The 72,089-nt window shown below is 38.4% G+C and overlaps 3 protein-coding genes across 7 annotated transcripts in view; 1 reads left to right on the forward strand and 2 right to left on the reverse strand.

The window, feature by feature from the left end:
* The first annotated feature begins 28,733 nt into the window (after nucleotides 1-28,733).
* LOC123873978 lies at nucleotides 28,734-32,365 on the forward strand. 5 transcript variants are annotated; one of them, XM_045919104.1, is made up of 3 exons: nucleotides 28,734-28,990; nucleotides 29,293-29,854; nucleotides 31,866-32,365. In XM_045919104.1, the coding sequence occupies exons 2-3, from the start codon at nucleotides 29,501-29,503 to the stop codon at nucleotides 32,277-32,279; spliced, it is 768 nt and encodes a 255-aa protein (XP_045775060.1). In that variant the 5' UTR covers nucleotides 28,734-28,990; nucleotides 29,293-29,500; the 3' UTR covers nucleotides 32,280-32,365. The 5 variants fall into 5 exon arrangements, with proteins under 5 accessions (XP_045775060.1, XP_045775063.1, XP_045775061.1 ...); XM_045919107.1 differs by having other exon boundaries at nucleotides 29,348-29,854; XM_045919105.1 differs by having other exon boundaries at nucleotides 28,734-28,952; nucleotides 29,348-29,854.
* A 9,363-nt stretch (nucleotides 32,366-41,728) lies between these two features.
* On the reverse strand, nucleotides 41,729-46,084 carry LOC123873976. The gene is made up of 2 exons (XM_045919098.1): nucleotides 45,291-46,084; nucleotides 41,729-43,340 (listed from the first exon to the last, which is right to left on the reverse strand). The coding sequence occupies exons 1-2, from the start codon at nucleotides 45,600-45,602 to the stop codon at nucleotides 42,825-42,827; spliced, it is 828 nt and encodes a 275-aa protein (XP_045775054.1). The 5' UTR covers nucleotides 45,603-46,084; the 3' UTR covers nucleotides 41,729-42,824.
* Nucleotides 46,085-70,759: 24,675 nt separating this feature from the next.
* The window catches only part of LOC123874062, a 1,893-nt gene continuing 563 nt past the window's right edge, over nucleotides 70,760-72,089 (reverse strand). The window contains exon 1 of the mRNA XM_045919221.1: nucleotides 70,760-72,089. This exon is cut by the window's right edge and continues 563 nt beyond it. Within this exon, the coding sequence (XP_045775177.1) occupies nucleotides 70,760-72,089 (1,330 nt within the window).

Genomic DNA, 72,089 nt, shown 5'->3' on the forward strand with positions numbered 1-72,089 from the left:
TATCCCGGAACACTAAAGATATCCTACGGAATTCTTAAAAACCCTATATTCACGCGAACGGAGTCGCGGGCATCAGTTAGTATTGAAATAAAACAATTCATAATAAATATTAATCTTTGTTCTATAATACTATCAATATTATAATCCATAACTCTTTCAAACACACAAAGTATGAAAATGGTAAACAGTTTTGGCATCAGAAATGTTTCGTTTCACGAATCAGACATGTAAAATGATTATAAATTACTATTGCCTTAATATAATATTATGATTTATGACAACAATAAACATCCTTTTGCTAACCGGACTGTACGAATTTGGACGTAAGTTGGAGTCCGAAGTTGGTACTGTCTGTAGTGGCTTATAAACATTGTGTTTCCTCGACCCTTTTTTTCCATATCACTGAGTTCCTTTTGGCAAGGTTTGATGGTATATTTTTATTTTCGTGTCGTAAAATAAGGAATTCTCCGGGAACATGTGGATTGTGTATTAACCAGCGAACTTCTTGCGAAATCTCATATTGCACGCACACGATGAAAAAGTTGTACGCGGTTTATTTGTGTTTTATCGTATTACTTTACATATTACATATACTTAGCTGCTGAATGATTTATTAATATTTCAAAATTGTTGTGAGTTGTGGCATATTGCTATCCAATACCACATAATATAAAATATAACGGGTCCGTTATTCACCAAAAACTTCTATAGGAACATTCCTGGCTAGCTGTTTTTATATTAGGCTAAGGCTGAGATAGATATTCTTTAGAGTGCACTTTGAATTTGCTTAGACTTAAAACAGTGTTAAAACGAGATAACGTTACACCGTTGGCACAAATATTATATCTCATTTTAACTGGAACTTAAGTCTAAGCAAAGTCAAAGTGCGGTTTATATATCTAACTACCCATAGTTACTGAGACAATACAGAACAAAACTCAGTAACAGCACGGAATCCATAAAATAAACCAAACCTCTGGAAATAGCAAGTTTTGTCGCTCTCTTGTAAGCTAGTAAATTTTGCCTTACGTGGTGTTAGATATTAGACGACGAATTAGCAATCAAAAAGTGGTATGTGACACCATAAACGGCTTTGACTTTGATTTTGACTATCAGGTGAGCTCAAAATAAAAAGTAAAGTTTTATCGCATTACTTTGCACACACTGCCAATATATTTAAAGAGCATGACTCATGGAAGTGAAAACTCGTGCAAGTATAAAATGTTTTAATAGACATTAACTTTTAAAGTAGTTTTTTGCGTGTTTACCGTCATTTCCAAGTAATGAGTCACCTCCCGAGGTGCCTGATAAGTGATAACAGTTCAAAGTCAAAAATACTATAAATAAACTATTCAATTAAGTAATAGTTTTTCGAAATTTTCAGTAGAACTAGATAATAGCACACGACAGGTCGAGATGGCAATCGGGGTATGAGTCGGGAGGACGTCCCGCACGTCACCCGCGTCGCATCGAGGCTCGATAGCTCAACGGTTGAGGATTGAATTCCGAAAGGTCGGCGGTTCAAACTCAACCCGTTGCACTATTGTCGTATCCACTCCTGGCACAAGCTTTACTTAGCTTAATTGGAGGGGAAAGGGGAGTATTCGATATGATTAGCATGGCTAATATACTTTTAAACAAAAAAAAAAACACGAAATAAGCTTAAAATCATCAAAAAGAAGTCAGTACTAAGTAGGTGTTAAATATTTTCTTGTGCGATGGTACGGCACCCCTCGTATGCGAGTCCGACTCGCACTTGGCCGGTTTTTTTCATTACCTACCCATTAGGAACTTACAACCAAAATACTAATCTGAAAGGTAATTATATCCGAGCGTGGGCACAAAATCACCGATATTTTGGGCTATTTCCTTTGATTTATTATGTACCCTGCTACTGTTGTACGCTTAGCAGAATACCGACTCACTTACAACCCAAATTCAACCTTATTTTTATTACACATAATGCCCGTTTTACCTCAAACATCTTAATAGCTACCTTGATTAAAGTTGTCATGGGAATAAAGACTTTTATGGGGATAAATAAGGTTGAAATTTGAATGGATAGGGTACAATAGTGGCTTAGTGCCGTTCATATATTGTAACAGCGCTGTTGCGCTTAAAATTGATAAATGGTGTTGTCCGAACAGGTTCTGCTTTTGGTTGGGATCAGGGCTGCCAAAACTGAAAAAAGCTACAAAATTATGAAAAAAGCTACAGAAACTATTATTTTGAAAAAGACGTGAAAACAATAGGTCTACTGACAAACCAATAGCGTCGCGACGCAGACGAGATCGGAACTCTAAATCGCTTAGCAGCATAACTTTCCCGATAGAATGGTAACAAACCAATGCCGAAGCCTCCCACAAGACCAGACCAGAGGCATTTAAGATATTGTCAGTGCCCAAATTGCCGCAGCTGGGAATTGAACCCCGAATCTCCCATTTATAAGACCGCAGCGCTCACTACTGCACCATGAAAGTTGTTAAAAATTCGTAATACCTAGACTTTCTGCTTGTTCGCTTTCTGCCTAGAATTAAGGTTGTCTGGAAAAGATGGCTATTTAGCGATAAGACCGCTTTTTAGGTTTTTTTAAGTTATCTATACATATAGTAAAATTGTAGAAAAGTGGTGTCCGTACAGTGGAAATATATATAAAAAAAAAGTAGCAGGGGTTGTTATTATATCGATGCCAAACCCGAAATTGTAATTAATTTTTTTTTTGTCTGTTTGTCTGTTTGTCTGTGTGTTTGTGCACGCTAATATCAGAAACGGCTTATTCGATTTAAATACGGTTTTCACTAATAAATTGTAGTAAGCTTCACTTAACATTTAGTATTTATTTCATGTCAATCGGTTCATAAATAAAAAAGTTATGTCAATTTAAAGAATCACGGCGAACATTTTTAACGTACATGCTGCCCGAAAAGTTCCATATTCTATTCCATTCCATATTCATTTCATTCTATTCCACGCGAACGAAGTCGCGGGCACAGCTAGTCTAAAATATATACATTCGAATCGTACCACGTGCTATTGCATTTGGCGCATGAAATGCCTTGTGGCAGCCCTGCGTTGGAATCGTGTGCGCTCAAATTAATGATTCTACACCATTATTGAATTTATGTTAGCGTCGTCCATGGTAATAAAATAATTTGGATGCACCTCTCATTTCTACTACCTCAGCTATACATACTAGCTACCTGTACTGCTTTGTATATAATACATAATATAAGTATAAATACCGCGCCGCGCTGAGTTCATAGTTTTAGGGTTCCGTACCTTAAAAGGACAAACGGAACCCTTATAGCATTACTTTGTTGTCTACCTGCCTGTCTGGCCGTCGTGTCTGTCAAGAAAACCTACCCCGTTGACCTAGAATCGTGAAATCTCTTATAGCAAATAATCTATCTCTTATAGTAAGGTAGTAAAGGAATAAATCTGAAAACCATCAATATTTACGTCATGACTCATATTTTTGAATTGAATTCTTTTTAGGGCTTTGAATAAGCTTAGCGAATAGGTATCAGGCAGGTAATTAAGGTACAAGCTTAAAATTAAATTCGAGCTTTGAAGGTATAAAGTAACAATTCATGAAACAAAGCGTTTCCAAACTTTAATTCTTCAAAATTTTAATCACAATTGTAATTACTTGCCCCTAAAGTAACATAAAAGAAAACTCCAATTGTTATAAATTATAATTCAACTCGAAACATAAAGGCTCACTGCAATACCATTCCTTTGTTCAATTTTCGAAAATACTCATCCATTATTATTTCAAACCATTACTTGAATTTTGAACTCTAATTAGAAAGTAATAAAGTAACAATTCTAATAAAAAAATACTGAATATACGCTATTTTTCAACGGAAAATACTTTATCGCTAATCGTAAACTCTCTGTATTGAATTTTGAGTTTAACTACATACACAATACAGATTGTATTAGATTGACTTTAATGTACTAATATGGTTCCGAAGAGGTATATCGAAAGTTATTGCTTATTGAAATATAAACTTACATGCTTTCACACATGGTTGAGTTTTGATTGACGTATAAATGGAGTTGTTTCGCATGGGGAGAAAGGGGTGAAATTGAAAAGTGCGTTATCGGAGCGAGCATCCAAATGTTGGAAGTTGGAACTTGGTGTTGGTTGTTGAGAGTTGGTAAGTTGGATCAGTTGCAGTGGCGCTCTTTTGGCATAGGGCTGCTACATTTGTTTAACGCCATAAAATATGCTTAAACAGATAGTTATAAGTTATCTGAATTAAAATATAAGATTGATGTTTTTGATAAAAATATTTGCAAGTGTAAATTAAAAATTTATAACACCCCTGACAATTGAAGGTTACAGTAATTAGAAAAGAGCTGATAACTATCACACGGCTGAAACCGATTTTCTTGGATTATAGCTAAGAACACTCTCAATCAAGTCACCTTTCAAACAAAAAAAAAAACTGAATTAAAATCGGTTCATTAGTTTAGGAGCTACGATGCCACAGACAGATACACAGATACATACGTTAGACTTATAACACCCCTCTTTTTGGGTCGGGGGTTAAAAATACCTAAGATTGGTAATTTTGTGTAGGGTTCTGTACCCAAAGGGTAAAAACGGAGCCCTATTAATGTCACTCTGCTGATTGTTTTAACTTTTAATTTAAAAACTATTGTAGTTCTTGGCTGCAATCAGACTTGCTGGCAGTGATGATGTAGCCTAAGATAGAAAGCGCTTGCCTAGAAGATGCCTATTCACTCTTGTTTTGAAATGCCTAAGCCCTTTTCATTCATGAGACCCGTGTTTAGTACTGAATGGATAGGATGGAGTGAGATGAAAAGACCCTTTTATTTACTTTATTTTTTTCACAAAAGTGTCAACCCTAACTCAGCCTAAAATCGCAAGCGAGCTAATTGCCGTTGGTACTCAGTAGCAGTTGCTTGTTGCTACGCGCTACCACGCGCTAACTGTTGGTTAGATCCGCACCGAAGTACTTAGATGCGCTAGATAGGGTGTTTACCTAGTATCTAGCTACTGGTTCACTTTCATACTAAAAGCAAAAGGACTTTTTTACCCGACTGCAAAGCCAAAAGGAAGGGTTATGATTTTAGCAGTCTATGCATAAACTACTGCGCCGATTGTGATCTATGATTTGGGGATTTGGGTCTATGTATGTAGGTTTGTATGTATGTGTTTCACCGTAGCTCCTAAACTACTGAGCCGATTTTTGAACGAGGTTGTCAATCGATTCGTTATTATGGTCCGAGTGAAAGGCTACATTTTATACGAAACTACTGTACTGACGGACGTTACATCCAAAAATGTGGGGATCTCCAGAATTTTTTTTTTTGCTATTATATCGAGTGTGATATCAAATGAAAGAGGAAAAAATTCTGAGTTCAAAAATATAAATATAGTACAATGTTGAAATACACTAAGCGGCAGAAAATCTTCCTTTTGGAGTCGCGTAAAAAGAAGAGATTAATGAAATGTTGAGAAAATAATGTGAAGCGAACTAAAAGTTGAAAGTTGAAATAATGAATCAAATTAATGTCAAAACAGATGTATATTTAACAAAATTAGCTTGCTTAATTCCTACAAATTGTACATTAACTCGTCATTGTAAGTAATTCGGAGAGCGCTTCCCACATTTTGGAACAATTTGGTCCAACTTTCGGTAATTGTATGGAATCCGTCAAATTGGCCGTCGATTTATTTTCCTCGCAATCCGGCATTAGGAGTCATTAGGGCAGGTTAGGTTGACCATGTGTTAAATTATTAATCAGGACACAATTGCTGCCATTATTAACCTACTTCCAAAAAGGAGGTGGTTCTCCATTCGACCCTTTTTATCCGACTTAGGCAAAGCCAAAAGGAAGGGTTATGATTTTAGCAGTCTATGCATAAACTACTGGGCCGATTTTGATGAATGAGGTGTCAATTGATTCGTTGTAAAGGTCCGGGTGACATAGGCTATATTTTATGCGATAAAAATAATCTAATGGATGTTACATGAAAAACAGTGGGGGTATTACAATTTTTTTTGCTATTGTATCGAACGTGATGTCAAATTAAAGAGGAGAAAATTCTGAGTTCATGAGTAAAAATGTACTACAACATTAGAACATACCAAGCGATAGAAAACAATTTTACTATAATATTTCAGTGTTTATTAAGACGATCGTTGTCGGGTTTAAGTTTTCCAATTGTTGGTGCTGAGCAATCAGATAGTAAACATTAATATTAGACGTAGATGCTTTATAGTTACAATCTGTTTTGTGTGCCATTTCAATAAAATAAAATAAACAATCGTGGCTACCCTAACGGGGGTTGTTACAGTCGCCATGGCAACGCAAAATTCAAGGTCGCCAGCGCATAGCAACAGCGGGGGCTCGCTGGGGTCTCAACAGCTGTATCAAAAGGTGCTAAGATCGTGATTGTGATTCAAAAATATCCAAATCACCGACTGTGGAGATAATTGAAGGGGTAACAGTTAGAGTGTTGACCGTTGCATTGTTGATACAAAGGTGTGAATTATTGTAATAGGTATGTAGTAAGTACTTATTGTTATTCTAGGCCGCCAGTATTACTATTAATAATACACCATCGTTTGCCAAATTTTTAAGTGAACTTCTTAGCCCGCTAGGCGATTTTGGAATGGGTATAAACTTCAAGATCCCGTTACTGACAAGCATTTTTCAAAGTCTCTACGGGAAGAGGAATTAAGAATGTATATGTCGCAGGGAAATGGTACAAGTCGAGAGCTGGTCTTATCCCTTAGGGATATTGCTAACTGACGAGACTCAAACCATATCACTAAATAAATCTAATGGCTGTTTATGCCATATCGCTGTGTATATTTTCACCGAGCGAAGTCGCAGGAGGTAGCTGGTAATACCTTAAACACACTTTTTTTACATCCTAAACCTAAAGAATAATAAAATTAGTGTTAACAATTAAACTCTCAGATAGTAAAATCAACCCGTATAATGCAATGTAAATCGGTCGGAGCGCAAACAGCCACTGAAGCTTGTCGTTCCACGCCACGTCCTCGCCCTAGCGCCATCTTTTTCGTCTCGATGGAGGGGGCTCTGACGTCACGACCACAGCATAACCACCAACACCAAGCAACACAGAACGTGAGAACGAGGTGTTGCCAACACGGCCATGCTGCATGGTGCCCGCCCCGGGCACCCCACGAGTCGGGATAAAATTACTGCAAAATAAACAACCGTTAACACCTGATTCACATTACCTACTTGTAAGGATCCTTCCTAACTTCCTAAGGAATATTGCCCATTCATTGTCACTTATCACTTCACAATCATACGACAGCTCGCAACTTAACAAGACACCTCCACTATGTACTCGTAAGATCCAGGAATATTGTCCATTCGTTATCACTCATCACAACAACAGCTTTCAATTTAAAGAACAAAACAACCGCATCTAAAGGGACTTTGCCACACTTAGGGGACCAGATTTGTCGTAGTTGAAAACCAACTGCACTTAAAGAGCGTTTCGCTCACTTAAATGCAGCAAGTTGGTCAAGACCACTTGCACTTAAAGAACATTTCGCTCACTTAAGCGTACCAAGTTGGTGAAGACCACTTGAAGATCACTTGCACTTAAAGAACATTTCGCTCACTTAAGTGTACCAAGTTCACCTTCAAGTTCCAAGCATTATAGAAGACCACTTGAAGACTACTTGCACTTAAAGAGCATTTCACTCACTTAAGCGTACCAAGTTCGCCATCAAGGTCAAGCATCGTAGAAGATCACTTGAAGACCACTTGCACTTAAAGAGCATTTCACTCACTTAAGCGTACCAAGTTCGCCTTCAAGTTTAAGCATCGTATTCCAATGTGATATTTTATATTCATGGTACAATATTCCCAATTATCTTTCGAATATTTTATCAAAGTTCAAGCTTCGTATCCCAGTGTGATATCTTATATCCATGGTGCAATATTCCAACTAATTAATCTTCCAAAATTTTATCACGGCTCGCTGTATCAATTATGTTGCTATACATACTTAATTTTAAATAGATTACTCAACATAATACACAAGGTAGCCTTGCCAACACGGTTTTTAATACTCCATGAATATTCTTTAAAGAAGCAATGCATTAGCACTCACGATTAAAATCAGATCATACCTCTTTACTAAATCTCAAAATTCTTTACTAAATTCTGAACACATACTCAATGCCATAGCATCGTGCACCCACACAGTGCTCCGACACTATTCATCCACGTATGCAATCACCACACTATCTTTATCTACCGCGCATCCACGCAAGGGATCACCGGTGCATACAATCATATTTGATCTCATCCATTTTATTTTAACTATCAATGATTTATTATTATAAACGGATCATTTGATTGTAAAGCTGGTGCTATCAAAGTTAACTTTAAATAATTATTATCATACTAAAACTATCACTTTTTAAACTAATCAATATCTTAACTGCAATTATATTAATGATTTCACTAGTTCACTGCATTATTAATTACGAGGGTTGGTCACCAAATATAATCTTATAACCCACAAACTATTTTAATTCATGAATTACTCTAGTATCAAACAATAATAATAATTGGTATTTCATATTCCATATATGCAAATATTAATTACGCTATCTCAAATAATTATTAGGTTAATTAAAAATGATAAACAGAGAGTCATGGATTATGAGCGACACCGATGCATGCCACTGCCAAAACCAAGACTTTCTTTTTAACTCATTCATCTGTCCATTCACGCAGGGAATTCATCTACTGCCACTGTATGCTATCGAATATTTCTATTCGCACAATATACTCTTACTGTCACTCTTTATTATTTTCGGCCTGTCCTGATTATAGCACAGAATTGCAGCTGAGAGCATAAAAATGTTGCATTTGTCTACCCTCTCAAGTTAATAATACCCACTTAGCTATCCGGACAAGAATATTTCTTTGTTCAACGCAAATGTGAAGCTTTTACCCAAATTTGTAATATTAGGTATTAACTACCAACATAAATCATAGTTATTTTTTTTTTAAATATTATTCTAATTTGCATTATTAATGATATACTATGACTTTACAAACTAAATAAAGCTTCATTATCATACTATACACACCACAATCCGTAATTATTATTTGTTTTTGAAGCAGGTACACATCAAATGCAACAAATTTTTGAATTGAACAGACTACAGGCAATAGTTCTAACTCTGAAGAGAAATATTACTTTCATCGTTACTAGTCTGTCTGTGTCTATTTTATTAAAATATAATGTACAATCCTTTTACCTTCGTTCTAGTTCAATCTAATCGACTTGTACATGTATACAAAACGGTTCTCTGTTTGGATGGACAAAAAATAGCTAAAATGCTTTCAGAGGTCAATGTGTATACGAGTCTACTACTACTACATTACTTTTCTCGGGGATAAACCAAATCGGATCACTCTGTTACATTCCGTCCAAGCAAGTTATTACTCCCTAGTACCCAATAGGTACATACCTATAACGTAAAAATAAATTCGCTTAACGCAATTGAATCAAAAGGAATGTTAACACATTTTTTTTTTATTACCCTTTTGTAATTCTGCTAAAAACCCTTGTATCAACAAAAAAATTCAGCTTTATCTTTAAATAGAAACCTTACGTAAAATTATTCATCTTGTATGCCAAAAGTACGCCCTAATATTATAACGATCTAGTCAAACATCATATTGTAATGCATGGTAAATTATTTTGACGATTCAAAAGCATTTGTAAAAGTTTACTTGAATTATTATATCATATTCTATTCTAGTCTAGTCTATTCTATTCTATTGTATATTGAATAGTATATCGAAAAGGGGATGCCTATGTCGATGAGCACGCAGAATATAAAAAATAAAACTTAAACTTCATATGTAAATAATCTTTACTGTAATAATTTAAAGTTATTATCTATCTAATTAATTATTTACTTAGGTAGCACTAAGGTAAACCTGTACAGTACTTATTTAAAACTGCAACAAAGGCTCTTTTTTAAATATTTACTGATTTAAATAACCTGTATAGCAATAATAATAGATAAAACAAAAGAAACATTATTTAAACAAAACTAAAAAAAATGGCTAATCCAAAAATGTTACTACAGTGTGCATGAACTATTGAATGAATATACCTCAATAATATGATAATACGATATAAGAAGATTGTAATAACTTTGTTAACCACTTTTTATTTGTAAGTACTTTTTTTAAAAGTCTGATTAGTTATAATAGGACATAATTTGAAAACTCCCATAATCTTTATTTATATGTGACCTTTTTATTTTATTTTTATTTAATGACCATATAATTAATTCATAATTTTTGCTATTCATATTTCATAAGAATTGTAATATTACCTTTGATTATTTACATATGTTTTACTTTGCAACGCCCCAACGGGGCTTCATGTTGTAATATTATGATATTTTTTTATTTATGATGTAAGACATGAATGCAAATAAAGAAAGAATAAAGAATTACCTCTATAAAGATACGAAAATTCTAAATATAAGTCACTCGTATGCGCTCCAAACTTGTATTCCTATCAGGAAAATAATAACAGGATATATACACTCCCAATTATGCTTTAAAAGAAGAACAATTACGAAAACTTCCCTAAAAACTAGTATTATAAACGTATGGATGTTATTACTTACCCACACAATTATTCAATGTAGATAATATGAAGTACTAAAATGGATACTTGATATCATGTGCGTAAGTACCTACCATTGTAAATGTAAATAGCTGTAATTCCTGATATCTAAAAGACTGTTATGCTCTTTATTGATAAATAAATGTTTTTAAACTGAAATCCCTTTACTAACGATTTTGATATGCGCGGACAACTACTTCCGGTATCCATAAACGCCTCGTGACATGTATCAAAAATATACACTTTTTAACCCCATATATTATGTAAAATTTACTTACAATTAATATAATAACTTATTATTATAACATTAATATTGACATTTAATTAAGAGACATGTTACCATAGAAATTAATTCACTTTTTGGTCTCATCAGGATTATTTGTACGGATTATTCCTGATGAGTATTAAATATTTGCATGCTTATGAAGTAGAATATGAAGGTCGCTACTTAGTTATAATTTTGAACTCAACAACTGATATTCAGCAAATAAATAAATTTCATTTCATTTCAGTATACGAGTTCGGGATTGGTTATCATGATTTATATCTGAGCTAACATTTCACCTAAGACATTCTTCGATTACTTTTACCACTACCACTATAACATTTTAACTTGTTCGTCACGTATACTACCCACATGTTTAATATTTTTATTATAAAAACTTCTATGTAAATAACTAGCTCAATCGTCACACGTTTTTAAATTATTATCTTCTAAGGACGTATATTACTGATGCTACTATAATAATTGACCCACTATAATTTAAATAATATTTTGTTCGAAAAAAAGTTGAGACAAACGTGAATTTAACATTTAGTTCCAAAATAAAATTCGAACAAACTAAAAGTTAACCATTTTAAAAAACATATTCCTTTGAATTTGGAACTAAAAGACAATTTCGTTTACCGATCACTATTCCCACGAGGACCACTTATAGACTGTACGCAATATTAAATTGTGCCAGACTTTTAGCTGATACCTTCAACTTAGTTTAGTAACGAATTATCTCACCTGACTATACAAAAGTTTGAGAATACGATTTAGTAATTTAAACCATATTCACTTAATCTTTAATAATTATTCAAAGTACTCACAGTTTCGGTATCTTTACGAGATACCTTATTACGTTTCCATCGCGGCCGACGGTGTCCTGGCACTTGAAGACCTCTAGGTGGAAAAGTACGTTTGCGTTTCGACCGATTTTTCCTCAAAGCGTAAGTTACTACACACTTCTGATGTTAACAATTAAACTCTCAGATAGTAAAATCAACCCGTATAATGCAATGTAAATCGGTCGGAGCGCAAACAGCCACTGAAGCTTGTCGTTCCACGCCACGTCCTCGCCCTAGCGCCATCTTTTTCGTCTCGATGGAGGGGGCTCTGACGTCACGACCACAGCATAACCACCAACACCAAGCAACACAGAACGTGAGAACGAGGTGTTGCCAACATTAGTTAATATGCTTCATAATAATACCTACTATTTAGAGATACGAATCAATCATTCAATAATAAAATATTGACTTTAGTCCGCATGTTCCTATTCCCAATATTTCCCTTCCGGCGATCCGCTTACAAGTCAAACTAATGTGGGTGTCTGTTTGTTTGTACGTAGTTTTAGAGCGTTACCGCCAACTGTGCAGTCCGTTAATTATACACGTAGGGGAACACCGTGGGAAAGACTTTCCTTGGACCCTAGCATTAGCCAAGATAGGTATGTTACTTACCCAAGAGTAGGAACCTCTACGCGACCAATCCATTTATATTCTATACTATAATATTATAAAGAGGTAAAGTTTGTATGTTTGTAGGAAGTAATCTCTGGAACTACTGAACCGATTTTGACATTTCGTTCACCAGTAGCAGGGACCTACTGTGGGAGTTTTTGGGACCCTGGGCTACTACTTGGGGGCCTGCATTATAAAATCAACTAATTGCTATTTTGCCAAAAAAACCGGCCAAGTGCGAGTCAGACTCGCGCACTGAGGGTTCCGTACTCGGCTATTTTTTCCAACATTTTGCACGATATAATAAATAAAAATCTGTTTTAGAATGTACAGGTAAAGCCCTTTCATATGATACCCCACTTGATAGAGTTATCTTATTTTGAAAATTGAAACACATTTTAATTTTTTTTTTAAATGACGTAACCACAAATTCGCGTTTTTTCAGATTTATTCCTGTACTTGTGCTATAAGACCTACCTACATACCAAATTTCATGATTCTAGGTGAACGGGAAGTACCCTATAGGTTTCTTGACAGACAGACAGACAGACAGACAACAAAGTGATCCTATAATGGTTCCGTTTTTCCTTTTGAGGTACGGAACCCTAAAAACCAGAAACCCCTGCCAGACATCGAACCCGGGACCTCCCACTAATAAGACCACTGCCCTAGGGGGTGTTCAAATACCGATTTTCAATCAGATATAATAACGTGTAGCAATATGATATGCCTTCGGTTTTAATTATAGGTAAGAGGTGATGAAGTAGAATGGAATAGCTACACGGTAAATAGATACTTAAGTAGGTACTCGTTTTCAGTTAGCCTTTAGGCTAGAAGCTAGAAGTTTTTTTTTTTTTTAAATATTAGCCATTTGAATCATGACTAACATTTTCCTTTCCCCTCCAACTAAGCGAAAAGCTTGTGCTAGGAGTGGGCACGACAATAGTGCAACGAGTGGGGTTTGAACCGCCGACCTTTCGGATTTCAGTCCGCTGCTATAACCATTGAGCTATTGAGGCTTACATTATTCAAGCTTTAGCTTTTGATGAGCTACATACAATGCTAATTAAAAGTTTAAATGTAACTAAGAGTTGTTTTCTAGATAAAAACATGGTGCATGGACTTTATTTAACTATTGATCCGACTAACAAACTAGGTTTTCTAGGTAGAAATGGGTAGAAAGTTGTTTTTTAACCCCCGACCCAAAAAGAGGGGTGTTATAAGTTTGACGTGTGTGTATCTGTGTATCTGTCTGTGGCATCGTAGCGCCTAAACGAATGAACCGATTTTAATTTAGTTTTTTTGTTTGAAAGGTGGCTTGTTCTTAGCTATAATCCAAAAAAATTGGTTCAGCCGTTTAAAAGTTATCAGCTCTTTTCTAGTTTTCTTGTAGAAAAGTAGGTTAGATAACCCTTAGGTTCATAATATTCAAGTGTCAATTGACAAATGTCAAGCTGTCAAGATGGACGTTGCCTAGATATACATAATTGTTTATTTGAAAATGATGTTTTGGAAAACTCAGATACTTTGGATCGTAGGCGCGGAATAATCCAAGAAAATCAGTTCAGCCGTTTGAAAGTTATCAGCTCTTTTCTAGTTACTGTAACCTTCACTGGTCGGGGGTGTTGAAAATTTTTAATTTACACTTGTTACATACTTAGGTTATTTCTAATGCCACAATAACAACAAGTAGTAAGATAAGACTTTAAATCGAAAAATTAAAAACTACCAAATCTTGTACGATCGTACGGAACCCTTCGTGAGCAAGTCCGACTCTTACTTGATCAGTTTTTTTTTTTCAAATTATTTGCAAGTTTTTGCCATTGTGGTAAAACATGACGCAAGTTTACTTACAAGCACGTATGTTTTTTGGTAAATAAGTAAGTAATAATGCTACTGAGTCACTGTTGCTAGGCGAAGCATCTGTGGCATTGTGAAATTTTACTTTATCAATAGACTAGCTTGTAGACTAGATGATATCCGTGACTTTGGCCGCTTGGATTTAGGGTTTTTTTAAATCCAGTGGGAACACTGATTTTCAAAGAGGAAAATTTGCCCATCTCAATTTCCGGTACGCAAGCTACCTCTGTGTGTAATCCATACTGCAATGGATTTATATAAAATCTGCCTGTGCGTCAAACATATACCTAAATCGGTTAAATGTATGGGCCTTTCAAATTCTTGATAGGTGACAAACTCTACTCTGATAGACAGACAGTCATACAGACAGACAGACAGTCAGACTTTTGCATTTGTAATATTAAGTATGCATATGGATTATATTAGTCATTATCGTAGCAAGTTACGGTGGAATCATCTGATGCAACGTCGTATCTACGCAAGTCATCGGCAGTTGAACTGACTGACTCACTGTTGCTAGGCGAAGCAAATCTTGATATCTGTTGTGAAATTGTCTCTTTACGTCACAATTTTACCGTTTATCTATTTTTGAGGCACTGACAAGAATTTCTGATTCTGGGAATGAAAATATATCTCGACTCATACTAAACTAAATAGGACTCGACTGTATCTAATCAAATTTGAGAAAAGTCGTAATAAAAACACTACTGTCATACGAAAAAACACGATTGCCCTACCATAAAACGCGAATGCCCTACCAAAAAACGCGAATGCCCTACCAAAAAACGCGAAGTTCCAATCAAAAAACACGCCTGCTCTATCAATAAACACGATAACAAAAAAATCAACTGCCCTACCAAAAAAAAAGATTCCGACGAATTGAGAACCTCCTCTTTTTTTGAAGTCGGTTAAAAACGGACTATACCTAAGTAAAAAATTTTAACAGTTGAGAATGGCGCTATGCAGCCGTCATCGTCATATTGATTTTTTTTTCAAGAAAGTAGCCGCTCGGGATGATGTAATCATAGACATATGTAATGAATCTAATAGTAATAGTAGTTGAATAGTAATGTAATGTAATGAATCTGTTCAGGTATTAAGAAGTTATGGTGGAATAAAGATGTAGGCATACACTTGAATGAACCCTGAAAACATTACACTCCTTTTTTCGGACAATCGTGTAAAAATGCTTTAGTTTAGACTCTACGAAAAATATAAACTTTGGTAAGTTTATTTCTCAAAAAATTACCTTTCGATCATTAGAATATACCAATTGGTAATCTATCAAAAAGTTTTATTCATTAGTTGAAATTAACTTGACGACATCTTGACGATTGAAAAATCATCTCTCAAAAATGCCTTTTTAACCCCCGACCCAAAAAGAGGGGTACTATAAGTTTGACGTGTGTACCTGTGTATCTGTCTGTGGCATCGTAGCTCCTAAACTAATGAACCGATTTTAATTTAGTTTTTTTGTTTGAAAGGTGGCTTGATCGAGAGTGTTCTTAGCTATAATCCAAGAAAATCGGTTCAGCCGTTTGAAAGTTTTCAGCTCTTTTTACTGTAAGCTCCACTCGTCAGGGGTGTTATAAATTTTTAATTTACACTTGTACTTTTACTAACCTGTCTACCTACCTAGTGAGTATGCAACTTTTTCTTTACATTTTGTAACATCGTGCCATTGAATAATCTACTACATCTGACTCACTGTTGCTAGGCGAAGCAAATCTTGATATCTTTTGTGAAATTTAATTTTATTACTCATTTATTAATACTGCCGAGGTTTACAGTTTTATCTATACGTCATAGTTTCCTGTATGAGTGTGTTCAAACTCACCTCAGTCTACTTTTAAAAGTGATACATTTATTGATGACCGAAAAAGTTTAGTCTTTTGAAGTATAGAAGTTTCTTTTTTTACTCATTATAGTGTGCCTATGTGCTTGACCATAACCACGCCTGATGGAAAGTGTTAATGTGGTCTAAGATGGGACGCGTTTATCTAGAAGATGCCTATTTAATCTTGTTTTAAAGATACCCGGATTACTATTGGAAGGAAACACGAATCGTGATCTTTATTGTAAACTAGCTGACGCCCGCGACTTCGTCCGCGTGGATTTAGATTTTTCGAAATCCCGTGGGAACTCTTTGGTTTTCCGGGATAAAAAGTAGCCTATGTGCTAATCCAGGATATTATCTATCTCCATTCTGAATTTCAGCCAAATCCGTCCAGTAGTTTTTGCGTGAAGGAGTAACAAACATACATACACACACACACACACACACACACACACACACACACACATACAAACTTTCGCCTTTATAATATTAGTGTGATGTGATATAGGTACTTAGTAAAAATTACGAACGTAGAAAAGTTACGCAAGTTAGTTAGGTACGAGTACTTAGGCCTAATTTAGACAAACTCTCTCGCATGACTGCAATAATGGACCTAATAACGTAAATGCGGCGCGGAAAATAATCCCTCCTCATTTCCTCCCCTGGGTAAAAGGGCAGTATATAATTTATTAAATCGCATAATTTTCTCCCATTTAAAGGTCCGTTTTCATGGGATCAAGACTTTCATTGCTTTCGCTTTCGTTTTATCTGCAATGTGTGAGAAATATCAGGTATCAATGTTTCTCTGAAAAAGACATGATAATTAAAATGAAATTGCACTCACTCTTCCTGCAATTTATGTACATACATAAATAAAGTAATAAAGGACCGTAGGTATAATATTTTTATGGTTTCTAGAGAAAGAAGAAAGTTAGAGTCATCAAATGACTTAGTAGGTACGATCTTATACAACTACGTACCTATGCATCATTATCTTGCAAGAGCCCATCAAAACATTAATTATACGCAACGATGATATTTTCAAAACACATTAGATCATTTTCTTTTTTACGACATAAAATTACTTATCTTTGTTGCACCTATTCTACTCCCTTTACAACCTCTTGCACTGCCAAGGGGTCACTGGTAGAGATCTCTTGAGATAAGTGCTTCCGTCCACTTTTCTTACTTTTTCTCGTATTGTTACAACTTTCTGCTACAAATAAAAAATAAATAAAAATGAAATGTCTGTACAGTTGTCGCCGTCGCAAAATCGTGCTACCGAAACTCACCTTTAAATAGCAACATTAAAGAACATGCAGTAACTGCTTAATATAACTTTCTATTTGATTGCAAGCGTCGAGCAAAATTAGATCTCAAACAACTTGTTCTACAGGACTACTTTCTCATGAGCTGGCTTATATGCATCTACACTTGCATAAAATACTAAACTAATACTTACTATAAATCCGCCTACTGTATAGCCATGATAGCCCAGTGATTAAGGCATCCACCTTCTGTTCGGGAGATCGGGGGTTAAATCCCAGACACGACAGACAAACAACCCTTCCGTCCGTCTGTCGTGTCTGTCAAGAAACCTATAGGGACCTAGCATCGTAAAAGGCAGGTAGGTAGAACTTATAGCAAAAGTAAAGGAATAAATCCGAAAACCGTGACTTTGTGGTTAGTTACATCACAAAAAAATATTAAAATATGTTTCAATTTTCATAGTAAGATAACTATACCAAGTGGGATATCATATGAAAGGGCTTTATCTGTACATTCTAAAACAGATTTTTTGTTTATTTTTATGCAAAATCGTTTTTTATTTATCGTGCAAAATGTTGGAAAAAATATCCGTGAACGGAACCCTCGGTGCGCGAGTTCGATTCGCACTTGGCTGGTTTTTTATTTACTAAAGACAGAATTTAAAAAGTATATTATTAAGTAGGTAGGTAATATAGTTTTAATTTTAAAATCGCAATGTTTACATTGACCCATTAATGTGTACCCCAGTGACACAGCTAACCGAGTTCCCGCGAAACTGGTTCAGTGTTTTGTCACAATAATTACATTTTGGAATCGGACCTGTTCCCGCGCTGATTCGCGGAAGCCGGCTTGTTGCGTCATCCATTCATGAGCTGTACTGCTTTGTTGCTAAGCAACGGGCTTACGAAAAGGATTAACCAACTTTTTTAACGTATACCTACTTAATTTAATCTTCAATAAATGTATTATTAACTTATTAAAAAATAAAAAATAAAAAAAAAAATTAATAAATTCAATAGAATTTATTATTTTATAGACTACTAGCTGATGCCCGCGACTTCGTCCGCGTGGATTAAGGCTTTTAAAAATACCGTGGGAACTCTTTGATTTTCCGGGATGAAAAGTTGCCTGTGTCCTTCCCCGGGATGAAAGCTAACCCTGAACCAAACATTACAATTGGTTAAACTGTTGGGCCGTGAAAAGCTAGCAGACAGACACACATACTAATAAATAAAATTGGAGTGTCTGTCTGTAATTTCGAAATAACTACCTCATATTAAGCTCATATGGTTATTTGAACGATACCAACACTGAATCACACGTTTTTAAAATTTTTGTCTGTCTGTCTGTCTGTCTGTCTGTCTGTCTGTCTGTCTGTCTGTCTGTCTGTCTGTTTGAAAAGGCTAATCTTGGGAACGGCTGAACTGATTTTGACGGGATTTTCACAGACAAGTAGAGAATTGACCAGGGAGTAACATAGGCTACTTTTTTAACCGACTTTCAAAAAGGGAGTTGTGTTTTTCTACCTATGTACACCGAAATCTCCGAGATTTCTGAACCGATTTGCATCATTTCTTTTTTAATTGATAGAGGAACTTTGCGACATTGTTTCATAAAAAATTTGGAGTCCAACTCCTCAATGCTGATGCTGCAGGGGATCTGACCAATCCACGCGGGCGAAGCTGCGGGCATCAGCTAGTTAATAATAAAAAAGTTATCACCATATCATAGAAATTGTTGATAACACTTTGGTCCTTTCAAAGTGATTAGCGATTATGGGAACTAAGACAATGATGTGGCCCTAACTAAACCCTTGTAAGGAAGTTAAATAGTCATAATTTTGCTTTGTCACTGCGCCAGTTAGTATTTAGTAACTGCTGACGGAAATTACTCACACTTTTGTTGTGTCATCATCGCGTTTGATTGGCCGTTAGTGGAAAATTTAATTGATAGCTTTGGCTGACTTTTACTTATGATTATAGCAATTTATTTTGTCATCTTTCTCTATCAATCTACTGGGGACAAATCTAGCAAATATCTTTTTCCGTGCCTCCAGAGATCTTTCTCTGAAGGAACCCTAAGGAACGCTATTTGGTTGTCTGTTTGTCTGTCGTGTCTGTTAAGACCGGTCAAGCGACTCAAAACGTAAGGCTCTTCCCGTTGCCATAGAATAATGACAGGTAGCAGTGTCTAAGGGAAAAATCTGAAAACCGCGAATTTGTGACATCACAAAGAAAATTAAAAAGTGTTATTTTTGTACGATGCAGATATGAAACCCTTCGTATTATTGCCGACTTGGTCTTGACCGATTGTTTTCTTTTTTGGTGCCCAGTCGCTTCCTTTTTACAGGACTGCCCAAAAAAAGGAGAGGTCTCTTTTTAGGGTTTATGTGTGTAGGTACCTAAGTAAGTGTGTGGTTTTCTTGTTTCCAGCTTCTAAATACCTATAATAGTATATGGATGGCATGACCAATGGGATATCGTTAAAATCTATACGTCAACCCGAGTGACACTGGCTATACTTATTAAAAAAAATTAAATAGGGCAAATCAGTCGTGTACTTTTTTTTTGAGTTTAAAAGTTTAAGTTGAGACTAGCTACAATTGAGCTGAAAATAATACTTCGTTTATATTCCTAATACCTTTAAATTAACTAGGTAAAAGTAATAACTCTAACTAATAATAATCTATGAAGTGACCCGCGGATTTTCCCTATCGAAACTACCCAGTAAGTAATATGTAGGTACCTACATAATATAATGTACAGTCATGAAAAATGATTACCTAAGTGGGATGATGAAATTGTTTTAACTTTTACAGGCATTCCTATCTCTACCAAAGATATAAGTAGTACTTGAAATTGAAATATTAAACCTATTTGAAATTATTAGTCACTAGCTGATGCCCGCAGCTTCGCCCGCGTGGATTGGTCAGATCCCCTGCAGCATCAGGATTGAGGAGTTGGAATCCAAATTTTTTATGAAACAATGTCGCAAAGTTCCTCTATCGATTAAAAAAGAAATGACGCAAATCGGTTCAGAAATCTCGGAGATTTCAGTGTACATAGGTAGAAAAACACAACTCCCTTCTTGAAAGTCGGTTAAAAAAGTAGCCTATGTTACTCCCTGGTCAATCCTCTACTTGTATGTGAAAATCCCGTTAAAATCGGTTCAGCCGTTCCGAAGATTAGCCTTTTCAAACAGACAGACAGACAGACAGACAGACAGACAGACAGACAGACAGACAAAAATTTTAAAAACGTGTGATTCAGTTATGGTATCGTTCAAATAACCATACGACCTTAATATGTGGTAGTTATTTCGAAATTACAGACAGACACTCCAATTTTATTTATTAGTATAGATAACAAGCTTCTTGTTAGTATAAAAAAATTAGGATCTTTCATTAAAAGGATAGGTATCTATAATTAGTATCAATTCTTCAGCTAACATGTGTGTAGTAGGTATGTCGCTTAGGCATTTGTTAATTAGTCTTGTTTTTGTTTTTTTTTTTTGTTAAGTTTATTTATATATTAATAATTGTGTTTTACAGTACGAAATAGTTAAGTAGTAAATACTAAGTAGCTACACACGTAGGTACCTACGTAAAATTTTTAACAAAGAAAAGACCAATAACAAAAAGTAGGCAACTGACGGCAGTCATACGAAAGTAATCGCTTTATTGTGTAACACAATGCATTATATACGTCACGATTCTTAGTCAGGTCTGGACACGTCCAACGCATCTGCTTAGCAACCATGGCTACTGGTCATTGGTCACGTACTAGGTGTTACCATCGGCTTGTTTTAGGTAACTTAGTAGATTGCTAGATAGGTAAGGTATATATTAGGTTAGAAAGAAAAAAAAACGTTTATTCTTTGAAAGTTATACCTGCACACATCACCAGTTGTACCTAAGTACCTAGTCAACCCCCGACCCAAAAAGAGGGGTGTTATTTGACGTGTGTATATGTGTATCTGTCTGTGGCATCGTAGCTCCTAAACTAATGAACCGATTTTAATTTACTTTTTTTGTTTGAAAGGTGGCTTGATTGAGAGTGTTCTTAGATATACTCCAAGAAAATCGGTTCAGCCGTTTGAAAGTTATCAGCTCTTTTCTAGTTACTGTAACCTTTACTTGTCGGGGGTGTTATAAATTTTTAATTTACACTTGTAACTACCTAATAAGGGTTAGGTTTTTAGCTCGCAGACGAAATTAATTAGAAACCTGAAATCTTAACATTTGATGTAGAACGTTGACCCAAAATCGAATAGGTATTGAATTAGAAATTCAATTATATTAGTTACTTATTTTTTATGTACTTAGTAATAAAGGGGTACAAATCCCTGAAAAGCCGGCAACGCCTCGGCGGTACCTCTGGTGCTGCAATTGTTCATGGGCGGCGGTAATTGCTTAGCATTCAATATTATAGGATTAATAATGTGAAACAGAATGCATGCATTGAATAAGTGCATCCACATCGATCGCCTGACGTGGTGGTGTTCTGTGTTCTGGTCACGTAGGTACGAGTAGAAGAAGCTTTGATCGGCTTCTTTATGTAGAATGTAGATAAGCAGGAACATAAGTACTTACCTATCTTGTTAATAAAATGTCTGTGCAATGCAATTTTTTGAATTTTGAATTTTAGGGTTCCGTACCTCTAAAGGAAAAAAGGAACCCTTATACCCCACTTCGTTGTCTGTCTCTATAGTGTCTGTCAAGAACCTATAGGGTAGTCACTTCCAGATGACCTAGAATCATGAAATTTTTCAGATAGGTAGGTCTTATAGCACACGTAAGGGGAAAAATCCAAAAACCGTGAATTTGTGGTTAAATCACAAAAAAAAATGTGTTTATGAACAAATAATTCGTATTTTCAAAGAAGATAACTATACCAAGTGGTATATCACATGAAAGGGATTTATCTCTACATTCTGAAACAGATTTTTATTTATTTTTATTATGCCTAGTTGAAACCCTCGGTGCGTGAGTCTGACTTGCACTTGGCCGTTTTTTTTAATCAGCTCTATTGCAATTTAATAATGTGTTAACTTTGATGGGGCTGACATACTCATAGAACCAGGAAGATTTTGTTGAAGGTTTCTCCGTTATTTCTACCCAACAAAAGCAATCCATTGCCAACTAGTTACACCTAGTTACAAACTCCCAGGTAACCCAGTACTCGGCAGTAATGTAATAGCGCAATTACTATAATAGCTAAACTCATTAACGCCAGTAAGCGACTTGGAAGCTACGTGACCCGACTGCCGTACAGATTCTAGAATACCTACCATATTAAACTAATTCTATACTAATTACATTGAAGCTAATTGCAACTCTGAACAGGTGGATTGGGTCGCTATAAATGGAAAAGTTTTTGGGAAACTAGGGTTGCTAGACGTCAGTCTTTAGGCGGACATGTTTGGTTTTATCATCGTCATCTCAACCCATCGACGGCCCACTACTGACCACAGATCTCCTCATAGAATGAAAATGGTTCAGGCCATACTCCCACACTCTGGGTAAGCGTCGATTGACAGACTTACAAGAAGTATTGTTGATAGGTACTTACTACTTAGTACATAATAGATTCTCCTCCTCCTCCTCAGATTACCAAATAAAAGTCTAGTCTGAGTTTATCCCTATGTCATGATCAACTCATCGCCGGCTCACTACTGAGTACAGGTACCTATCACCTCAATATGAGAAGGGTTTTGTCCAGCACGCTGGCCAAGTGACAGAGACCAAGTGTGGATTGACAGACTTCACACACCTTTGGGAACATAATGGAGAACTCGCGGGCATGCAAGTTGCAAGCTATAATGTGTAAGTAAATAGGTATTATAAACGTATTACTTCAGCGTTATTAAAATAGCAATGATTCATAGTTTAATTTATAAGGTCACGTGGTACACGAATGTGCGCTACCGGTGTTTACCGGTTCTTGTTTTTACAGAACTATTATTGTTCTTCAAGAGAGGGCAAAATGTTACTCTATTTATAAGAATTTTCATACATTATACCTATTGTTTACTCGTATTTTGATAAGACAAAGTTGCATGAAAAAAAACTGGCTTAGCTTGCCAACAAGGTACCTATGTATGTATATACTTTATTGAACCACAAAACACAAATGACAGGTTACAAAAAAGAAATCTTATAATGTGGGTACAAAAAAGGTAGGCATTCTTATCGCTAAAAAGCTCTCTTCCAGACTTTCATCCACGGAGGTCGTTTTATATCGGGATCTTAGACTAGTACCTAGTACCTACTATAATATAAATGTGTCGGTGTGTTAGTTTGTTGATTTGTCCTTCAATCACGCCGGCACGGAGAAAAGGATCAAGGTGATATTTTGTATGGATACTTACAGTATTTATCATATCAGTAGGTAGGTACTTTTTTCTCGGGAAATCAAAGAGATCCAAAGCATAAGCCCACATGAACAAAGTCGTGTAGCTATAGTAGGTACGTACTTATAGAAATACCTATTCAAAAGTAAACTTCAGTGCCCCGTCCATTATCTTATCACACAAAATCGGGTGATGTGTTGTGATTGCGATATCTTTTCCACGTAAATGAATCAATTTTCGGAAAACAGTTATATAAAAAACCGGAAAAGTGCGAGTCAGATTTGCACACGAAGGGTTCCGTACTTTTTTACTTTCATGGCAGGGGTTTCATTGAGGGGGGGGGGGCATAGAAGGGGTTTTTTTTACTTTCATGGCAGCCATTTTGAAATTTTAGTTGTTGTAGTAAAAGTTGAATTATTTGTTGTTATCTTAGCCACTAAGCTAACCTATCACTCCTTACTCATTATTAGTCAGTTAGTTTCTCGTTGCTATGGATTTATCAGATAGATATAACACTCTACTAACAAGTGTAAATTAAAAATTTATAACACCCCCGACAAGTCAAGGTTACAGTAACTAGTCCAAAGTATCTGATTTTTCCAAAACATCATTTTCAAATAAATAATCATGTATCTAGGCAACGTCGATCTTAACAGCTTGACATTTGTCAATTGACATAATATTATGAACCTAACGGTTATCTAACCTTCTTTTCTACAAGAAAACTAGAAAAGAGTTGATAACTTTTAAACGGCTGAACCAATTTTTTTGGATTATAGCTAAGAACACTCTCGATTAAGCCACCTTTCAAACAAAAAAAAGTAAATTAAAATCGGTTCATTCGTTTAGGCGCTACGATGCCACAGACAGATACACAGATACACACGTCAAACTTGTAACACCCCTCTTTTTGGGTCGGGGGTTAAAAATAAAGTCATCGAGTCTAGTCATGTGTAAGTAAATTATAAAGTATCGATAAAATCTGAAGAGTGAATCGATCAAGTATGCAGACGTTTTCCATCACGATGTACTCAGGTGTTATTCAGAATTGCAGCAGTATATTCGAGAAGTACTTCAGTTATCAGTGGTGTTCTTATCAGTTAGATAAGGTGATAGATGGGTGAGGCAGACGGATAGGCACCTGGGCTTAGACTGAGTATAAGGGACCCCTTTGTTGGGTGATATGAGGGGGTTACTGTATGCTGAATGGCACATAAAAGCACTATAAAAATGCATCTGTTCAGGTGTGCAATAAAGTTTTCTATCTATCTATCTGTTTTCCCCTCACCTTTTAATATACTAGATATCCAAGACTGAATAGGCATCTTCTAGACAAGCGCACTCTTAGGCTGCATGATAACTTGACTGCAAGTCTGTTTGCAGCCAAGCGGAGTTCTATAAATTAAAGAAAAAAAACCAAGTGCGAAACGGACTCGCCCACGAAGGGTTCCGTACCATCGCACAAGATATACGTAGGTACCTAACACTTTTATGTAGAGCACTGCAAGTAAATGTGATTTAGTAAATTATTTTTTTCGTGAACATTTTTTTTTCAGTTTTCTTGTTAGATACGACAGACGGACAGGCAGACAGACAGACAACCACAAAGTGATCCTATAATAGGTATAAGGGTTCCGTATTTCTTTTTGAGATACGGAACCCTAAAAAACTTGCTGGCTATGTAATTAATTGCATTTAGAAATGGCAGTTAACATACTTACTAAAATATGAATGGTTATGGCGCCATTTTCAAATGGGAAAATTTTAATTTTTTTATTTCATTTTTTTTGGCAGGTTTTTCAACTTTTTTAATTAGTTACGACTTGTAACTTGGGTCGTATTTTGATTTTCGTTTTTAATATGCTAGTTAATTTTACGAACTACAATAACTATTGTAAACGTGTCTATAATCTATACCTACATACAACGAAGTAGTGTAGGTATATGTGATTAAGAATTTGAAACGCTATGTTTGTCGAGGGCTAGCATGTATCATCATGTGTTATCACGCGTGTATCAGACATCAGTGCTGCATCGAGTAGATACTCGACACTCGATAGCCATGGAGTAGTGTTACTATGGGCTTTTGCGGTCCAAGACAATCCTGAAAATCTGGAAATTTTCACTGTCAGAACTATTTTTTCAAAAGTAACGTTCTAAGACGGTGTTGCGTAGAAACTGATTTAAGAAACTGACTGACAAAGTGGTCTCTGAAAAGTAAATATGTATATTGTATACTAAACAAAAACATAGGAAACCTATCCATATGCCATAGTCACCAAACTTCAGATACCTTTGAGAACATTATAGAGAAATCTCTACCTTTATTTTCAAAACCGGCCGCATAAGAAAGCTAAGACTCACTCAGCGGGCGATGGAGAGATGCTTGGAGTTTCTCTACGAGATCAAATCAGAAATAAGGAGATCCGTAGGAGAACAAGATAGCTTAGCGAGTTACGAAGCTGAAATGTTAATGGACAGGTCATATAGTTCGAAAACCCGATAGGCGTTGGAGTCCCAAAATGCTGGAATGGTGACTTCGTACTGGAAAGCGCAGCGATCGCAGACCTAGGTGAGCGAATGACATCAAACGAGCCACAAAGAGCCGCTGGATCATCATCATCGTCATCATCAGCCTGTGGACGTCGTCGTCCACGTCGTGTCGACGTCGAAGTTGGACATAGGCCTTCCCTAAAGGGAGGCTAGGATGCAAAACCGTGGCGTCTGGAAGTCCCTGCAAGAGATTATCATTTTCAAAAAGGACTTATCCTGAAAAGTTCGTTCACCTGGCGACTTTAGCCACGTGTAGCTAGACCTATCGGCACCTGGAGTGACAAGGCGTCTTTGTGCTGAACAGACACTTCCTGTCACAATTAGCTCATTGTAGTTACAAGTACCTACCTAATGCGCTTACTATGCAACTAAATGTCTGTTTCACAATATATGGTGTGTCAACTGAAAATTGCGTGATTATTTATTTACTAACTGATACCTGCGACTTCGTTCGTGGATATAGGTTTTCAAAATCCCGTGAGAACTTATTGATTTTCCTGGATAAAAAGTAGCCTATGTGTTAATCCAGGGTATAACCTATCTCCACTTCAAATTGCAGCCAAATCCGTCCAGTAGTTTTTGCATGGAAGAGTAACAAACATCCATACATACAAACAAATGATATTAAAATATTCCAGGACAATCTCCAAGATAAAGTGAAGATTCCAATTTGCGATTCTAAGAATACCAGACTCAAAGTCAAAGCATTTATTCAGATTGGATACTATTGTAGACTGATTGTCAAACGATGATGTAGTGGTGATAATTAATTACGTTAACTTAATACTAAAGCTACGAGGGTTCCAAACGCGCCCAAGTCTGAGAAGAGCCAACAACGAACTCCGACTCTTACCACTTACCACTAAGCTATCAACACTTATACGTATTGTAATTAGGTAGGTAGGTTCCTATAGCATGTTTGTAAGCACGCGTTTCACCATGCTTTGTTTGCTGCTAGCAAAGCGATTTCTGCATAACTACAATGTTAATAATTATAATTTTGCCCATTGTTAACCACAACAAAGTCGCAATAATAAGTAGACTAAGCGATGAATTTGCATATCAATACTACCTGTTAGTACGCGAGAAAAACGCTAAGATTAATTGCTTGCAATTTTTTACAGCAGGTGTTTTGAAACTGTTATGTACAGCAATTTGGATGACCTGCTTAGTGCAGATGTGAAAAAGTATGGCTGAATACGATTTTTTTCAGTCTAGTTTTTTTTTGTTTTCACGATAAAAGTGACATCACTATAACTATAATATAAATATCTACGGCACAAAAATACTACATAGTAATATGTTTTTAACCCCCGACTCAAAAAGAGGGGTGTTATAAGTTTGACGTGTGTATCTGTGTATCTGTGTGTCTGTGGCATCGTAGCGCCTAAACGAATGAACCGATTTTAATTTACTTTTTTTTGTTTGATAGGTGGCTTGATCGAGAGTGTTCTTAGCTATAATCCAAAAAAATTGGTTCACACGTTAAAAAGTTATCAGCTATTTTCTAGTTTTCTTGTAGAAAAGAAGGTTAGATAACCCTTAGGTTCATAATATTCAAGTGTCAATTGACAAATGTCAAGCTGTCAAGATGGACGTTGCCTAGATAATTATTTATTTGAAAATGATTTGTCGGGGGTGTTGAAAATTTTTAATTTACACTTGTTTATTATTTACTAGATGATGCCCGCGACTCCGTCCACGTGGATTTTTAGGTTTATTTCCCGTAAGAACTCTTTGCTTTTCCTGGATAAAAAGTAGCCTATGTCCGTCCCTGGGATATAAGCTGACCCTGTACCAAATTTCGTCAGAATCGGTTAAACTGTTGGGCTGTGAAAGGGTAGCACACAGACAGACAAGCAGACAGACCGACAGACACACTTTCGCATTTATAATATTAGTATGGATTATGTGACTGTGAAATAAAAGTATAGTAACGTGTCTTTAACAATTTAGATCTGTTAAGGTGTAAATTATTTTTTCCCTTATTAACCGACTTCGAAAAAAGGAGGAGGTTCTGAATTCGTCGGAATCTTTTTTTACCAAACAGGTAGGTAAGTAGGTACCTTATATTCTTGTTCACAGAATACTTAATCTGTGTTTTTGAGCTCTGTTTTTGCCGAGAATTCACGCCAATCATTATTATTATTATAGGCAAATCTACATCCCGGCTACTCACGACCCTTATTACAGTTCACATTACCTGCCATTTGGGACTCACTCATTCCTCAAGATTACTTACTGCACGAAAACACGAACGAGCAAAAAACTGGCAGAAGCGTGACGTACCTATATAACAATAAGTAATACAGCCTATAGACCCGGGCCCGGCCGTTTATCGTATCGTAGGGTCGAAAGATCGAGACTCGATAGTCGTCACGCGTCACGCCACGGTCCGTGCTCGTCACGACTCACGACCATCGCCAGTCAGGCGTGCTCACGCCAACCGCGCAGACGGCTCCACGCTCGTCGAAATTGTAATTTTTTTTTTAATCGTCGTCTTTTTATATCCTAAAGTAAAGTACCTACTGCTGGAAAACAGGACTCTTGTAAGGATCGCCAGAGAAATACGATTTTGTATCGCGTGTGTAGTGTCAAGCAATTCGGTGGAGTTCGTCCGTCCAAAGCTCCGGTTTCTACCTAAGCGTAGCGGTCAGCGAATAGGTGTGTGTGGTTCAGTGGGCCAATCAGATTCTTATTAGGTATATGCATAAATATGTAGGTATATGACGTAAAAAATTATCACTTTTTTTAATTCGATGCAAGTTAACCACTGACTGCAATGTCACCTGGTGGTAAGTGATGATGCGGTCTAAGATGGAAGCGGGCTAACCTGGTAGGGATATGGCAGTTTTCATTAAACCCATACCTCTTTGGTACACGGCATCATACCGGATGCCGGTAGGGTGGTAAGTAGCCACGGCCGTAGCCTCCCACAGACAAAATGATGACTTTTAAAATTTGATTGGTCGACATTATCTCGACAACTCTCCGCTTCGCTTAGGTGGAAGCCGGGCCTTAGAGAGGGGTTGCTGAACGCTGCGTCATGCGCTTTACAGTACAAGGCCGCCACTTAAGTATTTTGGATTTTGGAACCTCAACGATTACATCCTAGTGAGGAGCACCAAACGTAAATTGGAACCTACCTACCTACTTACTAGTAAGGGGTCTTCAAACCCTGCGCTTTCCAGTAACCTTGAGACTCAAAAAATATGGAACTCCGTCAAAACTCCATCCTCCGCATAAGCGACGAAAAAACCATGGAGCTAGTCAATTTATACGAAAAAGAAGGATGCCTCTGGAACACCGATTTAGAGGACTACAAACATCGACAGACTCGACACGAAGCGGCGGAGAGGATCGCCAAGAAGTTAAACATCAAACACTTCACGTCCCGTTATGTTGTTATCAAGTTCAAGAATCTGAGGAATTCGTATTGTCAGGAATTGAAGAAGGTCGCCAACAGTGTGAAGGCGGGGGACGATCCCGTGTACAAGCCCAAGGTGTTTTGGTTCAACAAAATGGACTCCTTTTTGCGACCCCATATACAGCATTTTAATAAGGGTGTAAGTATCTAGCTATCTATAAGTCAATGTCAAAGTCATTTAAGTATTCAAAACTAGAGGATGCCCGCAACTTCGTCCGCGTGGATTTAGGTATTTAAAGATTCCGTGGGAACTGTTTGATATTCCGGGATAAAAAGTTGCCTAGATATCAATTACCGGGACGCAAGCTACCTAAAGCTCTAACAAACAAACACACTATCGTATTTATGATATATTGGGGAGTATCTACTGCTGATCCTGGATTTACAAACGAGTGAAGTCGCGAGCAAAAGCAAATTATGTTAGGTATTGCCTTGAAGCCAACCTAACCTTGACTTTGGCATGAGTCATTACTTAGCATAAATTAAAACACCTACTGTTTATGTAACTTACCTACCTACAATTAGGGTTGCCACCTGCCAGTTTTTGATTTACGGGTTACCAGCATCAATAATAGAGTTGTAGATTTTTTCACGGGAGACAGTGTTTTATAAAGATCTAATACTTTAAGTATTGTTTGAAGAAACAGCTTTTATCTTTTTGTGAAACAAAAGTATTATTATTTTTTTGCATGTTAACTTAAAATTACTTATAAATTTTAATTCCGCACTGGATCAATATTGAATCTTTTTCGACTACGCAGGTATTGGTCCACGCATTGCCGCAAATATTCTGTCTATTAGACAAAGCATTACGTTACAGTTTTGTTTCACCATCCAGCTCCGGCTGAATTTGTAAAAAAACGGGAGCTTTATTTATTAACCCCGTATTTTATTTTCGCAATTACGGGTTTCTGTTTAACATGCCCTGCAATACGGGGTAACCCGTAGAATACGGTGTATCTGGCAACCCTACCTACAATGCGGCTTTTTATAATCTCGGATGTTGATTGACGACCTCCCTAGCGCAGTGGTGAGTGGCCTTATAAGTTGGACGTCTGGGGTTCAATTTCCGGCAGGGGCAATATGGGAAATTATGATTTCTAAATTGTCTCCAGACTGGAGTGGTGGGGGGCTACGGCGGTGTCGGTTACCACCTTACGTAGATCCGTTACTCCTTTGCGACGTGATTGAAGGACAAACGAACAAAGAAACACACTTTCGCATTTTATAATATGGGTACTCGGATAGTGATGACAGTTTATCGAGATCGAGATTCTTGCAAAATTTTTATTCTTCTACAAAAAAAGGAGAAGGTCTTAATTCGGCACGTATTATTATTTTTTAATATTTTAATGAACCATCTAGCCTGTAGCATATCGCAATGTCGCACTATTTTGCTCTGGCGTAAATGAATCTTAACATTATAAAACTGAAAACTCTTTACTTAGTAAAATATTAGTAAAAGTGCCTAAGTAAGTACGAGTATACTTTGCATAATATTCAATTTTGTAAAGCAATTTTGAGAGTCAACACAAAAGATATAGTGCCATATCGAAAACAGGGAATTTTAATAACAATATTGTTTTCAGCTGAATGTGAAAAAATTTTATCTTGCAATAATAAAATAGCTTGTCCAGGATGTTCAGCAACTTAATAATAACCTCAAATTAGAAAGTTCCTTTGCTTTTCCCCCTGAAAAATTAAATAAGGAATGAGATTGCGATATTAAACCTTTCGGAGTTATGTGCGTTTTATTTAAGCAATTAAGTATCGCCAAACCGTTCTTTGAAAAGAGGCCTGTGCTCAGTAGTGAGTCAGCGATCGGTCGATGGTGAGAATGAAGCGCACCAAAATTGTTCTTCTTTTCAACAAAATGGAATGAAATGTAGCGACTAACCCATACTTAATATTATAAATGCGAAAGTGTGTCTGTCTGTCTGTCTGTCTGCTACGTTTTCACGGCCCAACCGCTGAACCGATTTTAATGAAATTTGGTACAGACATGGGCTACATCCCGGGGAAGGACATAGCCTATTTTTTATCCCGGAAAATCAAAGAGTTCCTGCGGGATTTAAAAAACCGAAATCCAGGCGGGCGAAGCCGCGGGCATCCTCTAGTATCTAATAAAAACATTTTTTGTGTCTTTTCAGAAATTCACTCACAAGACCTCAGTGAAATCAGAACCGACGGAGGCTGAAGAAATCGTCCAATTCTCCAACCCAGAAGACGTTTTTGTGGAAGAGACCAATTACTATAGCGACAGTGAGGAGTTTGAGGAGGAGGAATTCTCCCAAAAACGTTCCCGAAACTCCTCCACCACATCAAAGAGACCCAGACTCGAGGAGTCTCGAGAGAGTGACTTATCACAGATGTTGAAGGACATATCCTCTCATTTGCGCGTGATGAGTAATCAGAGTCAAGATTGTCATGAAAGTTTCGGGAAGTACGTGTCAGCCATGTTGAGGAGCATGCCGCTACATCGCGCTATGGAGGTGCAGCCTCACATTGTGAACTTGCTGGTGGAGACGGCGTTGAAGAGGGAGGAAAAGGAAACCATTACATAGAGAAATCGTTCAGATCCTTTTAATGGTCATAACTCATAACACATGTGTCAGCTCGGAAAGGGATCAAAAAATATTAAAATATTAGTAGTATGATGTCAAAAATTAGAATTAAATTAAAACTTTGCTAAGAGCAGTTTTAAGTTTTTTTTTTAATAACTAAATGGGCTTGCGATTAACTGCAATCACACCAAGCAGGAGTTGATGCAGCCTAAGGTGGAGCGCGCCTATACCCAGAAGGTGCTAGCGGGAAAAACGGAAGTCGGAAGGGCTTTCCATATTCTGTGAGTATCAGAAACGAGGAAGCAAATCGCTTCGTACGAGTCCGTAGGATTTCGACTATATATAGGGATGCAGACCTAGGCTATGCCTAGTAGTTCAATTTTAAAATGGCGAGGGGGAAACTAGGTCGAAAAAGAAAATTTTGGTTTCGTTGAAACCGAACCCCATACCTAATGAGGCGGGTAGGTATGTGCACCACGGAGTCGGAAAACTCTTCCGTATGTGTATAAGAAGTATTAAATGATAATTACATAATTAAACACGCAATCACATTCTCAGTAAGTCTTTTAATCATGATTGCGATCCGATTTTATTTCAAGGTTCCGTCATCAGGAAAATTCCTTATCGGAAATATATAATGGGCAATAATAATGTATTTTTAACGACCTCTGGTGCAGTGGTGAGCGCTATGTCTCATAAATGAAAGGTCCCGGGTTCAATTCTGTTAGGTCAATTTGGGATAATAACGTGAAGGAAAAATCAAGTTTCGATTTTCAAAGAACCCGTGCGATCTTTTTGGTATTCTGAGAGAAAAAGAGTAACCCTGCATTCATCTCCGGGATGCTAGCTATCTATCTGTAGTACGCGACAGTTCGAGATGACAATCGGGGTGGGGGTGCTCCGCACACCCGCGCAACCCCCGAGCTACCCCGGTGCGGGAAACCGCAGCTGACAGCTCATACAGACAGACACACTTTCGCATTTATAATATTAGATATTAGCCTGGAAGTGTGGCTGTGGCCATGTGTCATGTCGCACTGTTGTAAACCAGCCTTTACCGTCAGTGTTGTGACAATGTTGACCGACATGAAAATTAGTGGGTAATGGTTTTAATACCTAAGTTTACACAGACGCTATCGGAAATGAACAGTCAGACATGGAAATGTTTTTAATAATAATAAATATTAATTAGCTTTATAAAAACTGGTCATATCACCTACTTAATAGATAGTTATACCTGCATAATAAGTAAGCCAGTGCGTTGAGTCACGTAGATCCAGTGAAAACAGGATTTTTGGAATTATTAGAGTTTCGCACTAAGTTCCGTATCGTAAACTGAAAGCGATCATCATGTCGGAAAAAAAAATAGAGGACACAAAAAAAAAACTGAAAACGAATCCCTTATACTTAATCATTTAATCGTTTGTCTGTCCGTGTGTCGGCCTATTATCTCAAAAAGGTTGGAAGTATGCAGCTGATCGAATACCTACTTAGATCTAGGTAGGTATGTTTTCTTAATGCTATAAAACAGGAAATATAAAAAAAACTAGCTAATGCTATTGAATTATAATGTACTAACGTGGCCGATGCCCACGATTTCGTTCGCCTGGATTTAGGTTTTTAGGTAAGATCCCGTGGAAACTGATTTTCCTTGATAAAAATAGCCCATGCCACTCTACAGGCCTTTAATTACTACCTATGCATAAAATAACGGCTTACCGTTGCTCCGTTGCGACGTGAGTGAAGAACAAATCAATACTTAAATACATTATTCGAGAAAACTAATATTTGCGTTGTTTATGTTTCATGCAGTTTACCTACTATCCAAGCGCCCGCAACATACATACCTAATATTATAAGTTTATCACTTGAATGCACTTAGGAAATCTAATAATTATAATCAGAAATGTTGTTCTTAAATAGTTTTTTTATATATACCGTATAATATACGGAACCCTCATTTATTCACAGACTTTTTGTGGACCAAAAAACTGGTATCGGAAATGTATTTCAGTATTTAACTCAATAAAATGTTAAATATATCGAAAAGTATGTTGTTAATTTCAACTTAATTTAACAATTATTTTAAAAACTGAAGGTTAACTTCTTGGAAATAATTGAAATGAGTTGGTTATTTTAGGCTCTTATATACCTACATATGAATCACACTAATCACACTAATTTTATAAAGGCAAAATTTGTGTGGATGTGTGTGTGTGTGTGTGTATGTTTGATACTCCTTCACGCAAAAACCACTAGACGGATTTGACAGAAATTTGGAATGGAGATAAATAATATCCTGGATTAGCACATAGGCTACTTTTTATTCCGGAAAATCAAAGAGTTCCCACGGGATTTCGAAAAACCTAAATCCCCGCGGGCGAAGTCGCGGGCATCGGCTAGTAATTAATAAACTTAAAGTATCATCCTCAAGCTATCCGGCCCACTACAAGAGTAAGGTTTAGGCCACAGTCCACCATGCTAAGTGCGATTTGGTAGACTTCAGGCACCTTTTACAGCCAAAATATTTCGTGTAATCCCGTTGGCCCCGTTAGCCGTGTCCCCGTTAACGGGGCCAGCGGGAATAGAATAAAATTATTAAAAATCAGTCCCGTTGTCCCCGTTCTCTATTCCTTTATTTTATTCTAAGGTGATACCATTGCATACTTTTTGAGCGTCTTCGAATATTATGGAAAATTCTCAGGAATGCTGATTTCCTAACGTTACTTTATCGATGCAAGGTAGCCCTTGACTGCAATCTTACCTGGTGGTAAGTGATGATGCAGTGTAAGATGGAAGCGGGCTAACCTGGAAGAGATACGGCAGTTTTTCCGGCACAGCATCGTACTGGAACGCTAAATCGCTTGGCGGCACGGCTTTGCCGGTTGGGTGGTAACTAGCTACAGCCAAAGCCTCCCACCAGACCAGACCAGAAATTTAAGAATTATAAAATTTTGAACCCCTGCCGGGAATCGAACCGCCCGACGCGACATCTTAACCACTAGACTATTACCACTAGTGTCCCAGTAGTGGGTCTGCTGCGGACATCCACTGGCAGAGTAACGAGGCGTTGTCGGTCCTTTGCGGTGGGATGGAACTTCGTGAGGTTTTTAGTCGGTAGGAGTCCGACATAAGTAACCATTGTACTCCCCCGTGGCTTATGGTATCCATGACGGATTTTCCTCACGAAAAAGGCTATTACAACTAGTACCTAGGCTTACATTATATTATTCCAAAAATACATTATGTCATTGGTAACAACGCACTGCCAACTTTGCCTACGTGACTGCAATCAGTGAAAACTGCGTGCGACAGGGTGGCGAGATATACCAGGTGTGTAAGAAAGGGACGCACGCGAAGGGTTAAGGACCCTTGTCAGGTATCGACTACCTGCTAGGGTTTGTACAAGTGGATTACTGACTGACTGAATAAACCGATAATTCAATAAGACAGGGTTTACATTGAATAAGCTATTTAAGTAGTGGCTGCTTGAACAGGTGTTTAATTAGACATTAATTTTGATGACCTCCCTAGCGAAGTGGTAAGTCTGTGTTGTGTGGTCCTAGGTTCGATTCTCGGCAAGCTGAAGGTTTTTTTCTTTTTCAGGTACGGAACCCTAAAGAGATTCTAGACAACAATTTTATTGTAAAAACATAATAATATTATGTTAACTTTGATATTTATAGATGTTACTTAACTTAGATATATTATATCTAAGTTAAGTACTCACTGTGATACAGTTTACTAAACTTTTCTTCCTATAATAGGTACTAGCTGATGCCCGGAACTTCGTTCGCGTGGATTTAGGTTTTTAAAAATCTCGTCAGGAACTCTTTGATTTTCCGGAATAAAAAGTACAGTTTCCGGGATGAAAGCTACATCTGTACCTTCCATATAAATCGGTTCCTGGTCCGGATTAAGAATCCCGTGGGAACACTTTGATTTTCCGGGATAACTAGTAGCCTATGTCCTTCCCTGGGATGTAAGCTAACTCTACACCCATCAAAATTGGTTAAACTGTTGCTAGCTGACAGACAGATACACTTTCGCATTTATATTTTATAATATTACTATAGATATGAATAATTAATTATATCAACTCTTTTGATTTCTTTACAACTCGCAACTATTGAAGAAAGTATTAAAAGATTAATAGAAAAAAATTAAAAAACAAGATGGCGGCCGAGCTGGAGCGTTTTCAAAAATTTCCCGACGGACGGTCTGAAAAAAAAAACTGAAGTCCACTGCGTACGTGAGTGGACACACGCCATGCGGATCTTATCTGCGGATATTTCGAGCGCGTGCTGCATCTCGTTCCGTTGAACTGCAATTATCTGTCACTTGCCAAGTGGCGGTTATGAATGACATACTTCACCGTTTTCCTTGTACACACTTCATTTCTTTGTAATAAAAAACTTTCCACATTATTTGAGATCCTAGTGCTACTTTTGACCTGTTCCGACCAAAGTCGGATGGCATTTCTGATAGCCCTGCTTTCAAATTCATATTCAAAATATTTTTACAAGGACCCAAAAGCTTAATTTGCTATAATCCGCCAAACCAAAGAAATCTGTATGATGCAACATGCAGCATGCGACATGCGCCGCCCGCCCTCCCACTGATAAACATGCAGGAAAAACCAACCACCAAGCAAGCCACACGCACCACCACCACGCAGCACCACACAAATCCCAACACCACTCGAGGCACGTTTCGCCCCGACACCGGAGCATCTTCTGAGGATGCTCCGGTGTTGGAACGGGAAGTACTTACCCTTAGGTTTATTGACAGACACGACAGACAGACAGACAACGAAATGATCCTATAAGAGTTCCGTTTTTCCTTTTGAGGTACGGAACCCAAAAAAAGTCAATCTAACCAAAAGTCGATTTGGTGAGTAGATATACTTACCTATTATAAAACTGATTTAGCAGATAGTCTGAAACCTATTTCAAGTTAGCAGGTTTTTCAGAATTTAAATGCCTTAGTGCAAAGTAGAACCACAGTTTATAGCACCTAAGTGTAGGTTAGGTAGGAGCCCTAAAAAATTAACATCTTGACCTCTATACATTAAACAGGTGTGTAATACTGAAAGATCACGTTATACTGGTCACGCCCGTGGTAACATTTCGACCTTTTACAAAATGTTAAAGCACTTGAATTATAATGCAAATTGTGATTAATTATAATATTTTGATCGTAAATTCCGTCTCCCAAGTGGCACATTTAACAATGCTCCGAGTAATACTAAACCCAAGCTAAACCGTATTCAAATTCATCTACACAATTATTATTGTGGATAGAGATGGCGCTATTATTCGATATACCTATTCGTCATTTTTTCACTATTCGTCGAATAGCTAATGAAAGAAAAACTATAGATTCAGAAAGAAGAAAAATACATATACTCGTGAAATGAATTAATGTCCTGATTCATCACTGACTGACTGTCCAAACCCTTGGATAGAGTTTTCTCTGCAATCTAAAAAAGGAATAAGGCCGTATTTTTCTAAATTCCCAAGAGCGCGAAGAAGTGGGCCGTGGTTAGTTAAACAATATTTTAATTTTATTGTGCATATAATGTAAGTATTTATTATGAAGCATCATTTATTTAGAAATTATCATAAAATCATGCATAAAAATTTGGACAATTCCATTGTTTTCTTAAAAATCGTTGCAAAATTGTTAGATTTCGAAAAAACTAAAAAAGTTTGAGAGTCGTAACCATCAACGGCGTGACGTTATTTGGTATTGTTGTCATATAACAAGTACCTACGAAACTAATTAAGTACTTGCCTATATTATATTTTATGTCAAATAATTCGACTATTCGGCCTAGAAAATGCCGAATAATCGCTAACAGATTATTCGCCTCTGTATTCGGGACATCTCTAGTTCTAGATAATTTTCAATTCAAATAAGCTAAGATTATCTCAAGTAAATAAGATTAACATAAAGCAATAATATGTAACATTATTTATCAATAGATACGAATAACGACTAATGACGTATTGTACCTACCTAGTTACTAGTACCTACCTACCAATACCTAAACTACTTGCTTCTTAATCGCGATACCTCGAGGTCATATTTTACAAAGTTATACTTTAATTTAAAACAAGCAATATTAAACGCTGTTACAATACAATAAGTCACAAAGAGGCTGCAAAGGTGTTTTGTGACAAGTCGATAAACAAAGCCGTAACCGTTTTGTATTGCTAAAACGCTGCAAAATGGTCTTTAAACATATTATCATAAGAGCTATGTGCAATGAAAGAAATGTTGTTATTCGCAATTGTAATGCTTACCGATAATAAGAAGGTAGTTAAAGAAATAACATCTTTATGAGCATAGCAATAAGGGAGGGGGGAAGGGAACGTGAAAACAACTGAAAAGACACGTAAGTTCTTTATTTAGCCCGGCGACAAATTGTCTGATGTAAAAGATTAGTTATATCTACCTATAGTGCTACATATTATATATTACTATAGCTGTGTTTGTTGCTGGGAAGTATGACTATTGACTATGTACATAGATTGTGGCATAAAGTGGCTGTAAACAGGCTATAAAAATGTTCATAATCTCACTATTAGGTATTTAAGTAAGTACTTTATTAACCACTAAGCTGGTCGGGTATACTTCGATAAGTCGCATGAGCTTTAGGTAATAGTTTATTAGTAGGCTATAGCCTGTTTTTTAACCCCCGACCCAAAAAGAGGGGTGTTATAAGTTTGACGTATGTATCTGTGTATCTGTCTGTGGCATCGTAGTGCCTAAACGAATGAACCGATTTTAATTTAGTTTTTTTTGTTTGAAAGGTGGCTTGATCGAGAGTGTTCTTAGCTATCATCCAAGAAAATCGGTTCAGCCGTTTGAAAGTTATCAGCTTTTTTCTAGTTACTGTAACCTTCACTTGTCGGGGGTGTTTTAAATTTTTAATTTATACTCCCGGAGACAAAAATCACGTTGCGTATGTTGCCTGTTTAAAAAATCTTTATCTTAAATACCTATTACTAGTAATTAGATAGGTATATTAATGTTATATATTGAATATTCTATGTAGAACGAGCAATTTTAGGTCAGAACGCCTCTGCTTAGTACAAGTACTTACCAATAATTCGGTTAAACAAATATTTACCAGTTAAATATTATTGGAATACTTGGTTTAACCTTGGATTCGCAGCAATAACATTTGAGTCACCGTCGATGGTGAATGAGAATGGTGTGAATAGCACAATCAATCAGCAATGGTTATAGATTGAACATTTCACAGATAGGTAGGAGCATGTGAAAAATCACGTGGAAAGTCTTTTCATAATTGGCTGATTTGGCTGAAAATGGAGATAGATTATACCCTGGATTAGCACATAGGCTACTTTTTATCCCGGAAAATCAAAGAGTTCCCACGGGAATTTTAAAAAACCTACATCCACGCGAACGAAGTCGCGGGCATCAGCTAGTAGAATATATTTTTTACTATTTGATGCCCGCGACTTCGTTCGCGTGGAAGTAGTTTTTTAAAAATCCCGTGGGAACTCTTTGATTTTCCGGGATAAAAAGTAACCTATGTGCTAATCCAGAGTATAATCTATCTCCATTCTAAATTTCAGCCCAATCCGTCCAGTAGTTTTTGCGTGAAGGAGTAACAAACATACACACACACACACACACTTTTGCATCGTTAAAATTGTTTACCACTGGTTCGGAAGCACCAGCAAGAAACACGGCGGTTGCTCTTGCAACAAGGATTGAAAAATTAAGTAGATACTTTAATCGCGCTTTATTTTCTAGTCATCCGATAGACGTCCACAGCTGGACATAGGTCACTTGATCCAGCAACTTCCTGTGACTCGTTTGATGTCGTCGTCTGCCCATCTGGTCTAATGCTGCGCTTGCCCCAAGTCCCAACCTCTACCGGTTTTTCGAACTATTGTGTCCTAGCCATTGCCACTTCAGCTTCGAAACTCGATGAGCTATGTTGGATCTGGTTCTCCTAGTTCTATATCGGAAACTCTAAAATTATTCTTATAAGGTCCATATCTGCGTGGACATAAGTTTTTTAAAAACCCGCGGAAGCTGATTTTCCAGGGTAAAAAGTAGCCTATGAGTGAATTCAAGGTGAACCTATTTCCGTTCCAAAGTTCAGTTAAATCAGCTCAGTCATTATGGTGTGAAGGGGTAACAAACAACCTAACTTTCACATCCATAATATTAAAAAGATAAGATTATATTTCTTTATGGTAGGTTTATAGATATCTGGGTAACTTTAAAACAAGACTAAATAGGCAAGTTTTAGTTAAATGCGTCCCATCTTAGGTCATATGACAAATCATCACTTTCCATCAAGTGTCATTGTGGTCAAACGCTTGCCTATATTGAAGAAAATAAAGACACGTGCGACGTGTCCTAACTTCTTGTGCAAATTCAGTAGATAAATTAAAGTAAATTACATTTACATGCTACCTTACATTATTAAATTAGCAGCAATAAACAAGTAGATCCAATTTTACATACTAATCATAATAGTGGCTTTAAAATACAAGCCGTTCGCCAAGTTAGCAATTATCGTGCAAACAAGTAAATTGCAGCAAATTCATAAAATATAGCGAATGACGTGAAGTGGCGTGATCAAGATCGCTCGGCTGCTATGCTCCACTAAACTACCACAACAATAACTGAAACACAACATCCAATGCTGTTTTAGTACACCAATAAACTGTTGATCTAAGTGATGAAACAGAAATGGTTAAGTTAGACTTAATAAGATCAACTGATGCACTTTTACTTAGACAAAGTGACGACTAATATTAGTTTGACATAAAAAACTGTTGGCAACGGTAATTTTTTATACATTGCTGACTACATTAACAAAAGAGATGATACGACAAGAAAAAAATATGCAATGCATAATGAACATGTAGATAATAAAGTGTGTGATCTTGATAGAAGAAGCTACGTGCTTTGGCTCACGTAGACAGGCGTTCTCGATGGACGGATGGATGGCAAAAAAATTAAGGAAAATTGTATCGGGTGCAATGCGTGATAGAACACAATTATGCAAGATATTCGACCGTGGTTACCATCGGATTTTTAAAGCTAGTAATTTTTACCCAGATGTGCAATTTCTGTGTTCTGTCATACAGAAATTTGTGAGAAATGTCTATAATTGCGTTTCCGGATGCAGGAATTTAATTGATTTATCGAGCAAGAATTCCTTGAATACTTGTTTTTTTGCTTGGAAATTTGCTTAATCTCTTCCATGCGTCCGATAATATATATGTATCATCAATAATTAAGATAGGCTTTTTTTGTAAATTAATATTATCTTGGTAGAGTTATCAATTTTGTACCTATTTTTAATAATTAAATTATATTTATGTCAGTTTAGTTAGTTAATCGTAACATAGTATTCGAAAACATGTTAATTAAAGAAAAGATAAGAATATTTACAATTCTGTATTTGTACAAAACAGACGTGGTTTTATGTACAATATAATTAGCTTAAATATAAAAATGTCTTACAAAAGATAGGACCCGATGTAAATTAAAAACAATGATACTTTCTAAAAATATCAATATCAGTAAGGAACTGCTAATTTTGGGTGTTTTTAAATTCTGAGGGTTTTCATAAGTACTGAAAACACTTACGGCCGATATTAATAAAATTAATAGATCTATCTCTGATAAATCTTTAAGTTACTTAGCAACGTGGTTATGTTTTGTCAAAATAGATCATACAATTTTTAACAAATTATTACAACGTCTCAACAAACTATCTCCGATCTGTTAATAAGTTACTAAGCAATGTCAAAAAGAACATACAGTTTTTGACAATTAAAAACTTTGATAAGGAGCTTATCGACAGACCACAGATAGGATTGATTAATACTCAGCCATTAGTAACATAATATCTGCATTCTGCAGATTATAGATAGGTTGATTAATGATTATTATTAATTTCGTCTGTTAGTCAACTTTTAACAACGACACAGTTCACGACAGTAAAGGAACTTGCAACAAAACATCGAGGCTTAGACATAAATGGCAGGCGTCAAATACTACCTACATTTGTCGCTAGGTAGGCTATGAGACTACTATTTTTTTTCTTTTTCACGTCAGCCATAGCCTAATATTTGACAGATCGTCGATTCAGGTGCTTGATTGCTGTAGAATGACAGCTACAATGTCACGATCACAATCACCTCTGATTGGTTGACGCTTGCTCACTATTGGCTACAATGCATTGTTGCAAGAATATCAAAAATTCAGCCAATCACAACTATTGCGATTGTAATAATGACTGACGCAGGTTTTCGGGAATCGACCTGCAGGATCAAACCGAGAGCTACCTCACTCTAGTTCACTCTGACAACGAGCTCTTTGTAGTAAAAGACAGGACATTCCCAACTCTTTCGTTTACAACTGGATGTTCAGTTTTTGATAGCTTTGAACACGATTTTTGTATGAAACAGCTCTGCTGTAAGGTGCCACAATTTTTTTATTTCTTCCAGTTCAAATCTTGGTTTATTGATTGCTTTGTTAGGATCACTTTTCGCAGTCATCAGGGTCTATTAGTGGATTCACATCAGCTCCAGCGTAAATAACAGTGTACTGCCCCGTATTGTACTTCTTCATTTCCTGTTCAAACAAGATGTTATTGATGGCCTGCTTGATCATTGATCTCGTCCTTTCGTCGTGTTTCCTCAACGATATAGAGATGTACTCGCCGAAACTGTCACATTCATCCTTGCTTATCTTGGATTGTTTTATTTCCAGCAATTTCTTCTTCTTCTCAGCTAACCTTTGTAGTTTCTCTTTTTCTAATTTCCGTTTGTTTATTCTCGCTTGCATAGAAGTTCTTGCGGTGCGATAGTACCTTTGCGGAGATGGAGCTATAATTTCTGGTTCTTCTTTGATGATGATATTGATTGGGCTATTGCTTCCGTTATCATCATATTCTTCAAGCTCTGATGATGGTTCTTCTGCCGGTTCCTCTGGATGATCCTCTTGCTCTTCCTCCGTCGGTTCTGCGATGGAATCTTTTTTCTTACTTTTTGTCAGCTGCGAACAAACAAGAAGTTGAATAGTTTGCTTTATAAACCAAATACGTATGAAAGAAACTATACATGTTATTATAGGTGCCTATCTTACGATCGTGTTTCCTAAAGTATTACTTAGGTAGGTACTACATTTTGTTTATTAAGTAAATAGAGGTGTCATTGGTTAATAAAAACAAAACATGTAATCAGTTACAGTTAACTATTATATTAAGAAGTCGAGACAGGAATATATAGGTACCTTGGTACCTAGTTCAATAACTATAAAATTATTATTCATTAGGAATATTTTGAATTTCCTGGGACAAGCTACATCATACCTTAGTTACATAGCAATAAGGTATAAAATAAATAAATACACATCGTAGAGTAATCATTGTGCGAAATATAATCGAGGTCACTTCTTATCATCGCCGAATTGAAAACAATTGGGCTTCAACGCATAGTAACAGATATACTCGTATATATTTCAGTGTGTCAGGGTCGATTAAATATACCTACTCTATCTACTACGACGTTCGTTCAACAATTCGAATGGCGGTGCCATATGCCTGTTGGATGGAAGACAACAGCTAAATATCCTGCTCAATATGACCAAAGAAAGGTATTTTTCCCCGACTACAGCAAACCCAAAAGAAAGGGTTATGATTTTAGCAGTCTATGTATGTATGTAGGTATGTATGTTTCACTGTAGAGCCTAAACTGCTAAACCTATTTTGATGAATGAGGTGTCAATCGATTCGTTATTCGTCAGACTCCTTATGCACTTAAGTAAAAGTTTGTGCACTCATTCGGATTCGATATACGATTCGAAGTGCGCACCTGCGCGTGTGCACTCATTCGTATTTTTGCGATTCGTATTTTGACGGATCCGTCAAACAAACGGACGAGTGCACAAACGCCCTCCGAAAAGTTAGAGGTGCGTGCCCGGGATATAACTCCCGAATAGGAGGCGAACATCCTTAAAATGACCACATAACAACTCGTGGACATCTTAACGACTAGGCTATAACGGTCAAGTTAAGATATACTCATTATTCATACATTGACGAACAGAAATAGAAAAGTATCGTGTTACGAAAGAATGTAAATAGGTAGGTAGTAGGTACCTATCGCGGTTGTCGCCGATTGCTTAGGCTTCAATCCGATTACGTGGATCCGTAAACGGCTAACGTTGGTCGCTGTCGATGAGCGGAAAACGAAAATAATATATTGGACGGTTCTCCTAGAGGGTTTCTGCGATCACCAATGCACAGATCATCCCTGCCACTGCTGTCCACACTTATAATACTTACCTAGGTACTATCCCTACTGCGCTTAGCTTTTTTTTTTACGTGAACATGACACTTGTTATCACGATTTTTAATCCCCGACCCAAAAAGAGGGGTGTTATAAGTTTGACGTGTGTGTACGACGTGTATATCTGTCTGTGGCATCATAGCTCCTAAACTAATGAACCGATTTTAATTTAGTTTTTTTTTGTTTAAAAGGTGGCTTGATCGAGAGTGTTCTTACTTCTTAGCCATAATCCAAGAAAATCGGTTCAGTCGTTTGAAAGTTATCAGCTCTTTTCTAGTTACTGTAACCTTCACTTGTCGGGGGTGTTATAAATTAATTTAAGTACACTTGTTATTATGTATCGCGATATTCATAACGGTCTGAACTTTGTGGTGCATAAATACCTAGAGGAACTGGCAAACAAAAACGGTTTAATTGCACGGAATTTTTAACTTGAATTTACTAAACACCATAACTAGAAACTACATATACCATTTTGACCGAAATCACGAACTTTGGCCATTTTGCTTGGGAATGAGTTGAGATTAAAATTCAGTGAGTCAAGCTTAAAAAATATGGATTAAAAAATAAAAAGTATTTTGAACAGATGTGTAACTACACCGTTTTGTACGCCAGCTCCTCAACTATAATAAGTAGTTAGAGAAATGTTATTAACCGTTGCAGAAGCGTCCTCAAAGCTTAAATGGTTGGGCAGGAAGCTCAGATGGTTGTACGCGAACCAGGAACTTTTGCCGCCCATGCGTATCTTCGCCTTCTCCCGCCGATGCGACGCCAGAATTGAGTTGAATTTCTTCCGCAAATCGGTAATTTCGCACCCGTACAGTTCCGCAAGTTCGCACCAAGCTTCGTATTTCGCTGTCTGTACTCGGTACAAGTCATGGTTAGGGTCCCATAGCATACCTCGCGCTTTGTACGAATTTATTAAACGAATAACTTGCTCATTAGTCCATTCCAAGATTTCGCCCATTTTCCTCGACAGTTTAACTATTTTGCAAAACCACAAAACTATTTACGAGTGCTACTTAAAACTTGCTATTTGTATAACTACTTTCATACATAAAAATAACTTATTAAAATCGTGATGGCAAAGCATTAATCATAATTGAATTGTCAAAGTGTCAAAGGTGTCAAAGTAAACAAGAATAATTTCACATGTCAAACCCATCAAACCACAATAATGGTGGATTATAATCCGACTGAACGACGATTTTATTCGACGAAACGCGATCGCAGTCAACACGCGCACTCTTTAATTTAGTCGGATTTCACTGTAGCTATGCCGGGTTACGCGTTCGGAAATTGGATGTATTTTGCACGGAGAGTTTTTGTTAGGTTTTTTTTATTTGATTGGGAATGTTTGTGTTACGTAATCAAGTAATCACAGTAATATTGAGCGGGGAGAGCGTTCGAGCGCTAGTTCGTGGACGTTCGTTCGCGCACGGGCCGAATGCCGACTGCTGTAGAGGGGAGTTTCGGAGTTCGGCGCGCATTCGGCCGTGCTCGTGTGCGTTCGTTGCCGGCGCGGCGGGGATGTGTGTCTAGGAGTAGGTTTATGTACTCGATATCGCTCTCCGTTGCTCGAGCTCGAGTCGCAAGCGAGCGTCATGTTACAGCATCCGACTATTGGTATTGATTTGGTACACTACGTTGTGCGGAGCGGCATTTCTTTGTTGCAAATGAACTCTAATCTACTAGGTATAATGTAGGCAATGTAGGGATATTATTCTATTCAGAATAGGTACTTAACTACATACGGTCTATGTTTATTAATTATCGACATCATTATCTTACCAAATTATTACGCTGACTAAATATTCCCCTTTCCCCTCCAATTAAGCGTGAAGCTTGTGCTAGGTGTACGCACGATAATAATGCAACGGGTGGGGTTTGAACCGGCGACCTTTCGGTTTTCAGTTTGCTGCTCTAACCGTTGAGCTATCGAGGCTATAATTAACAATTGACAATCAAAAACTCATTTTTAATAGGTAAACGCTTTGAGTTTGAATTTATTGTTACCTAGGTAAATACATTCTATTCGCATTGTACTTTTTAGTTTTTATGATTTGAAAAGAGCAACTGCTGAGTTTCTTGCCAGCTCTTCTCAGTAGACTCTTCATTCCGAACCGCTGGTAGAGTGATATAAAGGTAGTGGGCTACTAGACATGAATTTTGTATAATAATTAAATAAGGCCAGCTTTAAGTTTTATTGTAATATTTTCAATGAAAAAAACGAGTACGATATTCAAAATTGAAATATATAATTATTTTTTTTCATTCAAATGTAAAGAAGATTATGACAATAAATATTAATTAAATAAATTTTGATTTTTTTATTTGATTCATACCATTAACCGTCTACAGCGCGAGCGGTGTAAACCATAATATACGCAACACCTAATTCGTAACATAACAATGCCATTATAAGCTTCAATGCTTTCAAAGGGCTTCCGGCGCGGCCCTTTCGAAGCAATAAAAAAATTCCCATAATTTCCTTATTACCGAATATTATACAACCTTTGTACGTGCTTTGTACAATACAGGGCAATATAACACGTATCGATACTGCCATTTGCCACGTTATTTGGGCGAATATAAAAAAATAATTTGTAGGCTTTCATTTGCCTCTTATGAGCTTTCATAACTGATAATTCATAATCCTGTGGCCCTGGCAGACAAATCTGTATGGTGCAACATTAAACATGCGATACGCCCTCCCGGCTCCCGCTGCTAAACATGCAGGAAAAGCCAGCCATCAAGCAACCTCTTCTTACCTCTATCGTGCCTCTACCTCTAAGGTTATCTTTCTCGAAAAAGTTACAATAAAAATAAAATGTATAATCCAATAAGTAAGTATTATATTTAGTTCGGCATACAGCTGCGTGGATTCGGCGCCCTTATGCAGGGTGGTCGTAAACCGGGTTCCGCCTATTTGGCACTCGTAAAACTGTCTCGTAAATTGGCGCTCCAAATGCGTCGGTGCAGATAGCTCGCTCCCCCGGATCCTCTCGCCTGCCAATAATCTCGCGCGATAAGCTGATATGTGCTCGCTTGATGGCTTGGGGTAGCTACCGACTTGTTTTTGTTCAAATTGCTTATTAGATGCCTGGGTGTGTTTGAAACTTCAAATTCGCTAGCGAAAAACGAACGAGCTACGGGGCTTTTGTTATGATTGTAATCCATTGATAACAAGTGTAAATTAAAAATTTATAACACTCCCGACAAGTGAAGGTTACAGTATCTAGAAAAGAGCTGATAACTTTCAAATGGCTGAACCGATTTTATTGGATTATAGCTAAGAATACTCTCGATCAAGCCACCTTTCAAACAAAAAAAAACTAAATTAAAATCGGTTCATTAGTGTAGGAGCTACGATGCCACAGACAGATACACAGATACACACGTCAAACTTATAACACCCCTCTTTTTGGGTCGGGGGTTAAAAATCACTCAAGCAAAGCCGGGATGAGTCAGCTAGTTGCTTAAAAAGTTCATAAGATATGGGCACCCCCACTTATATAAAGTGAGGGTATTTTTTCATCCGGATTCCTCATTAGACATGGTCGTAACCCGGATCCCACTCGACGTCGTAAAAGCGTCGTGGTCGTAAACTTGTCGACTCGACGCTCTGCGCATCGAGATAGCGACCCCTCCCATATCTACTCTGAATTAATTAGGATCTGTTGACTGGTACCTGTTTGTAGAAAACTTTTAAGGGCTCCGTACCTCAAAAGGAAAAACAGAACCCGCATAGGATCACTTTGTCTGTCTATCTGTCTCTCTGTCTGTCTGTCCGTCTGTCGTGTTTGTCAAGAAAACTTGTGTACTTCCCGTTGACCTAGAATCATGAAAGGCAGGTCTGGTCTGTAGGTAGGTCTTATAGCACAAGTACAGGAAAAAATCCGAAAACCGTGAATTTTTGGTAACATCACAAAAAATAAATTAAAATGTGTTTCAATTTTCAAAGTAAGATAACAGTACCAAGTGGTGTATCATATACCTGTGTCCTAAAACACTCTACTCTGTGTCCTAAAGTACTCTAAAACAGATTTTTATTCATTTTTAAGGATAATACATAGTTTTTGATTTACCGTGCAAAATGTCGGATATAATACTCGAGTACAGAACCCTCGGTACGCGAGTCTGACTCGCACTTGGCCGGTTTTTTGAAATAGAAGAAGAAAGAAAGAAAAGTGTTTATTTGGAGTCACAGGTAGCGAAATAAGCCACGGATTCAAATCGGACATAATATTATGACGTAGATATTATATCAAAGATGTCCGTCCACTGAATAGACCAATTTGATCCAATTTGATAGGAGTTTTTTGTATCCGTCACGTCTTCGGGTCAGATGAGTGCGTAACGGCTCTAACGATTACCTACTACATAATAGGTATTTAGTGATAAACATGTGATAAATGATGAAAACTGGCCGACAAAATAATTGATTGAAGTAACAAAATTGAAAGCACTAAAAGTGGTAGTTTTATAACCTTTATGAAACTACCACTTGAAAGTTGAACAGAAATAAATTCGGAAGACCCTACCTACCTACAATATCGAGGAAATCCTTTTTGCAATAATTAAAGTGTAAAAAAAAAACAATCAAACATTACAATAATTTAACATAACTTAAGCTTTAAATCACAGTAAAAAAATCGTTAAATAAAGATTGCCTCAACGATAATAATCACCGAAGTTAACGATGATTTTGTTTGGCAACTTTTTCCACGTGTAAGCGGTTGCTAACCGCGGTTGATGAGGATACAGGGGGGAAGTAGCGGAGGGGGGAGGGGGGCGGGGGGCATGCGCAGGCGCCGATAAACCGGCTACTGCAAAATATTTACTCTGCGAGTTAACACTGCCGTGTAAAAGGTGGCCTTGTTTGCATTCATAAAAAACACCACAGATACAAAATCAAAGATAAAATTTTAGTGTCTGCTGGTTCTGGTTCTATTTCTTGGCCGAGTTTAAATATGTCATCACGATACTCCAGCGGGATGATTCTCTAACCCAGTGTCTAACACTGAATGATAGCCATTTGTCATTTATCTTTAATCCATTGAAGGTTTTCTACGAAATAATATTTAATGTCACTCAGTGAAGCAGTTATGTAGAACCAGTCAATGTCAACAGAGCGCAGTATACAATGGGTTAGCGAAGCACCCCCCCCCCCCCCCCCCCCCCCCGGAAGTAGCATATATCCGTATGAGAAATGCATACTATCCCTGTGCCGACAGCTCGCAAAGTACAGATTTGAGTATTTAATTTTTTCAACTTGATACCTTCACGCATAGCTGAAAAAAAGAGTCTTGACAGACAGACAGACAACAAAGTGATTCTATGTGGGTTCCTTTTTATTGCAATTTGAGAAACGAAATCCTAAAAAAATACAAAGTTTTTAACACTGAAAACGCAAAGTTGCACGACCAGAATTTAATAAATTTTTCAAGTCGCCATTCCCCGATCCGTCAGCACCGAGGCTTATTATCTAGATATATCTATCTTAGGTATATCAATGGTAGTTTGCCATCATTTTGGTTTGCGTTACCCAATGTAAACAGTGGATATCTTGGTCCTTATGCCTACGTGATAGAGGTGCTTTATGATTCTTGTGTTTGCTCCATGGTGGACTACTCAGGGTTGGCACATTCAATTTGCAGATAATTACAAATTAGTTGATAAAAATATTTTTATATATTTACTTTAGGTATTTAGACATAAATAGACCCTATCGAAATACCTACCGAATATCCAATGTCCCAAAATAAGTTTTTTTTTTTTATCAGAAAAATAGAAGAGAAGCATTTAAAAAAGAAATCATTCGACAAACATGATTTAACTGCTAGTTATTACAATATGAAAGTTGTTTTTATCCTGATTTTTCGCCTGAGGCACTATGTAAAATGCATCTCTTACGCGTTTTTCAAGAAAAAAATGCCGCTGAAAATAGCTATAAAGTCGACTTGTATAAAATGCAATGAACCTATATTGGAAAATAAATACATAGTAGTGTATTGGTATTTAATTTTATTAAATAGTTAATTAATATTTTTGTATTTGATGAATCTCAATTACTTGAGCGTTATTTTTATAATTATTATGTAAGTTTAACATAGTTTGTATACTTGCAACCTTTTGTAGGAGACGAATTGAGTGAATTTTATATATGCCCGAATCTGTTTTTATCAATAAAGCAGGCTTTATTATATTTTCTCTAAAACACAGTTTACCTTAGCAAGTATATGTTTTTGGCAGCCCTAACAAATCTAGTTCCAGAATCAGGTTTAGAAACCAAATCAGATCATAAAGTGGCGGCCGCCGCGATCCGAGATCATTAATGCTCGTTTCAATTATAATTGAAATACAAATAATTAGTATCGCTTTTACTGTTCCGCCTTACCTCCTAAAGGTATCTAATCACTTACTATATATAACGTTAATAATACGTTATCCAAAAAACGGAGTAAAGCTGTTCGTACCAAAATTTTTTTTGCTATTGTATTAAGTGGGATATCAAACGAAAAAGGAAGAATTCTAGATTCATAAATAATACATAGTTCATACACCGAGCGACAGGAAAACAATTTTTTTACCCGCAAACTGCCTAGATACTACATAGTACTGTAGTTTACTATCGGCAGTTCGCCGGTAGTAGTCGGGGTTTAGTGCTGTTTAACTTTATCTTCTGGAATAAAATAAATACTGCCAAGTAACTTAGGTAAGATTCCAGTGTGTTGCGTGCGCAGACGTCTTCATTGGAGACAATGGCTGTAGTTTTCCCTGCTGCATGAGATGCGAGGCGATTGTGCGGCGTTCATGGAAACAGCGGGCTATGAGATTAGAGCGGTGTCTTTCAAACGTTACTCTATCCGAGCTTCAATTTATGTTTAAGGTATCTAAACGCACTGCGGATTACATTTATTTTTAAATTTTGTATAGAAGCAGGCGTTATTTTGCGGAAGTCCATGATATACAAGGAACCAAAACCTTAATTTGGTATAATCCGTTAAACCAAACAAATCTGTATGGTGCAACATGCAGCATGCGATATGCACCGCCCGCCCTCCCACTGATAAACATGCAGGAAAAGCCAGCCACCAAGCAAGCAATACGCACCACCACCACGCGACAAACCCACTCGAAGCACATTTCGCCCCGACACCGGAGCGTCCTCAGGAGATGTAGACCTTACAATGCCTAATTGCAAAGTCAAAAGTACATTTATTTTCAGTTGCGTACATTTATTTTTTACACATCTGCCCAAAAAAGGAGTGTTATATTTTCAGGGTATTAAATTCTATCACAACTTCTAAATGCCTCACCAGATTTTGGTGTGTGGGGTATCGTAAGAAACCTTACATCATCTCGATTAATTTCCCATAAATTTTCCCCTTTACTAATTATTATTATTTATTGTGCTATAAGACATTGCTACGGAGTAGCCTATACCAAGCGGAAAGTACCCTATACCTAGGTTTATTTCCTTGACGGACAGACAGACAACGAAGTAATCCTATTTTTCTCTAGAGATACGAAACCCTAACAATCTAAAAGTGTGTGTGTGTAAATACGGAGTAGTTTTCAGCAGTGCGTCGAGACCCGACATGCTAGCTACTCCAATTAAACCATTATAGTGCAAATCGCATGTGTGTAGTTTTCCTTCGGCGTACTTCCAAGAACGCGCTGCGTACCGCGAACTGTTCTTGTTGGCTTTTTTGTCGCATCTGTACAGACAGACTACACCTACTTAGTTACTGTTAATGAGTCAGTCATTTGATTGATGGTTTTGCTGACATAGAAACAGCCTCGTCTATTGTTTTATTATATAGGGAAAAGTTGAGCGCTCTGTACCTACCCGACTTTAATAGACGGAGGGCAATGTTTAGGGCTCCGTACCTCAAAGAGAAAAAGGAACCCGTATAGGATCACCTTGTTATCTGTCTGTCCGTCTATCGTGTCTGTCAAGAAAACCTATAGAGTATTTCCCGTTGACCTAGAATCATTTTGGCAGATAGGTCGGTCTTAGAGCACAAATAAAGGAAAAGTCCGAAAAACGTGAATTTGTGGTTACATCGCACAAAAATTATTAAAATGTGTTCATGAAACAGTATTTTCAATTTTCAAAGTAAGATAACTGTACCAAGTGGTGTATCATATGAAAGTACTTTACCTGTACATTCTAAAACAGACTTATTTGTTTTTATGCATAAAAGTTTTCGATTTATCGTGCGAAACGTCTAAAAAGTACGACTGTAGTACGGAACCCTCGGTGCGCGAGTCTGACTCGCACTTGGCCAGTTTTGTCAATATACATATTTAGATTATTAACAATCACAATAATTAGTGCTGCCGCCCGTTTAGTGATCGTGGTTTCAGTCAAGCGAGAAGCGTTGACAGATCATCAGTCAGTCAGTGCACTCTTTCGTGTAGGTATTCTGACTCACAAACAGACAGAGATTAATTACACGAAACAGTCAGTTACTAACTCCGTGTTTCTAAGTTTGTTGACCCTATGAAAGTCATTATTTTACAATATTTGGTAAATTCGAAATTAATTATATTTCAATCAACTCGAATGATAAGACAAAACGATAATTAATCGAAAACGGTATAACGCTAAGTACTTACGTGCCTACCTACTAGATATCTATGATAACCAAGTGGTTAGCATGTCCGCCTTCATTCAGAAAATCGGAGGTTGGATCCCGGGCACGCATCTCTAACTTATCGGAGTTACCTAAGTATTCGTTAACTTTAACTTTAATAAGCAATCAAATATGTATAACTTGCTCTATCGGTGAAGGAAAACATCGTGAGGAAACCTGCATGCCCGAGAGTTTCTCATAATGTTTTTAGGGTTCCGTACCTCAAAAGGAAAAATGGAACCCTTATAGGATCACTTTGTTGTCTGTCTGTCTGTCTGTCCGTCCGTCTGTCTGTGCGTCTGTCTGTAAATGATGAATGCGCGGGACTTCATTTACTTTTATATATCTATGGCATTTTATTGTATATCAAATCTTTGAAAAGAGCAACCGTCGAGTTTCTTGCTGGTTCTTCTCGGTAGGGAAGGCCAATGGTAGATTCTTTCGACGATTCAAAAGTACTTGTAAAAGTGTAATTGAAAAAAATATTTCGAATTTTGAACTTTGTGCACGTATGGATGAAAGTATTTTGTTTGTAGGTATGATGTGCCTAGAGTCTAGACCTACCAATACCTCTGCAATTTTTTTTAGGTATGAAAAGTGGCGTGACAAGCCCGCTATCGCTTTGATAATGAGTTTCCTTGTGAGTCAGCGAGGTCGCACTTGTGTTTTCATTAACTACAAACATTCATGTATGCAAAGTACTTACACAAGCGAGTACCTACTTTGCATACCTACATTGTTATTGTCTTTGACTGCTAAATAATTTACAATATTTATGATTTCGTTAGCGCAAAGTTTAACACGAAGCCTCGTGTGGGTTTTTTTTGAATAGGCATTTTTACCCGACTACGGCAAAGCCAAAAGGCAGGGTTATGATTTTAGCAGTCAGTGTATGTTTGTATATCCAGATTCTGTGTGTTCCACCGTAGCGCCTGAACTTCTGGGCTGATTTTGATGAATGAAGCGTCAATTGATTCGTTGTAAAGGGCCTACCTCTGCCGCAAGGTACCTACAGTACGCGACAGGTTGAGATGGCAATCGAGGTATGAGGCGGGGGGACATCCCGCAAGTCACCCGCGCTCTTCCACAGTGGACTAGCGCGGGGACTGTGCGGGTGTGCGGGGTGCGGGGTGTCCTCACCCCGGTTGCCGTCTCAACCTGTCGCGTACTAAACAGGTATATTGTGAAATTCAGTGTCTAAGAATAAAACCAAATGTAACCTCTGTGACCGTAACCTGAAGTGGTACGTGTCGTTCCTCGTTACAGACCAGCGCGTTCCGGCACGCCTCCCATTGTATGCTGATGTGGACACTGCTCGTGTGCATAGTGATACCGCCTTATCACTCATTGTGGGTTTAACTGATAAATATATACCAATGAACCTACACGCAAAAACCTATTGCTTATGAAAATCAATCGTGGAATTCAAATAAAGTTAAAGATAAAGTTGAAAACTAAAACCCGATTGCGATCGTCTTAATAAACGCTGAAAAATTAGAGTTTAATTGTTTGTCTGTCGTTTTAATGTTGTTGTATATGTATTTATATTCATGAGCTCAGAATTTTCTCTTCTTACATTTGACATCCCACTCGATCACTCGATACAATAGTAAAAAAAAATTTGGAGACCCCCACTTTAAATCTAAATAAAGATTTTTCATTTTTTTTTTTCAAAAATCATCTTGATCATCACCGGCTCACTACTAAGCCTGGGTCTTTTCTCAGAATGTGAAAAGTCTATTCTATAAGTGCTTTTTGAATCGTCAAAAGAATTCAGCAACTATGTAATTTATTGCATAAGATGATGTAGAATAAATTTTATTATCAAACAGGCTTACGTCATCGAGATACCCCGACCTAGGGCAACCCTAGACGGTGATCCTATTAGCTCAAAGTGGCTTATCAGGGCTCTCTCCGTCACTTACTCCGTACAATCGTACTCCCAATTTCATTTGAATATTAAGCAACCAAAGTCCATGAAATTTTGCAGGCATATTCTAGAAACTAAATTCTGTGCCTGTATTTTAGATTTTTCTAAAAAATATGTAGTTTTAAAATTACAGGGGCTCAAAGATTTGTGTGTGAATTTTCAAGACCGCGTAACTTTGAAACCGAATATTTTAACGGAAATCTGGAAAACCAGAGGCATAAATATTAGTTCCCAGAACGTTTCTACAAAATTCCATTGAGTATGATTGGTTAGTATTCCAATGAGAGACGAACTACGTTTGTATGGAGCGAGTGACGGAGAGACCCCTCTTAAACCCGTCTAGTCCTACATCGCACCGGCTTCGACACTTGACTGCGCTCATTTTATTTCTGCAATGCATCGTTCGATTATACCTCGCCTTTTGATACCACGCCCACGCTTCAGTCACATTAATTCGATTATCATTTATACCTTCATACATTGTAACCTGCACTAGTGGAGTCAGCCAGACTTTGCGCGGCTTTTACTCCTACAAGCAGCGTTGGCAGATCATACATGGCAAATCCTACAATCCTGGAATCCTTGAAACGAACAACTTTTAAAATTTTCAGAGCGTATACAAAGCTACCAAATAAAGTTAGGTACCTACTCGATGTATTTAATGATTTTATGGAATAAAATGCAGACATAATGTGGGTAACAAAAATTTTAACTAGGTATCATCATCATTCATCATCAAGACCAACCCATCGCCGGCGCACTACTGAGCACGAGTCTCCTCTCAGGATGAGAACGGTTTAGCCTACCACAGCTGTTCTAGTTCATATGGGCATACTTCACCCACCTTTGAGAACATTATGGAGAACTCTCAGGCACGCAGGTTTCCTCACGAGGTTTTCCTTCACCGTTATAGCAAGTGATATTTAGATAATTGCTTGAAACGCACTTAACTCCGACAAGGTAGAGCTGCGTGCCCGGAATCAAACCCCGAAACCTCCAACTAGCCGGCCGAGTCTAAGCATCACCGCATTTTGAAACTGGCCAAGTGCGAGTCAGACTCGCGCACCCAGGGTTCCGTAATCGGGTATTTTTTCCGACATTTTGCACGATTAATCAAAAACTATTACATATAAAAATAAAATCTTTAGAACGTACAGGTAAAGCCCTTTCATAATATGATACCCCACTTGGTATCTTACTTTGAAAATTGAAAATACTATGTGTTCATGAACACATTTTATTTTATTTTTTGTTATGTAACCACAAATTGCCGGTTATCGGATTTTTGTGCTATAAGACCTACCTACCTGCTAAACAAGATTCTAGGTCAACGGGAAGTACCCTATAGGTTTTCTTGACAGACACGATGGACGGATTGATAAACAGACAGACAACAAAGTGATTCTATAAGGGTTCCGTTTTTTCTTTTGAGGTACGGACCCCTAAAAACTGTGTATACAAAGTAATAAATTAAATAAATGTTAAAAAAATGTATGTACAAGCCTACATTTGCATCGGTAACTAGCGGTAGGCGGTTTCGATCCGCTATGCAAACACGCGAACACAAAAACGGACAAAAAACATTTCGCGCGGTATCGGGGCGGAACGACTTAACTCATTGTTACGAATTATCTATATGGAATAAAATGATTTTGTACTGTTTGTGCGTTGAATACATTTATGTACATTTTTAGTAAATTTTACTTAATAAGTACCTAAATTATTATCACCATTACATAAATTATCTTAGGTAGGTACTTACATATTGACAATCAAAAAGTGTAAATACAATGGTAACTAAAGTTTGCGACAGATCGACATGGCAATCGGGGTATGAGGCGGGGGACGCCCCACACACCCGCACGTTACCCGCGCTATCTCACACCGGGTTACCTCGATTGACATGTCGACCTATAAACCGCAAACTATACCTACCTTTTTTGAATAAATGACATTGACTTTGACTCTAATGTTCACTGTTATAACTACACTAAATAAGCAAAGCCAAGACAAGTAAAGCCAGCTGACACAGCTAGTTCCTGTTGCCATGCCATTATCTGTGAGCGAGAGTCATTGTTCTGTTAGAATGATGTGTGTTGATGATGATAGATGATTGCATCAACTCTTTATACTCGTACTAAACGAGATGATGCCCGCGACTTCGTCCGCATAGATTAAAAACTAAAAATCCCGTGGGAACTCTTTGATTTTCCGGGATAAAAAGTTGCTGTGTTAATTCCGGGATACACGATTCTTCTGTACCAAATTTCATATAAATCGGTAAAACAGATGGGCTCTTAAGAATCACGTGGGCACTCATTGATTTTCCGGAATAAAAACTAGCCTATGTCCGTCCCCGGGATGTAAGCTGAATCTGTACCCATCCACATCGGTTAAACTGTTGGGCCATGAAAAACTAGCAGACAGACAGACTGACACATTTTCGCATTTATAATATTAATATGGATTGATAATAGACAAGTAAAGCCAAGTGAAAAGCTAGTCACAGTTGCCATGCGATCGCCTGCGAGCGGGCGTCATTGTTCTTTTAGAATGGCGTAGTTGATGATGATAGATGATTGCATCAACTTTTACATACGGATTGTACAGATGTAAAAGTTGGTATGGACTCACATAATTACAATAGGCCTGACGAACTTGCAAAGTAATGCCTACCATTCCCGTATGCCAAGATTAATTTTGGGCAGAAGCTTTTCTTTGAATATTTGACTTGGCTTGGGGGAGATCTCGACCGAAAGAAACTCGTCCGAATGGCCGAGTTGCCACTTTGCATTTTTTTCAATTTTTTGGAAAGGCAAGTCGACCGCACGTATAAAGTACATTCCGTGCAAGTCGATTTTGTTAATTTACATCCCAGGGACGGACATAGGCTACTTTTTATCCCGAAAAATCAAAGAGTTCCTACGGTATTCTTAAAGGCCCATTCGTTTGACCAATATGTATGAAAATTTTGTACAGAGGTAACGTGCGTCGCGAAAATTGGCATAGGCAACTTTTTATCCCGGAAAATAAAAAGTTCCCACGGGATTTTAAAAACTTAAATCGACGCGGATGTCGCAGGCTTCAGCTAGTAAATTCTAATCAACAATCTGCTAACAATATAATATTAAGTATTATGATTTCCACAAACAAAATCATTTTATTTAAATTCATACTTATTCGGAAATAATTGGTTCAGACCAACTATATCCCATTTGTCGATATTAATGACTAATAAAGTATGATTGTTTTATCAATTAGTAATGGCAGTTTCTGTTATTATGACACCTTTACCAGTATTTGTTATTTGTGTTTTGTTATAATATAAACCGCAGTGACCGCAAAACGCAGAGCTAATCTGAGCTTGCTCGGCTATTATAACCACATCAAGAAACACGCCAGTGTGTCCAGCTAAGTTCTACTCTCAATCCATACTAACGAAAGTCTGTCTGTCTGTCTGCCTGTCTATCTGTCTGTCTGCTACGTTTTTAGGGCTCAATCACTACACTGATTTAATGAAAAGTAGTACAGAGTTAGCTTACATCCCAGGGACGGACATAAGCTAAGACCTGCCTGACTGACTGATAGATCTATCAACGCACAGCTCAAACTACTGGACGGATCGGGCTAAAAATTGGCATGCAGATAGCTATTATGACGTAGACATCCACTAAGAAAGGATTTTTGAAATTTCCTTCAAAGCAAGTGATTCTTTAATAATAAATAAAACACCATAATTCCTAAAGGTTAGATAGAGGTGCGTCCCCGAGATCAAACCCCGTACTCCCCGGCTAGGAGGCTGACGTCTTAGCCACGAGACTATGACGGCTTTCCTGATGTTCTTGTTTTATACGGAACCCTAATAAAAAGAAAGAGAGTAAATTAAATGATGAGGCAATGACGTCATAGCCCGTGGGACTCCTGCAGCGGACATGAGTATTTATAAACCATCATGGCTCACGAACAGACGGACGGACGGACGAAAACAAATAAATAAAGGAAACATGCGGACATTTTTGCGTATGACTGTATTTTATTGGCGACTAGCCGATGCCCGCGACTTCGCCCGCGTGAATTTAGGTTTTTCGAAATCCCGTGGGAACTCTTGGATTTTTCGGGATAAAAAGTAGCCTATGAGCTAATCCTGGATATTATCTATCTCCATTCCAAATTTCAGCCAAATCCGTCCAGTGGTTATTGCGTGAAGGAGTAACAAACATACACACACACACATACAAACTTTCGCCTTTATAATATTAGTGTGATTTACAACTTATAACCGACTATAGCTTATGCCCGCGACTTCGTCCGAGTAGAATATACAAATTACAACCCCTATTTTGCCTTCTCAGCGGTTGAATTTTCGAAAAACCTTTCTTAGCGGATGTCTTCGTTATAATAGCTATATCTGCATGCCTTTCAGCCCGATCCATCCAGTAGATTGAGCTGTGGAGTGATAGGATCAGTCAGTCAGCTTAAAAAAATAGGTCTAAACTTGAGTTATTCTAAAACTTTTCATTTTAACCGCCGACCCAAAAAGAGGAGGTGTTATAAGTTTGACGTGTGTATCTGTGTATCTGTCTGTGGCATCGTAGCTTCTAAACGAATGAACAGATTTTAATTTAGTTTTTTTTTTGTTTGAGGCTTGATCGAGAGTATTTTTAGCTATAAGTAATCCAAGAAAATCGGTACAGCCGTTTGAAAGTTATCAGCTCTTTTCTAGTTACTGTAACCTTCGCATGTCGGGGGTGTCATAAAATATTTTTAGAATTTACACTTGTGAATCGATACAGCTACCATGTTCAGAATATTGTCAAACAACTTGTAAACTTCTTCGAAATAAAATTATTTGGATACCTAGCTGTTTTTCTGATACCTGCTTACATCATCGATGGGAGGGGGCAACGAAACCAGTCTAGAATACCTAATTAAAAACTAGTTTCAGTAGAAATAACACGGCAATCAATTTCATATTTTTTATCGTATCGAATGACGTCAGAGCAGAGAGAAATAAAGGAGCAAAGTATTATAGTCCCATCTGTATATTCACGAGACAAAAGTGCAAAAAACCGGGGTTTTGTGACAAGATAATAATATATATAATATATCCTTTGGTAGGATTGAACCTTAGAATCCAAGGAAAGATTTGAGAAAAATAGCCATCTCGGTTTTTACTACATAATCATTTATCTATTGGGGGTTTTCTTCTGAATGGTGCCAATATGATTTCCATATATTATATTAAGCATCCCAATTCAGCATCCCTGATTCATTCCAAAATGACACCAAACTTGGCCTAGTAGTTTAACTGATATCCTACAACGTGAAAGTTTGTATGTATGGATGGATGTACGGATGTTTGTTACTCTTTCACGCAAAAACTACAAGATGGATTTGCCTGGGAATGGAGATGGGTTATACCTTGGATTAACACATAAGCTACTTTGTATCCCGGAAAACCAATGAGTTCCCACGGGATTATTAAAAAACTTATATCCACGCGAACTAAGTCGCGGGCGGGAATATAAAAAAAAAATTTAAGTATTTCTGTTTCTACTTCAAACTTCATAATATTCTCATAACATAGTACGTAAGGCATAATAAGTAATAACCATAAAACTAGATCAATAACCATAAAAGGACCTACCCTAATACGGATACACAAACAGATTATAATTTTAATATCTTATCAAGTTATCAAAAATACATTATAATAATATTACATATCATTAAAGATTTTCCATCTGGAAACTCACCAACCTTCACGTGATTAAATCCATTATTCATGACAGTTTTTTTTAAATATTTCATTATTTTCCTTATATTCCGTAATTTTCCGACCCATTACACGACAGAGCTGAAACAGTAATATGTAAGGCCTGAGACAAACAGACCGCGGAGCAGAAGCGTGGCGCGACTGAATGCGGCCTCTAAAATTGTAACTGCTTACTCTCTTGCCGGCTCTTCTTTTTACACGACTGCCCAATGTGAAGGTGTGCCGGTAGGATGGTAACTAGCCATGGCCGAAGCCTTCCTCTGGACTAGTTGAAAGCACTTGACCATAACGCATTCTTAAGTTCTAAACGCAATAACGTCACAGTATGGACCTTAAGACATTTGCATTAAGATTTTAGTTACTTCGTAAGTCTATATTTTATATTTTCGATTTTCCATGTTCAACGTTGATATTGAGCGTGTTCAGTGCGAAATTATTATCATGTCGCGCAACCGTCTCGCGTTCTGGTTGCCTCAAGGTTTATGAGCTGACACAGTAACGTAATAAACACACCCATGCCAAGAGTCATTGATCAAGAAAGGTCTATATGCCCTTGATCTTGATACCTACTGGACATGATGCAATAAGCACCGTATATTGACCGATTACATTATACAACAACCTTATTTCTTTACTTTTAGAGTTGAATTTCCAATGGCAAGTTTTGAAAATCTTTGTCAATACTATAAAGTTCAAATTCCTGTACATACATTATCTGTACTGAATTAATATTGTTGAAGTTATTTTCAGCTCTATTTGTGTATGTTTAGGGTTGAATTTTCGATGTGGGATTAAGATGACTTTGTTTTCTACATAGTTTGTTTTGACAAGGGATTTTGATAAATGATGTTTTGCAAGTTAACAACATGTTTAGTTTAATTTCGCTCGGTTTAGGACATTAAACTATAAGTTTAGTTTAACGAGATTAATCTGATAAAGTGGGTTTTCTCGAAACATGGCGTTTAGGTTAATTTTCTTTGGCAAACATAATATTACGTTGTTTTTCTTTGATAAACGTTGATGGCAAAATTTAATATTTATTAGCTTGTTGTTGAGATAAGAAAGATAGATGGCTTTTCATTAGTAATCGTGTAAGTAACTTTGTATACATTTTAATAAAGCCTTTGTCATTATTCTCAGATATTTTTATGAGATTTTCTTTCATAATTTCTCTAGGTACCTACCTAGGTATCGTTTTAAATAAGATTCTATGAAGCACTTATTCCTAATTGAACATGTCTGATAGATGTTGGGGTCCCAAGGTGTTGCAATGCACCCCCCCCCCCCCCCCCCCCACCAGATGGACAGATAACATCAAGGGAGTCGCAGGGAGCCGCTGAATTCAGATTTGAGGCGACGCGACCCAACACCGTGGCGTATGGAAATCCCTACAAGAGCTTCTAAAAAACCGGCCAAGTGCAAGTCGGACTGACGCACCGAGGGTTCCGTACCTTTTTTGACATTCCCTATAGATTTTCTTGACACACACAAATGACGGATGGACGGACGGACGGACAGGCACACAGGCAGACAGAGAGACAGACAGACAACAAAGACCTATGTGAATCGAAATATGGTCATTCAAAGTCGAAATCTTAAAATTTCAAAGTAGGTCTCTACTCTCTGTCTCTACATAGGTTTAACTACACTAATAATACTCGGCCATACTAATAATAAAAACTCGAAATATGTTCTCTTAACTATAAGTATCCAGCTACGAGTAAATCTACCTTAATTTGGGAAAGTAAAGGTCCCAAAAGGTCGATTTAGCTAACCTCTACATAAGAATACTTTGTTGCAAATCGGATGTATTAACTTGGGGCCAAGTTCGGTGTAAGAGGTCGTAACTTGCCCCTATCGGGCAGAACTAGCAAACGTGTTGATATAACTCGTCACACGATTTCATCATCACCACCGTCTACCAGGTGATGCAACAATCGGGTGATGCAATGATCGACCACACCACGCCACTCAGATTCATCATTTTTACAAAATACCGCTTTATATGGGAATAGTTGTGATTTTGAGATAAAAAAAGACTTACCCAGAGACTGACTGACTGACTACCTACTACAGCCTAAACCACTGGGGTTAGAAAGGGGGTGGTGCGCCTTAATTTTTTTTTTTTACTAAAAACCCTAATAGATGGTAACTTTCAATTTTCATTATTATATAACTTGAAAAATGGAGGACTTTCTCATAGACTTATAAATGTTTTTCATCGCCTGCTATCCGTTTAGCCCGGTTGGAATTTTCAAGAGCCTTTCTTAGTGAGTGTCTATAAAAGGAATCTTCTTCAAAATTTCAAGTTTCAAATCTCATCGGTTCAGGCTGTTGTGCGTTGTCGGTTAGTCAGTCAGGACTCAGGACATATCTTTTTATATCTATAGAAGATTGACATGAATATATACAAGTCTAAATATATAAAAGGAAAAGCTGACTGACTGATTTATCAACACACAGCTCAAACTACTGGACGGATCGGGCTGAAAGGCACGCAGTTGCTTATTTTCATAGTATTATGTCTTATGGAATCTTAATATGGGGTAGAGCGGCAGATATTGGGAGAATTTTTGTATTACAAAAAAGGGCAATACGCGCAATTTATAACTTAAAACCACGCGATTCACTTCGAGAAAAATTTAAGGAAATAGGTATCCTTACCGTAGCCTCTCAATATATTTACAACAACATAATTTTTGTAAGACAAAATATTCTTAGTTACAAGAGAGTTGGCGATCTACACAACAGGCTGACTAGACACCGTAACAGGCTTGCGACTCCTACGCTCCGCCTCAGGAAGGTCCAAAAGTCATTTGTGGGAATGGGTATAATCTTTTATAACAAAATTCCTCAGCCAATTTTGGACTTGCCTTTACACAGGTTCAAAAAATCTATTAAAAATATGCTCCTGAGAAAAGCATATTATACTATCGAAGATTATGTAAATGATAAAAAAGCGTGGATTTGTCCTGCAATTCGCTCCAGCAATGCGCAGGACTTCAATTGCTTTTATACATAGCATAATATTGTATATCAAATCTTTGAAAAGAGCAACCGCCGAGTTTCTTGCTGGTTCTTCTCGGTAGGAAAGGCATTCCGAACCAGTGGTAGATGCTTTTGACGATTCAAAAGAACTTGTAAAAGTCTAATTGAATAAAAATATTTTGAATTTGAATTTGAATTTGAAAAAGTCAGCTATTATGACGTAGACATCCGCTAAAAAGGGATTTTTGAAAATTTAACCCCAAAGGGCTAAAAGGGGTTGAAATTTGTTCATAAGGCAGTATAAAATATGGCAAGTAAGTACGCAAACGAAGCCGTTTGCAAAAGCTAGTTGTATAACACATGAATTATAGATGACGTAATGGATCGCATTAGCACAGTTTTTATCCAATGTAATAAATAAGTCAGTGCATTAAATTATAGTTAGCGAGTCATTCGATCATTATAAATGTATCATGGATATCGTACGATATTCATTACCACATACTGTAATTACATGAGTAACACGGCAGACCCTCGTCAAATATGATACCTAGCTGTCTCGACTCTCGAGACACGAAATAGGTATCTTTTTTTTTCCTCTTTTGTCTATCTATCTAGCTAAATTAAATATGACTATTTATATAAGGAAAAACTGATTGAGTGACTGACTGATCTATAAACGCATAGCCTAATCCGATGGGATTAGTGTAGGTTCTTTTTATAGGATCGCACTAAGAAAGGATCTTGGAAATTCCATTCCTAAAGGGATAGAAAGCGATAAAATATGAAATGATAATGAATGAAATGATAAAAGAAGACCTTTATTTTTACCCAACTGCGGCAAAGCCAAAAGGAAGGGTTATGATTTTAGCAGTCTATGTATGTGGGTGTGTATGTTTGTATCCAGATTCTGTGTGTTCCACCGTAGCGCCTAAACTACTGGGCCGATTTTGATAAATGAGGTGTCAATCGATTATCGTAAAGGTCCGGGTGACATAGGTTACATTTTATACGAAAAAAAATTGACCTAACGGATGTTACATGAAAAGAGTGGGAGTCTCCAAATTTTTTTTTTGCTATTGTATCGAGTGGGGTGTCAAATGAAAGAGGAGAAAATTCTGAGTTCATAAATATAAATGTACTACAACATTAAAATGTACCAAGCGACAGAAAAATATTTTTCTGTAATATTTCAGCGTTTATTAAGACGATCGCAGTCGGGTTTTAGTTTTCAACTTTATTTTATTCAATAAATATAATTATGAAAATTGGATAGTAATAGTAGGTAATTAACTAATGCTACTAATTACAGACGTAGGTACCTACCTATTTACAGTTTCAACAAATCGATAACATGAAACATTGAACTCTCCACAACTGGCTCCGACCAGTTTGAAATGACTCTACGCTGGAAAACAAATGATTCGATTCGATCTCGATTCAATACCGCATAGTGAATTAAAATAATATTTACTTAGGTACATATTTCATTTAAATATTCCAAAAAAAACACGTAGTTTTCACGATTGCCCAAAAATGGTGTGTAAAGGTTTCAGGGTTCATGTATATAAGTTTTTATATTCCATCATAACTTCTAAACGCCTGAACAGATTTGGATGTATGGGGTATCGTTACAATCCTTACACTACCCTTAGTAATATTAACTATATTTACTTTAAAAAAAAAAAATTATGGCGGCTGTATGGCACCATTTTCATATGCGAAAAATGTTACTTTTTAGTTCGTACTTTTTGTACGCCAAACAGCCGCCGTATGTAAAGTGTGTTTGTCTGTTGGTTTATTGGTTGGTCGGTTTGTCCTTCAATCACGTCGCAACTCGTAGCGGAGCAACGCAACGGTTCGACGTGATTTTTTTCATAGTCAAAAACTTGGAGAATGACATAGGCTACTTTTTATTCCGGAAAATCAAAGAGCTCCCATGGGATTTCTTAAAACCTTAATCCACGCGGACGAAGTCACAAGCATCAACTAGTAGAACATAAAAACAGATCTAAGCACCATAGTCCCCGGGGAACCAAGGGGCCAACGATTTCATTGATTTTATATTCATTAGGCCTATAAACATTTAATTGGTCGTGAACCACCCAGCCCCGCCCGCGGTGCAAGTGTTGTGCAATTTGTTGGCAGGTGCTCTATACAGGACATAAATTACGCCATTACAATAAATAAACCTGATTACGCACAACTATGAACTAGGCGTTTGTGAAATATCTACTTAAGTTATAAATCTTAGGTAGGTATCTTTTATCACAATATAAATCCATACCTACTTATTTCCATTTAATTCATACTAGCTGTGCCCGCGACTTCGTTCGCGTGGAATCAGCGCGCTTTATATAGCCACGGACGCTCAGGCGCGAGGCGTGAAGTACGTACTCTGTACGTTAAAAATGTTCGCCGTGATTCTTTAAATTGACATAACTTTTTTATTTATGAACCGATTGATATGAAACAAGTGTAAATTAAAAATTTTCAACACCCCCGACAAATCATTTTCAAATAAATAATTATGTATATCTAGGCAACGTCCATCTTGACAGCTTGACATTTGTCAATTGACACTTGAATATTATGAACCTAAGGGTTATCTAACCTTCTTTTCTACAAGAAAACTAGAAAATAGCTGATAACTTTTAAATGGCTGAACCAATTTTTTTGGATTATAGCTAAGAACACTCTCGATCAAGCCACCTTTCAAACAAAAAAAACTAAATTAAAATCGGTTCATTCGTTTAGGCGCTACGATGCCACAGACAGATACACAGATACACAGATACACAGATACACAGATACACAGACACACAGATACACAGATACACACGTCAAACTTATAACACCCCTCTTTTTGGGTCGGGGGTTAATAAACACTAAATGTTAAGTGAAGCTTACTACAATATATTAATGAAAACCGTATCTAAATCGAATAAGCCGTTTCTGATATTAGCGTGCACAAACACACAGACAAACAGACAAACAGACAAAAAAAAAATTACAATTTCGGGTTCGGCATCGATATAATAACAACCCCTGCTACTTTTTTTATATATTTCCATTGTACAGACACCACTTTTCTACAATTTTATTATATGTATATGTTACAGTCATAGTGATTAAATAGCTATTATACATAATGACTGGTCATTATGTATAATATCAAAATTGACTAGACAATGTAATAAATTAATCACTTTATCCGGATATTATTCATAATAGCGGTTCAAAGTTAGCCAAAGTAATAAATACGGTCTAACTTTGAACCTAACCTAACCTAACCTAACCTAACCTAACCTAACCTAACCTAACCTAACCTAACCTAACCTAACCTAACCTTTTTTTTTTTTTTTTTTTTTTATTTTTTTTTTTTTTTTATCGCTGGGAAATGCTTTTACGCATCCCTCCCGGAAGCAGAGCTGATCACGCTGCTTCCGGGGGGGTATGTGGGACTCGCTGGCAACCAGAATACCCACTAAAACCCAGCGGGGCCGTCTGCGTCATGACGAGACGACACAGGAACGCAGTTTGCATACCACTGTGCCGTCTCAACGATACCGCCACATTACTGGACATCCCCATGGGATGCCGACGCCTTGTGTTTGTTTATGTCCTCATTTAGGGCACGAGGTAGCGCGCATATTGGCGCCTCCTTTGCCCCTGGCGTTTACGGCGTATGGGATGAGCGTTGGGATCCAGCTCTCTTTCCCTTTCAGCCGCCTCCTTCAATGCCATCACCTCCTCACAGAAGGACACCATTGCCGTCCAACAAGTCTCATTGGCGATCATCGCGTTTATCACGCTTGGGAGCGATAGATCGCTGCCCAAGATGAACGACAATGGATGCCTCTGCGGCGCCCAGGCTGTGCATTCCGCCAGTGTGTGCTGTGCCGTATCGGAGGGTGCACCGCATTCGTGGCAGGCCGGGGTCACTTCCCGCCTTGCAATCTGGTGCAGGTACTTACCGAAACACCCATGTCCTGTAAGCACCTGCACCAACCGATAGGTTAAGGTCCCGTGACGTCTTTTCAGCCAGTGCTCCAGGTGGGGCTGTATTGCCACGACAGTCAGGGTGCCCGCAATAGGGTTTTGCAAATCCTCCTTCCATCTGCTGATCAGGGCCGTTTGTGCAATGGCTCTGATCCTTTGAACTTCGTCCGGACTTGGCCTCTCACCCTGAGCCCTCAGATCCGCTCGGTACCGGTACACCTCCGCATGCACCTCGGCCTGGAGTTCCCACGGTGGGTCACCCGAAAGCAGCGTAGCAGCGGTCCATGACACTGTGCGGTACCCCCGGATATTTCGCACAGCTATTATTCTTTGCGGTCTCCGCAAAAGCATTTTGTTTTGCGGAGACAGAGCTTGCACCCACACAGGTGCCCCGTACAGTGCCATACTCCTCACAATTCCCGCGTACAGCCGTCTGCAAGTCGACTCAGGCCCTCCAATATTTGGCAGCAGTCTGCCGAGAGCTGCGGCGGCGTTGACAAGCCTGGGACCTAGCTGCTTAAAATGCGCTCCAAAATCCCAGCGTCCGTCCAAGGTTAGGCCCAGGTATTTCATAGAGGCTTTGACCTTCACGACTGTGCCCTGGACGTTGATTTGCGCGTCCCGGGGTGGACCTCTGCGTGAACCATGGAATAGGAGGGCCTCAGTTTTGGAAATTGAGACCTTCAGGCCCAGCATCCTAATCCTGTCCACCACCATGGACGTGCCGACTTCTGCAAGGCGAGCCGCTGCCTCATAATTCTCCCCACGGGCAGTGACTAGGGTGTCATCAGCGTAGCACAATACCCTCATCCCCGGAAGCAGTGGACCCCGCAGGAGCCAATCGAAACCAACGTTCCAAAGGGTTGGCCCCAGTACCGAGCCCTGCGGGACTCCACTGCCTACACGGTGCCGGTACAATCGTCCATCGCTACCTTCCCAGATGACATCTCTCTCTTGAAGGTATGCCTCCAACAATCTCCTGAGATAGGGTGGCACTTCATGGTACCTAAGTGCCTCCCGTAACGTCTCAAAAGGAAGACTATTGAAAGCGTTTGCGACGTCGAGAGAGACCGCAAGGACCACGTCCCCTCTCTCTACCGCCTCCGTGGATAAGCTCTTCAGGGCATCTAGGGCATCTAACGTCGAGCGGCCCGCCCTGAAACCAAACTGCACCTCGGACAGACCCGGTCCCACCGTCTCAAGATGCGAATTGAGACGTGCGGCAAGAATCCTCTCGAAAAACTTGCCCGTCTCACTAAGCAACACAATCGGTCTATATGCCGCAGGGGAATCTAGCGGGCGGCCCTCCTTCCGCAGCAGGCACAACTTTCCATCCTTCCATGACTTCGGGAACTGTCCAGAGCGCAAGCACTTGTCAAACAGCTCTCGAAGCCGCTCCGCCAGGTATTCCAATGCTATGTGAACCACCTTACCTGGGACACCATCGGGCCCCGGTGCCGTCTTTTTGGTCCGTAAAGGCTCGCGGGCAAGGTCCATCTCCTCCTCCGTGATAAGAGGGACATCCAGAACTCTCGATTCGCTCCTAGAAGGAGGGGCCATCACCGGAGGGACGTGACCCAGGGAGTTTGGAAACAACTCATCCACCAGCTGCACTAGGAGGTTCGGCTGCAGGGTTTCAGTGATCGGTGCACATTGGGCGCGAAGTTTGTTGCGCGCCATACGATAAGGGCGCCCCCACGGATCCCTGTCCAGCGTCCTCAACAGTTCATCGCGGGCCAGCTCCTTAGCCTGTTTTATGGCCAGTTGCAGCGCTCTTTTTGCTTGGCGATAGGCATCCTGAAGTCGGTTCTCTAAGTCCGGGTCTGGCCTGTTCCGCCTGCGGCTTCGGGTATACTCCCTACGGGCCCTAATGCAGGCCGTGCGAAGGTCTGCAATTTCCGCCGACCACCAGTACACGCAGCGGCGGCGAGGCCGTCGCCGGGCTCTCGGCATAGCTGCGTTGCAGACATTCACAAGAGCATTGCGTACTAATCCCGCGAGTTCCTCTACACCAGTATCAGTATTATTGCCGGAAGTGGACCACCGCTGGACAATAGCCGCTTCTTTAGCCAACTCTCGGTCCAATTGGCTAAGGCACCACCGTGGGAAGTGGCTTGGACTCCTGGGAATCCTTACCGATACAGATGTGTTGGAAATCCCAAAGCGGATATATCGATGGTCTGAGAGAGTCTCCACGTTTTCCTCCACTTTCCAGTCGGTGACTCTTCCAGCAACTGCGGGCATAGCGAACGAGAGATCGACTATAGATCCACCCTGCTGCCGCACACAGGTATTCACCGCTCCTCTATTGAGTAGAGATAGGCCTGAAAGGAGAGCCCAGACCTGCACAGCCCGTCCTCTTTCGTCGGTGGAGGGACTCCCCCACGCCCGAGACTTGGCGTTAAGGTCACCGAGGACGATGACGCGCCCACCCGTTTGTCTGAGGACCGCTGCTCTGACTGAGTCAAGGTAGGCCTCAAATTCAGCCAGGCTACGATTGGGCGAGAAATACGTCCCTATAATGACGAATTCCCCCCATTTTGCCACCGCATAGCCCGGGCCACTTTCTATCGCAGAGAGTGGGGTACTGGTATTGTTCCCGGTCACAACCACCACCGAGCCGTCTAAATCTCCCACCCAATGGGATTGGTTAGGGACGTAGTAGGGCTCGCATGCCACCGCCACATCTATTTGCCACTCTGCTATGGACTGCAGCAAAAGGTCCTGAGCTGCTGCACAGTGGTTCAGATTCGACTGGAGGAAGCTGATATGGGACAACTGGTTCATGATATCATATCAGATCCCTCCTGTGTTTGGTCACGTCCAGCGTTGACAGTGGTCTGATTTCCTGGAACTGGCCCACCCTTTGTGTGGGGAGGACTACAGTTCTTTCCTCCCATTATGTGGTTTGCAGGCAGCCCTGCATCCGCGCACACCACACAACGTATCTCTCTCGAGCAAGCCAGAGATTTGTGGCCGTCACATCCGCACCGGAAGCACAGATTCCCCCGGTCCACCGTGGAAGGGCAGACCGGCCTTGTATGCCCAATACCAAGACATTTGTAGCAGCGCAGGGGGCGTCGTTCGAGCACGCGAACCTCAGCGGAGCTCCAGCCAACACGGAGTTTGCCGGCATCGGACAACACTTTGGCCGCCTCAACGGGACAATGCACGGTTACCCATCCCATCCCCCTGGGACCAGTCTGTACTTCCCCGACTCTTATTGATTGAGCAGCGCAATTCCCCACTCGCGCCACAGCGGAGGCCACCTTTTCCTTCGTGACTGAATCGTCGAGTCCGGTAACCCTAAGAGTCGCGGATTGGGAAGGACGAACGACGCTTGCAATACCGTCCAGAGCCGTCCGAAGTCTACTTGCCAACAATTCGGCCTGCTCATGTGTCTGGTTCCTGGGAAGTTCCAGCAACCTGGCGCCAGTTGCAGCTCGGCTTATCCTCATGCCCTCAGCAATGCCAAACTCCTGCAGATCAACACTCTGCTCGGCCCGCTCCAAGACTTGGGAATAGGTAACACCCCTCTCCGCTGCCTCCGGCTGCAAGGTAATAACAACCGCAGCGGTCTTTGGGGCGGCCAGCCTTGGCTTAGCAGGCTTGGCAGAATTAGCCGCGGGAGTGGCTGCCGAGGCTACGGGGGTAGGGACTTTCTTTCTCTTCCCCCTTCTCTTTACAACTGTGGCCCAGTCATTGGCAGTCGGCTGAGAGTGGCTCGGACCCGCAGCAGACTCCGTGGTTCCAGCAGGAGATGGGTCAGTCATGGTGTCCCGGGTTTCCGGTTCATTCGGGGCTGCCACAGAGGAAGCGACCGGCTGAGATGCCGGCACCCTTGATCGTTTCCGGTCCGATGACAACGGCGGGCGATGCACCCTTTCGGGCAGAAGTCGCTCCTCAATTCCCGCAAACCGAGCGTCTAAAATGAGGCCCACCGAGGAAACAATGGAGGCCTTCAATTCCTCGATAAGGTCACCGCTTAGACTGGGCGCGGAAGTGCCCTTTGCAGCGGCAGCCATAGAGGCCCTCATGTCACTGAATTCCCGCCGATGAGCCTTCAGCTCGTTTTTGAGAGTCTCAACCTCACTACGTAAGCGATCGTTATCG

The sequence above is a fragment of the Maniola jurtina genome, chromosome 17, assembly GCF_905333055.1.
Source record: "Maniola jurtina chromosome 17, ilManJurt1.1, whole genome shotgun sequence".
Taxonomy (NCBI): domain Eukaryota; kingdom Metazoa; phylum Arthropoda; class Insecta; order Lepidoptera; family Nymphalidae; genus Maniola; species Maniola jurtina.

Excerpts from the sequence above, each read along its gene's own strand:
- LOC123873978 (XM_045919104.1), top strand. The coding sequence starts at position 29,501 with ATGGAACTCCGTCAAAACTCCATCCTCCGCATAAGCGACGAAAAAACC. Across the intron at positions 29,855-31,865 it reads TACAGCATTTTAATAAGGGT|AAATTCACTCACAAGACCTC; the intron begins GTAAGTATCTAG and ends GTGTCTTTTCAG.
- LOC123873976 (XM_045919098.1), bottom strand. The coding sequence starts at position 45,602 with ATGGGCGAAATCTTGGAATGGACTAATGAGCAAGTTATTCGTTTAATA. Across the intron at positions 43,341-45,290 it reads TTGAGGACGCTTCTGCAACG|CTGACAAAAAGTAAGAAAAA; the intron begins GTTAATAACATT and ends GTTTGTTCGCAG.